The sequence below is a fragment of the Sceloporus occidentalis genome, unplaced genomic scaffold, assembly GCF_023333645.1.
Source record: "Sceloporus occidentalis isolate IW3139 unplaced genomic scaffold, rSceOcc1.0.p SCAF_2, whole genome shotgun sequence".
In the NCBI taxonomy this organism is placed as follows: domain Eukaryota; kingdom Metazoa; phylum Chordata; class Lepidosauria; order Squamata; family Phrynosomatidae; genus Sceloporus; species Sceloporus occidentalis.
The window spans coordinates 174,226,313-174,298,401 of NW_028316982.1; the positions used below are offsets into that span (position 1 = coordinate 174,226,313).

The following is a 72,089-nucleotide window of genomic DNA, read 5'->3' on the forward strand; positions in this document are numbered from 1 at the left end:
CCCTGGGGCCTGTCTCTCCTGCAGCTGCCTCAGTCCCACCACAGCTGCCAGCAACCAACTTTTTTGTCAGGTTCCCTTCTCAAGGCTCTCAGGATCTCAGAATCCCTTTCATATCCCACCACCAGGGTGTTAATGGAGAAAGCAGGCTTCCAAACCATCCCCCTTGCACACCAGAAGGGGAACCAATTGGTGCTCTCTTTAGGCATGCTTTGGGCCTAGTTAGGCCTTCTCTCTCCAGCAGACAAGCTCACCCGTGACAGCTGCTAATCTTCTAATTAATAACATGGACTGAGTGAATTACTCATTCTGGGCAAGGAAGTCAGCAGACTCAAGTCTCCAAACAGACCCTGGGGTTGCCAAGGCAAGAAAAAATAATATATTGACATCTGTGGGCCGTTTGGCTAACCATACAGCTTTCCACAGCTGCTTACAACAGCCCTGGGAGCTTAGCTAGCCAAAGAAGTGTAGGGTTCACCAAGGCATATATATTAGATGTCTATGCTCCAACAGTGCTTTGCAGCTGGAGTGAGCACCGGAAGTGTTCCACGCCACTGCAGGGTTCACACTTCCACAGGGTTTGAACTATGTTTGGAGAGGATTTAGACAAATTGCACATTCCCCCATACTACACCATGGCATAGCTTTTTGCAGTCATCCTTGGTGGAGCTTGGGAAAGTGGGAGATTCTGGGAATAGTAGTAAAAGATAATAATAATTACATTCCCATACTCTGATAGGAATCCAACTGAGTGACATTGCTTAAAGGGCAGTGGTTTTCAGTCATTGGTCCTCTAAATGTTTTGGACTTCAGTTCCCAGAATCCCTGATCATGAGCGAAGCTGGCTGGGGTTTCCAGAAGCAAAAGACCAAAAACACCCAGAGAATCAACGTTTGAGTACAGTGCAATAACCAGTGGCCATCACCCTTTAGGCAAACGATGAAAATCTGTGTTGCAATGTGGGGAGAGGCAGATCTGCTTCACTCTCCTATGTTCTGTAGAATCCCAGAACAGTACAGACTACTATAATTATGGAAGAAAATAATTGTTACTTTTTTAGACTGAAGTAGGAAAGGATGGTCTTCTAGGAGCCCTTGAAGCGACCCAAATATCCAGCTCACCCTATTTTTTTAAAAAGGCTAATGTTTCACCTCTTAAATGGCTCAAACTTGCTGTAGAAGACAGCAATTTTGGGGGGGTAGAGGGAAGCAGCATGAGCCCCCACATGCCACCACCCCCAGTTGGAATGGGCAGAAAATCAACCAAAATTGAATCCAGAAATGATGTAACATTATTTTTGGTTGTGTGAGCGCATGCGCGCACACACACCATGGAGGAACAAGGTTGAAAATTGACATCTGCTTCCTTTGGAGTTGTGATGGTAGCCATGCTTGGAGTAGGGGAGATGCTAGTAGCCAAATCCAAAAAGTAACTTTTGCAAGTTCAGGTTATGTTCTTTGTTGTTAAAGACAAGAGTTGCCAGATGAAATAAGGTACAGGACTTGTGTGGCATAGTGGTTTGTGTATTTGACTATGACTCTGGAGACAAGGATTTGATTCCTTGCTTGGCCATGAAACCCACTGGGTGACCTTGGGCAAGTCACACTCTCTCTGTCTCAGGGGAAGGTAATGGCAAACCTCCTTGGAACCAATCTTGCCAAGAAAACCCTGAGACAAGGTTGCCTTGGGACCCATTCCCACTGGTTTATAACGCAGATTTTCCATAAGTCAGAAACAACTTGAAGACACAGAGAGGACTCCTGTCTCTTTCATAGTTGTATAGAAGGTGGAATTTGAGCAGGAACTACCATCATTACAAACAACACCTGCTGAACTTCCCTCTCCAATGCAGCCATTAAAGGGACAGAAGCTCCATCCCTTATTTTATTGAGCAACCCTATTAATGGCCAAATTATTCTTGTACCTAAAATATTGTAGTGAAGTGGACAGTAGCCAAGTGTAATTCCTCCAGCCAAACTAGTCTCATTGCTTTCCACCACATGAATTGGTTTTGGGGAGAGGGGAAGAAACATGGGGCACAAGGCACAGGTGTCATTTTTGGAAGTAGACCAGAGGCTGTTCTTTCAGTGAGCTATGTTCTTTATGGTTACCAAAACAGGATTACAAATGTGCACCAAGTTAAAAAAATCTGGAGTTTCTATTACCATGGTCCAAAACACACTGCAGAAATAATCCAGTTTGAGGCTGCTTTAACTGCCCTGGCTCAATGCTAGGGAATTCTGGGGACTGTAGTTTTGTGTGACTTTCAGCCTTCTCTGTCAGAGAGCTTTGGTGCCACAAGACACTACAATTCCCAGGATTCCCTAGCATAGAGCCAGGGCAGTTAAAATGGTCTCAAATGGGATTATTTCTGCAGTGTGTTTTGGACTCATAAAAATAAGTAGGCCAACCTCCTGGCTTTCATTCAATTGCCAATCATCATATGCCTTGGGGCCAGTCTACACTTAGATGTATTATGTGAATTGCTGTGGATTTTCACCCATTCATATCAAGTGTTAATTGTCTTCACTTTTCTGCACAACTTCAAAGATATTTGCACCATTCGTAGATATTGGCACCATTTTTGGTTACTCTTATGTAATCCACTGCCCCCCTCCAACCCCTGGACAGCAGTATCTCATCCCTAGGCTTTCATCAAGGAGATCAAAAGGATCAGATCCAGGAGCTCCTTTTTCAACTCACTTCACGATGAACCAGGCTGAACATCTCTCCAGAATCCCGGGTTTTTAACTCCCTTGCCTGATGAAGAAGCCAGTGGAGCTTCGAAAGCTTGCAACATGTACACTGTCATTTTGGTTGGCACCGGAAAGCTATCACTGTTTGATGGATCTTGGATGTTATAGAATTCAAGCAGTTTGACAGCATTTTAACTGCCACGCCTCTCTCCTACAGAATCCTGGAGATTGTAGCTTGGTGAGGCACCAGAGCTCTCTGACAGGCCTGGCAGCTGAATATCTCTCCAAACTACAAATCCCTCTGAGGCCTTTTTGTTCCCTTGCAAAGGTCTCCTTTGGATATGCCCCCTTTCCTAGAAGGAGGGCAAGGAGGCCAAGGCTCCACTTTAAGCGGGATGAAGGTGAGTCGCTCAAAGCCGGCTTGGGCTACATGCATCCTCACGGCAGAAATAATCCGGTTTGACCCCGCTTTAACTGCCAGGGTGCAATGCTATGGATTTCCGGACTCTGTAGTCTTGTGAGAGATTAAGGCTGCATCCACACTGGTGAAATAATCGCTCCGCTCTGGGCCCACAACAAACTCCAATTCCCAGAATTCTATAGCCTTGAGCCAAGGCACTTAAAGCGGGGCCAAACCGGGTTATTTCTCCAGTGTAGATGCAGCCTTAAAGCCTTTTCTGTCAGAGCGCTCTGGTCCCACAAGAAACTACAATGCCCAGGATTCCCTAGCACTGCGCCAGGGCAGTTCAAGTGGTCTCAGACTGGATTATTTCTGCAGTGTGTTTTGGACCCAGGGATTACCTTTGAGGAATTATGACTCTGAAACTGCAGGCTGCATCTGCACTGGGGAAGTAATGCCGTTCGACACCGCATTAACAGCCCTGGCTCAATGCTATGGAATCCAGGGATTTGAAGTATGTTCTGGCACCAGAGCGCTCTGACGGAGAAGGCTAAATCTCTCACCAAACTACAGTTCCATAGCATGAAGCCAAGGCAGTTAAAGCGGGGTGAAACTAAATGATTTCTGCAGTGCAGGTGGAGCCTGGGATGGGGAACGGGAAGACGTCTTTTCAGTGAAATCTGACATCTGGAAGAAGGGGCTGAAATACTTTGTAGCCTGAAATCTGCCATCAAATGGTCCCCACCCCCTTTTCTCTTTCTTAAATAGTGAAATAGACAAACAGGGCCACACAGCTCTTTGAGAAATCTTCCCTGTGATCTTTTCAGTTGCCAAAAGTCTTTATGGGAAGCCATGAAATCCAGTTTAAAACCTATTTGTGAGGCCTCAGTAGTTTAGCATGTAGAATGGGTTTGTTGGTGGGAGAGACTGAGCCGCCAAAGAAGATCGGGCCAGTAAAGCCTTCCACTGGCCTTAGTGGCACTGGGCCCATAATGGGACCCCTTCGCTAAATGTCTATGAAATGTCCCATCTGGTGAGACACCAACCTTTGTTTTGCAAGGGCTTGGTGCATCCCCCCCCCCCAGAAGGGATTTGTGCCCTCTTGGGCATTTCCCAGCCTCTAGTTCAGTGGCCTCCAAACTGTGCCCTTTAAGAGATTTGAGAAGCTCCCAGAAGCCTCGGCCATGTTGGCCAATAGTCTGGGATTCTGGGAGCTGACATCCAAAATCCCTTAAAGGGCACAGTTTCAGGATCACTGCTCTAGTTTAAAATCTAGCCAGGTCCCCAGCTCCTGGGTTCAATTCCAGAGAGGGGATTGAAGTCCAAATGAAGAAAAGAACCCATCTGGAGGGCGACTTGCCCAAGGTCACCCAGTAACTGAGCGAGATTTGAACCCTGATCTCCCAGAGCCCAGCATTCAATCCACTACATTGCACTGGCTCACGCAGTGGAGTTTTTGCTGCTGTTGTTGTGTGCCTCCAAGTCGTTTTTTTAATTTAGGGCAACCCTAAGGCGGCCCTATCATAGGGTTTTCTTGGCAAGATGTGTTCAGAGGAGGGGGGGTTGGCGTTGCAAACCTCTGAGGCCGAGAGAGTGTGACCTTGCCCCGTGGGTTTTTATGCTAAGACCCTGCTCTCCGGAGTCCTAGTCCGACGCTCAAACCACTACACCGCGTCTGTAGAATAACTTGATATAATAACTTTGTGTGCAAGGATTCACTGAGCACTGAAACTTAACTTACGTTTAGAGACTGAGGGGCAGCAGCTGATGAAAATGAGTTTGACTCCGGTTCCTAAAAAAGCAAGTTAGGTGGAAATGAGAATCCCTGAACCTGGTGGGTTCCTTGTTGAGAAATGAAAGAGAGGTAGTAGGACCCAAAGGTTCAAGGCCCTTCTTTGTTCTCCTGATCTTAGTCTGCCCCCCCCCCCAAAAAAACCCTAATCTCAGCTCCAACACACACACACACACCCCACCTCCCCAAATCCCTAACATAACCACCTCTCCGCCTCCCGAGGAACAACGGAAATCCTTCTTTGGAAAGGCCAAAGGAAACTTCAAGTGAGGCAATAATAAAATCAAAAAATAGCTTCTCTCCCCGATCTGGGTTGGATGGTTGACTTCTTCCTCTCTCTCACACACACCCAACTCCACACGACCCTTTCTCTTCTGGCTGAACCCGATGCCAAGCCGTTAATAAAAATAAAATTATTGTGTTTTTTTAAAAAGGCTCCTTTACTGCTTCCCTGTTAATGGCCGTTTAATTTCGAGCCCTTTTGCAATACACACACCAGAGAAAAGTGCCTGGCTCACAAGTGAGAGGAAGGAACCCAGCAACACCTGCACCACCCTCAAAAACACACACTTTAGCACAACTCTACTACACACCAAGAATCAGATCTTGGTCCTGGAATAAGCTCATCCCTCTCCTTCCCAGCTGGCTGTTGCAAAGAAAAAGAAACTTGTGATTGCAGAGAGAGAGAGTAACTGAGCAAGTAACTTCTTGTGGAGAAGTGCTCCAGTTCCTTAGGCGATGATAGGAGTTGTCCTGCCAAGGAAAGTTCCCCAAGCTAGCTGCACTGTCTCTCGCATCCCTTTAGCTTCTTTCTTTTCAAAAAATGTAAATGCTTGTTTGTTTGTTTGTTTGCATAGCGCATGGTACAAAGTAAACCATCCACGATGTCAGTAATAATTGGTTTATTTACACACAGTACGTAGTACACAAATGATATGCTCCTCCGTGCAGAGCAGAGCTCTGGTGCCGCAATTAACGACACTTCCCAGGATTCCATAGGCTTGAGTTAAAGTGGGGTCAAACCGGATTATTTCTGCAGTGCGGATGGAGCCGGGGCCGACTTAAATGTGAAAAAATAAAAATAAGCATCCAGCTGTTCAAGGCTGCGAAGAAATGACACCCAGGCTGCGTCCATACTGGGGAGATAACACGGTTTGGCACCGCTTTAACTGCCTTGGCTAAAAGCTATAGAATTCTGGGAGTTGGAGTTTTTTGTGGGCTCCGCTCTGGGCCCCACAACAAACTCAAGTTCCAGAATTCCATAGCCTTGAGCCAAGGCAGTCAAAGCGGTGCCAAACCGGGTTATCTCTCCAGTGTGGATGCAGCCCCAGTTAATGTTTGAGGTTTTGGAAAGTCCTGTCCTGTGGCCCTATTAGTGTACTTCAAATATTAAAAAAGGGAAAGGAGGGGAGGCCGTATTATGGCAACTCTCCGGTGTATTTCAGCCACTTCTTCCAGATGTGAGATTTCACAGAAAAGACTTCTGCGAGTTTCCCATCTTACTCCCCGCTTGGATTCCCCACGAAGCGCCGGTGAGGCTGCATCCACACTGCAGGGATAATCTAGTCTCAGACCGTTTTAACCCTTCCCAGAATTCCATAGCATCGAGCCATGGCAGTGTGTTTGTGGCACCAGAGTGGAGCAGTTTTGGGATCTCCCCAGTGGGTGGACTCGCCACCACCCCCGCCCCCGCCCCAGCACAGTGCCAAGGCCATTTCCCACCCAGGTGACCATGCCATACAGAATCCTGGGATTTGTATTTTTGCCAGGCACCAGAAGTCTTTGGCGGAGAAGGCTAAAGGCCTTGCGAAACTACATATCCCAGGATTATCCACCACCACCACCACCCGGTATGTCATTTTTATCACCCTCTTCCGACGAGGACTTTCCAGATCGGCCTCCAGAATGACGTGGCTTCCACACAAAATGTGGAATGAGGTTTCATCCCACAGAAGAGGCCTGTGAGGAGGCTGGCCTTTTCAGATGGCTTCTTCCTTGCTCTTCGAGCACATAGGGCTGAAAAGATAGGGAGGAATGCGTGGCCAGAAAGCAAAATTCTCCATCCAGGATTAAGTGGCAGGCAAGAAAACTCCCAGGGCCTCAGAGGCAGGAGCAATATTCCCTGGCAAGAGCCAGGAGAAGTTACTCTTTCAAACTACATCTTCCCCAGTTTCCCAGACAGCATGGCTTTCGGCTTCTGGAAACTGATTTTCTTCCTTCCTTTTCCCTTTCCCTTTCTTTTTTTCTTTCTTTCTAAGGAACTTTTCCCAAGCTCTCTTTCCCAGTAGCAGATACACAAAGCGAGAGGCGTACTTGCCTTCCTGTCCTTCTTGCGCTATTTTTGGAAGACTCAGTGGGGAGATGAGTCAGATTTTTCCCCTGATCCAATATGAATTACTCCCCCACTCCTCCCAATGTGGCCGAAATACCAGGCACCAAGATCCCGTCTGATCTCGGAAGCTAAGAAGTGTCAGCCATGTTTAGGACTTGGATGAGAGACCGCCAAGGAATGCCTGGTGCCGTGGGCTTACCTTTCATAGGAAGGAACTGACCGAAAACCACCTCTGGGGAGTCCTTCCCTAAGAAAACCCTATGAATTTCATGGGTCGACAAGGGAACTGAAGAAGGCACTCATATATGGACACATTTTAAAAGATGCGGCACCTTCTTTTTCCTTCAGATATCGATTAGATATTTTAGCAGGGGAAAAAAGTTCCTTCCTGTGCGCTGACCACTTTTAATTATTACCAGAAAGAGAGGGAGAAAACGTCTATGGAAACAGCTAGGGTTGCATCCGCCCTGCAGAAATGATCCGGTTTGACACCACTTTAACTGCCACGGCTCCATGCAATGGAATTCTGGTGCCACCACATACTAACCTTTCCAGAATTCCATAGCATGAAGCCGTGGCAGTTAAAGTGGTGTCAAACCGGATCATTTCTGCAGTGCGGATGCAGCCTTGTTTTTCATAAAAGTGACCTGTGGAGATTTCGTGGCTTGTGAAATCGACGTTATTCCCGACTACAGTTTATTCCAGATTCCCTGCTCCGTCGTCGCATCCTTTCCATTTCTTCGAGGAAGTGAAATCTAGTTTAGGAGAGCTTAGGTCCTAAGGCTATATTTTTGTCCTGAAGACCCACAACTGCCAAGCGCCGAGAGTCGCATTGCACACAGTTGTCGCGGTTTCATGCCATTAAACGTGCCAAGGCGCCATCCTAGGGAATCCTGGGATCTATAGTCCGGGGGAAGCACTTTGAAGTCTCTCTGCAGTATCTCAACCAAACTACACATCCCAGCATTCCATGGGATAAAGCCATAGCAATGTCGCACCGCTATATCTGTGCGGCGTGGCTACAACTCCCCCACAGAGTTGGGTGGAAGGCTATATATGTAAGGGCAACATGACATTATGGAAGGGCCTGGAGTCCCTATATTGGGAGAAAGGCGGGATATAAATAAATAAATAAATAAATAATCCATTATTTTATTATTGTTGCTGTTGTGTGCCTTATGTGGACCCCAAGGTTTCATGGGTTCCAGATGGGAATTGAACCATGGTCTCCAGAGTCGTAATACTCAAACTACTAGACCAGATTCGCTTGATGCCGAAGTTTTTGTCGGGCAAACGATTGCACTCCTTCCTTAGGTACTGCAGCTTGTTCCTTTGTGGCTGGACTCGAACTCAGGACTCTCAAGGGGAATTCGTTCCATCTCTCTCTCCCGCTGGCTTCCTCCTTTCTCTTGCTTTCTTGAAGGAGCTCCTGGGGACCAAGTGCCCAGACGTGATCTGAGTGCCAAAAAGGGAATCCACCCGCCCAGCACACACACCTCCAACCCCCCCCCCCCGCGCCTTATTATCCTGGCTGCTCCCTCAGAGGAGACTTGAGGCTGGCCAAGGTCTGTTCTGAGCCCTGAGTTTAGCCTGAAGCCAGAAGCCCCGCTTCAGAGGGGAGGGAAAGGACAGCCCCATTGTCGCCGCTCATTTCCCACTGCCTGAGGGAGGGAGCAAGCCAGGGCCAATCCATGCCACCCTTGATTTGGTACGAATGAGAGGGAGAAAACGTCGGGGAGTCTCCTAGACTCTAAGGCTGCATCCGCACTGCAGGAACAATCGGGTGTGACCCCACTTTAACTGCCAGACTCCAAGCTATGGAATTCTGGGAAAGGTAGTTTGCTGCGGCCCCAGGGATTGCTGGCTGGCACCGCTTTAACTGCCATGGCTCCCTCCTATGGGATTTTGGGATTTGTAGTTTGATGTGGCACCAGGGCTCTCTGACAGATGGGTAAACATCTCACAGAACTACGAATCCCAGAACTCCCTAGCGTCCAGCCATGGCAGTTTTAAAGCAGTGTCAAACTACATTATTTCTGCAGTGAGGATCAGACCACTGCGGCTTTCTTTTGCAGTCTTTATTATTATTATTATTATTATTATTATTATTATTATTATTATTAACCTTTATTTATGAAGCGCTGTAAATTTACACAGCGCTGTAGTTCGTGGCTGTTTGGTGGTAGTGGTCACATCATCATCATCATCATCATCATCATCATCATCTTTCTCCCCAAAACCTGGACTCAAAGCGGCTTACAGCACGACTCCAACTCAATGGCGACCCTATTCTCGAGTTTTCTTGCCCATATTTATTCACAGGAAGTTTGGGGTTTCCTTTCCTCTAAATCTGTAAAATCCAGCCCTGTAACACTATGCCGGCTGCATCCGTTTTTCTGTTGCAATCGGTTCCTTCATCCAATGGCCTGAGAACCGTCAAGATATCATTGAAAAATCCAAATGAAGGACATTCTTTTCGACTGAAGTCCCATGGCGTTCAATGGGGTTTACTCCCCAGTGGATGCGCAAAGGGTGGCAGGCTAAATAACTTTTAAGCAATAATAATAATAATAATAATAAGAAGAAGAAGTCATAAGCCCACACAACCGCAGGGCTGTCTCCTCGAGGGAATCCGATGAAATGCATCTGAATAAAAGAGTGATCCCTTAGACTCATGTGTGCAAAAGGCATTCACATCTGGAAAGGGCGATCAAATGGTAAATTGAAGGAAAGAAACAGTTCCTAGGAATGAAATAAAACTAATCGGAGAAAGAGAGAGAGAGAAATGTGAACAATTTGCAGGACTTCCTCTCTTTCCACCACCCTCCCGCCACGCAAAAAATATTCCCTTGGGCGCCTCGCAAGACAAACATGCCCGTTTTCATATTGACTCCGTTGTGAGAACCGTGATGGCAAGCCTCAAACACACACAGCGAGAAATTTATTCAACAGCCACCCAGGCTGCTTGCTAGGCAGCAGAGCTGGGGAAAGTTACTTTTCCTTTTGGACCTAGAAGCTGTGTCTTCGATGAGATCAAATACTGTACAAGAAACCTTACGAGTTTCCTTCTTAATACGTTAAATGGTGTCTAGGGAGGAATATATAGAAAGGCAAGGAACATCTGGAACTGGTTGTCAGGGGCTCTTCTTCTCTTGTTCTTCTTCTTGGGAAAGGAACTTTCCCAAGCTCTGGCACCAAGGTTAATTCATAGGACAGGTCTAGTCTCTTGGTTTTTCCAAGGTTTGGAATAGCTCTTGATAGTTTCAGGCTTTATCACTAACTTAAATCTGGCTTTCTATGGCCAGTTTCTAGTTTTTCCTCTGTTTCTTTTTCCTCCTTTTTTTTTTTAATCCCAGAAAGGGGGGGGGGGAGGGAAGGAAGAGGACCTCAGCAAGTTCTCCAAAGGTTCCTGGAGAACCAACCTCTCTCGGAAATCTTGGCTGTCCACTGAACGGGCTTTTCTTTTCCTTTCGCCAACTTGAACACACAGAAAATCAAGAGCCAATTGCCAAGGTTTGAATGTTTTTATTTGGACTATTTTTGGCCTTTCTCCGCTGTGAAGGCCGATGTGTCCTCATCGCAAAGGAGGACGAGGCACTGCAAAAGGTAGGACCTTCCAGGAAAACAGAGGACATGACCAAATCAAAGCTAAAAAACACTACTGACATAAAATGTAAATTCTTCCTTCTTCGTCAGGCACAAAATGGAGGATATTTTGGGACTCCTCCTGGACAGAAGGTTGAAATGGAGGACAGGTCCTGGAAAAGGAGGACACGTCTGGTCGCCCTGTATGAATCATCTTGGTTTGTGAGAAATGACACCGCATCGGGCTGAAAGAAGAAGTCGGGCCTGCAATACAGAAGAGCGTTCAACCCTGGAAACTCTCACCTCTGCTCTCAGATCTGTGTGCGGGCTTCTTCGCGGCATTCTGCACATGCTCGGGGATAACCTTTTCATGGCTTCAGGTCCTGTGCCTCGAGGCTGGGGTCCTGGGATTCAGCGCAGGTTTTAGCAGCAGAGCCCTGAGAAAGAAGAAGCCTCTGTAAAAAAAGAAAGAAAGAAAGAGAAGGGGGAAAGAACTCAGCATGAAACGGATCTACTTTGCAAGGCTGTTGTAAACAGAGAGACTCCGGCCCTGAGCCTTAGGGTGGGCGGCTTGTCTTCCAAGGAGAGGATTAGATCCAAATGAAAGGAGAGCAGATTGCTACCCTCCTTTCTCTTTTAAATATTGCTGAACAGAGCTCCCCAAGCTAATTATAACGAGAAAGAAAGGAAGGTTGTTTTGTTTTTTTAACAAGGCCGTTCCACAAAAAACGAGTTCAGGAAGATGAATTAAGCGCCATGTCCCTGGGATTCATACATCGATTCCTAATACTCTCCGAATTGGTTAAAGGGATTTTTAATAGCCGAGAGGGAAAGGGCTGGACAGAAACTCCGCTTATTCTGATATTTTTCCTCTACCTGGGAAAATGCAAAACGCCACCAGGCGATGCAGCCGAGCTGAAAGCAGTTTATTGAGCCCTGGCTGGATTATGCCCCCCTAGTCTTTCCACGCTGAAGAAAAAGGACCCCTTCCATTAATCCCCCCAGCAAAGGAAATCAGAAGGGACCCCCAAACCTCGGCCCTAGATATAGCCTTCCAGCGTGTGAGCTTCACCCCCGACAGCCTTCGCCTTTTGTGAGAGGGAAGAAGGGGTCGCTTCTTTCTCTCTGGAAAACAAGGCCAACCGTCCTCCAAAGGCACCTCAGGCAGCTGGCCCTCTCTCTGCTGCAAAGGAAAAGGAGGAGAAAGAGAAGAATTACAGCATCTGCTCCTTCCAGGGATCACTATCTTCAGCCTCTAACCCATCATCATATCTGTTGTCCCTTTGAAAGTTTAGATCCTTCCTGAAGTTTCAAACATTGAATAAATTTAGACGTGAGGAAGTAGCTCAGCTTTCAAAGGGATATGTATATAACACACACACACACACACACACACACATATATATATATAAGGGGAGAGGTAGATATGGATATGTGTGTGTGTGTTATGCGAATATATATATTATGCAGCTAGATATACAGGTATAGGTATAGGTGTAGACGTTTTATGAAATACACATACACACACACACATTATGCAAAGGGATATATATATATATGTACACCATCTATTATGCGATATATATATATATATATATTGCAAAGGAATATGTATTTATTATACCAATATATATATTATGCAAAGGAATATTATATATGTATATTATGTATATTATATGTTTATGTTATACATATAATATAAACATAATTATGCAAAGGTATATATATATATATATATATATGCAAATATATGTATATATTAATTATATATATTATAGGTTTATATAATATATCATATTTTATAATTATATATTATAATATATATATTATGCAAAGAGATATGTGTATTATGCAGAGATTATATATATATAATGCAAATATATGCATATATTAATAATATATATTATATCATTATATAATATATCATTATTATAATAGTATATATTATGCAAAGAGGTTTTATATATATATATATATATATACACACACACACACACACACACATATACATATACATATATATATTATTCAAAGGGATATATATATATATATATATATAGAGAGAGAGAGAGAGAGAAGATAAGGTGTGTGTGTGTGTGTGTGTGTGTGTGTATAGTAAGGTACCATCCAGCAAGAAGTCCTCCTGCGCAGTCATAAGCGAGGAAGGCGCCAGAGCAACTAAAGTCGGGGGTGGGGAGGAATGTCAGGGTGACCACAAGTCCTCCTCGCCACAAAGGAGGACAAGGCACCGCCAAATGGAGGGCCCTCCAGGAAAATGGAGGACACGATCCAATCTAACCTCAAAACACTCCTTAGAAAGATCAGTTCAGGCTTCTTAGTCCTGCTCCAAAGGGAGGATGTTTTGGAATCTCTCCTGGACAGAAATGTAAGTCAGGTCCTGGAAAAGGAGGACCTTTGGTCACCTTGGCCAGGGGGTTAGAGTCCATCATGGAGGACAGAGATCTGGGTCTGCAGGACCTCCCCCCCCCCCACCCGCACCCCCTTCTCAGTTTTCTGGATCGCGCCTGGTCTTCTTCCGAATATAAAAGCTGATTCATCCCGGCGTAGTCCCCTCCTGTGGCGACCATCGGATGATCCCTAAATAAATTTTTAAATGGGGGTGGGGGGGAGTGGCGTCACGTGAGAAGGGCGAGGCATTCCCTCGCTATAATCAGGTCTTTGATGCCATTTTCGCAGGGGCCCCAAGGCCGGGAGGGGGATCAATCCAATCCATTCATGATCAGGACGACGATCCCCCCTTTCTTTGAATTAAAAGCTATGCCCTCCTCCTCCTCCTCCTCCTCCTCCTCCTCCTCCTCCTCCGTGGGAGACGCAGCCATTGCTTCAATCAATAAAGAGAATAAAAGGGACGCGTCGGGAATTAATTGTCTTTTTCGGGGGGGAGGCAATAGTCTTCTATGAAACCTGTTTTGTTTTTTTGGGGGGGAGAGAAAACTCCTCTCTGGATCCTCTCGATCGATCCTTATAAATATTGGATGGCCCTAGAGGTGGAAAGCAAAGCAAGAAAAGAGGAGAGCCATTTAACGCTGAAAGAGAAAAAAGAAAAGAGGAAGAAAAGGCAAATCTTTTAGGCTGTCGAAATGGGTTTCAGACTCAGGTTTCAGATGCTACAGAGGCTGGCGAAAGGTCGGGAATAAACTCCTCTAGAACATGGCCACTTTGCCCGAAAAACCCACCAAAAAACCCCTAGGTTTACTGGTTTCATTCCATTTCGTTTCGTGTGTATGCCGCCTTTCTCCCCGGAAGGGTCCCAAGGTTTAGGTAGCCTCGGGTTAAAGATGTCCAGGGCTGCATCTGCACGCAGAAATAACCCGGTTTGACACCACTATAACTGCCCTCGCGGCTCAAGGCTGTGGGATTCTGTTGTGGCACCAGAGAGGAACTACAAACCCCCGAGTTCCCTAGCTTTGAGTCATGAGGGCAGTTAAAGTGGATTCCCAGCTCGGCCATGAAACCCACTGGGGAACTGAGGCAAGTCAAACTCTCTCAGCCTCAGGGGAAAGCCATGGCAAACCACCTCTGAACCAACCTTGCCAAGAAAACCCCATGATAGGCTTGCTTTAGAGTGGTCATACATCGGAAACCACTTGAAGGGCACACAACAACAAAGAACAACGGGGGAAACCTGTGTACAGTTCTAGCACTTTTAAAAACTTTTAAGCCAGTGATGCCCAAACTCTGGTCCTTTTAGGTTTTGGACTTCAGCTCCCAGAAGCCTCAGACATCTTGGCCCATCAATGGTCTGGAGTTTGAAAGTCCAAACTAGCTGGAGTTTGAGGATGTCGAAACTGTAGTGGTGGTCGCTTGTGTTCAAATCCAGCCCAATAGTTGTGGTCAAACGAGAGGCCACTTGCCTTGCTTGCTTGGTTTTCCTTCCATCCTTCCATGATAGGAAGGATGGGTCCTGTCTCCCATTCAAGTCAACTATCCGGTGGGGCCATAGATTTAAAGTGGGCCCAGCCCTTCCAAGGATGCTGCCTATCCTCACTCCTCTGGGCATTGGGTCCCTTCCTTTGCAAACACCTTCCTGGTGGGGTTTTGAAGGAGGGGAGGGTGCAAGAAGCCACCCCTCAGAAGCCAGATGGTCTACACATCCTGCAGAGCAGGTCTCAAATTTCCAAACATCAGGGAGAGGCCAGAAGACTCCTCAGGGCAGAGGGTACTTAGGGCAGGCCAGCAGGGGGCACATTCCCCTTCACAAACCCTGGGGTATCTCTAAATGCAATAAGCCAAGCAATGGGGCTGTTCTTCCTGTTGTTGTTGTTGTTGATGATGATGATGTTGATCTTCTCAGGTTCATACTCGACCAGATGTTGCTGAGGGCAGTGTTGAACTATCAGTGATTCGGATGCTGTCTAAGAATCATTAGCATCGATAACTGTGGCATGTCCCAAGGGTAGCGCCACTTCTTGCAGTTGCAGCTGCCCACTTTCGATTTCATCCCGACGTTTCCGTTAATCCATTTGGGATGTCTGCCAGAGCCAGGGTGACCAGAGGACAAGGCGCCGCACAATGTAGGACATCCAAGCCACAAATGGAGGACGTTGCCAAAACAAGAGCTAAAAAAACCCCTCATGTCAATATATGCTCATGTCAACTAAAGTATCCCTTTGCGCTGTTCAGTTTAATATTGTGAGCCGCTCTGCGTTCCAGTTGTCGGAAAAGAGCGGGATACCCATCATCATCATCATCATCATCATCATCACATGCTCAAAATGGAGGACATTTTAAAATCCCCACTTCGACCGAAGGTAGAAGTGTAGGACATGTCTTGGAAAAGGAGGACATCTGGTCACCCGGACCAGAGCTGGTCTCACCAAACAAAACAACGATGATAATTTTTCTTTGGTTAAAGGAATGTAGGAAGAGAAATAAGTGACAAAATAGCTGAAAGGGCTGTTTCTATCTCCCTTCTTCTATAGGACAGTTAAAGTGTGTGTGTGTGTGCTTTTTCTTTGTGTTTCACTACTTTGAAATCTGGTGTGAGGCTGATATGTTTTATTATGAAGCAAGCCTTTTTTTTCCTTTTTTTTTGGCCACGAATGGGTGGCGCTGGAGTGGACTCTGATGCATCCACACTGCAGAAATAATCTGGTTTGATCGCACTTTCACTGCCGCGGCTTAAGGCTATGCGGGATACCTGGAAGGATATCTTGTTGTGGTGCCGCAACAAACTGCCCTTCCCCGAATTCCATAGCAGGGAGCCGTGGCAGTGAAAGTGGTGTCAAAGCGGATTATTTCTGCAGTGTGGATGCAAGGAGAGTCTAAAAGACGGCTCAGTTCTGGTTACAAGGGGCTTGGAAAGCCTCTCTCCTTCCTGATCTCCTTCTCTCTGCCTCCCAGGGCCGGAGAAGAAGTCGTTAACAGTTGGCATGGGAGGGTCTGGCTCTCCACTGCTGCTTTGCTCCCTGTGTGGGCACCGCTGCGAAGCCCTTTCCCGGAATTTGGGCAGAGGCCAAGAGAAGGCTGGGAAGGGCTCCTGTGCATCCCCCCTTCCTTGCCATGGGACCCTCCCCGAGGCCAGAGGTCTCGATCCGGCCCTGGCAAGGCAAAGGGGGCAACTCGGAGGAAGGACCATGGATGGATAGTCACCTGCTCCATCTCTCCAGGCCCTCCTTGCCTGACACATCAAGCCTTTGGGGCCTCTCCCCCTCCCTTTCCCTCCCTCAGCCCCCCTTTCCTCCTTCCAAGGCCCAATTCATCCGCTCCTCCTCGAGAAGGAACCCTAATTTGTGTTGCAAATAGGCGAACCTATGTTTGCCACGGGACGCTCGTAAACCTGTCAAGGGGAGAAATATGGCCGCGGTTTTGCTTCCCCGGCTGGCCTTCAGTAGGGCCCTTATATGGGAAAAGCAAGGTTCCCTCCTCCCTCCACCCCTTGGATCCTGCCAGGAGGGCTGGGAATGGCACAGCCCTCCTCTGTCCCTGACCCACACACACACTCCCCGGCGTTGTGTTTCCAGCCCCAGAGAGAGCAAGGGTCCCTAGATGCAAAGATCTGCAGGGAAACGGGAGTGGGAAGAGCCCTCTCAGCTACCTACAATGGGGTCTCTATAGGGCACCATAAGGAGCCCACCTTCCAGCATTCGGTTCTGAGTTCCAGGTCTGCTGGCAGTCTCCCTTGAATCTTGACTCTGCCTGCTTGGAGGATCTCAAGAGGTCAGTCCCAGTTGGATGGGCTTTGAGGGAAAAGGTCGACTCCCACTCCCCAAGAAGTTGGCCCAGATCCCTAAAAGTCCTACAGGAGAGCCACAGGCTGCAGGGACACGTCAGAGAGAATCCACTTTAACAGCCGTGGCTCAGTGCTGTGGAATTCTAGGAATGGTACTTTTGTGAGACATCGGGCTTTCTCTGCCAGAGAGCCCTGGGGCCACAGCAAACTACAGTTCCCAGGATTCCATAGCACTGAGCCAAGGCAGTTATAGTGGTGTCAGATTGGATTGGTTTGTGCAGTCCGGAGGCAGCCAGAGAATCAGACACTGGTGCCTCCTCATTCAACAAGGGAGCTAATAGGTCTGCTCTAGCTGGGCTTGCCAAGGTTTCAGCGAATTAGTTTAACACGTTTGTTGTTGCGTACAAATCATTTTTGACCCATGGCGACCCTATCGGTCGTAGGGTTTTCTTGGCAAGTTTCTTCAGAGGGGGTTTGCCATGGCCATCCTCTGAGGCTGAGAGAGTGTGACTTGCCCAAGGGCACCCCGTGGTTTTTCATGACCCAGTAGGACTCGGATCCATCATCACTCAGGAGGATTAGTAGGATCCTCATTATTATCCAAGCATTCCAACTGACCAAGAGTTGGAAATGAAACTCTACCCATTACCATTGAGAATTAACTGAACAAACTTTACTAATTAGATATCCAGCAATCAAGTCTCTCTCACTGCTGTCTTCGGCCCCTTTCCGCACAATCTCTCCCCCAGCAAAGGAAAAGAACGGGGCTTTTATACACCTAGAGGTGCGAAGGCTTAACACGTATTAGTTTAACTGGGGCTCCTCATGGAAGGAAATGGCTATTGGCTGAGGATTGTCACATGACTTACTACTGCTCACGTGCAGGACTATTTTTGCATTTTTGACTTGGCAGAAGAAAGGCAGGGATGCCTTAAGGGCTTCCTGGGAGAGGAACCAAATTTGTGAGAATGGGGAGTGTTGGGACCCATAGAGGAAATTCTTCCCTTTGTTGGTGAGATGCTTAAATTTGCCTCCGCGTCATCCCTTTTTTCCCCTGGTGGTATCTGCAGGGGCAGCAAAACTACCAAAACTACCCACCCCAAGGAGATGGCTCTTCTATGGGGACCAAAAGAAAATTTCCTTTCAATTTCCTTGGAGCTGCTGAAGAAAATCTGAGGGCAAAGTTTGATATGCCTCCTTCTTGTTCTCACTCATTTGGGGTGGCTTGGAACTTTGGTTGTTTGCATTCATAATCCAAAGACCAAATCTTGCTCTCCACCCAAAGACACTCTCCTAAATCACCCGAAGACCTATTAGTTGTCCCTTACCACCCTTCAGCTTCCCCTTTTCCACCCACTTTCAGTGCAACCGGCTTCCTTGGGCTTCATCTGTAATTCGTACTCAGAAGGAAGGAAACCCTCCTGAACTATCTGAGACTTTTCTCTTGGGGGATTCACGGTGGTCTTGTGAATGTATGGGTCGATCTTCCCACTCCCACCTTGGCTAATCCTCTGTGCCCTGTGAAATAGTCGGTCAAACTAGCCTTTCTCTTTCTGGGTGACCAGCTTGGTCAAGAAGAGAGATTAATGGAGAGAATCGCAACTATCATATTTGTTTTAACTTGTTTAATTCGTTTTAATAATAATAATAATTTAAAACATCCCATGCCTCTCTTCCCCCTCCCAACAAGGGCTGGATCCTAAATAGATTGATGATAGATATCGATGGCTGGACAGATATCAATGGTTGAATCCTAAATAGATCATAGATATCGATGGCTAGATAGACATCAATGACTGGATCCTAACTATCCTAGATAGCGATGGCTGGATTGATATCAATGTCTGGATCCTAAATAGTATGTAGAGAGATCTTGAGACTAACTGAAAGAAAGAAGTTGATAGCATGAGCTTTCGGAGAGTTAAGTGTACTTCTTCAGATGCATTTAGTGATGCATTTAGTTTATCTATGGCTAGAGCTATCATCTACCAAGGGCTAGATCTATCATCTATCTATTTAGGTTCCGGTCCTTGCAAGGGGGAGAGGGGAGAGATAGATAGATAGATAGATAGATAGATAGATAGATAGATAGATAGATAGATCATATTGCCAAGATCTCTCAGATACACACACACACACATATATAGTAGAAGGCAAGAAGATGGCGAGGGCTGACTATTTAGTAATCCTTCCCTTCCTTGATGTTTCCAATCCTTGGCACAGGTCAGAAGGAAGGCTTGGGCCAGATCAGAGACAACAGACCCCCCACCTTTCCAGGGATTATTTAGTGATGCCTCGGTGGGTCTTTTTCGGGGTGGTGGTGGTCATGAAGAGACCTTGGCCCTCTCTGGCTGGCCTCTGAGGGGCGCCATCGCCACCCTTTGCAATCTCGGGAGACCCCCACTTCGGAGTAGAAGCCTCACCCAGCCCCCCGTCGTCCAGGCCGAGGCTTCCCCCCGAGAATGGTTTTCAAAGGCACGCCGGGAAGGATTGATCTGCTTTTTACACAAAGGGCTTTTATTAATTGTTTCCTCTGTCTCGGTGGAGGTGCCAAGGCTGCTGGTGGGAGTCGCAGGCCATTAATTAAAAACAGCCTTCGGGATAAAGGGGGGGGCGAAGGGGGCAACAGTGAGTAAGGCTGCCTCTGCACAGGTGAAATAATCCAATTTGACCCCACAACAAACTACCATTCCCAGAATTCCATAGGTTTGACCCATGGCAGTTAAAGCGAGGTCAAACCCGATTATTTCACCGCCGTGGAGGCAGACAGAAAGAGAGGTTGTTCTGGCCTTTTGTTAAACCTGGAGGCTGCAAAGCTATAGACTTTCGGTTGTTGTTGTTGTTGTTGTTGTTGTGTGCCTTTAAGTCATTCCCGACCCATGGCAAGCCTATGTTAGGGTTTTCTTGGCCCGTTTCTTCAGAGGTTGTTTGCTATGGCCATCCTCTGAGGCTGAGAGAGTGTGACTTGCCCAGGCTCATTCCGGGAGTAAATCGCGGAAGCCCACTTTGGGCGAATCACACTCTCACAACCTCAATGGCAAACCAGTCTGGATAAATCTTGCCAAGAGAACCCCACCGAAGGGTGGCGTTAGGGTTTCCCGTAAAGTCACAACACACATCCACATCCACACACACAGACACAAGGCCCGTGGAGGAAAATTATCAGGAGCTTGAGTTTTAGACTAGCCGTGTGTGTGTGTGTGTGTGTGTGTGCGCGTGTGTGTGAAGTGGAGAAGCAACTACCAAGAAAGAAAAAATCATTATTCCAAAGAAGCAGCCTCACAACAGAAAAGAGGTGGCGACATGATGGAGGTCCATTAATCAATGCTTCCCTTCCAGAGGCGAGGCTAGAAACCGCGACTGGAGAGAATTAATTCTTTTTCGTTCTGCCACGCTTTTAAATGGGGAGGAATCACGCCTTTGGAGGCATCCGATTGGACCAGATTCCCCTTTGGATCCTTCATCCTTTGAAGGAACAAACTTCCCGCTGAGATTTGGGATGTGGTCCTTTATTTCTCCCCCCACCAATCTCTTTCCCAACCAGACACACACACACACACACACACACACACATGGGAGGAAACCACCAGCCGATCTCTCTCTCTCTCTGGCGTTTGCGCTAATATGTGCAAATGAATGTCGTTGCACGGAGACCGCCCTTTGCGCCCAAGGACTCGAGTGGGAACTGCAGCTGCCGGCAACGGAATGCTAAGGCATCTTTACATTATGAAGGGAAAAAAGAAACGCCGTGGATTTTAAAAGGGGTTCCAAATCACTCATAAAAAAGAGCGCCAGGGAACGGTTCCACCCGGCAGTAAGCCTCAGTGCGGTTAAGGCTTGTTTCAAATCAAAGAGGCTTTAGGACGGAGTCTTTTAATTTTAAGCCTCCCGATTAAGGGGATCCGGAAGCAATAAATTCGCCTAGATCGTTTCTGGGCGAATAAGAACAGGATCTACGCGTGTTTTTTTTTTTGGGGGGGGGGGGGGATTCAGTCCTAAAGCCAGGGAAATAGATCCCTGTCGGCTGCTTTGAAGTGGAGGAAAGAAACCAGGCTGCTGCGTTCAAGCCTGGCAGCGCGTAGTTTAATAATAATAATAATAATAATAATAATAATAGCAGCGGCGGCGGCAACAACAATGAAAATAATAGTAGTGTACAGGCTTTTTTCTCTCTGGTAAAGGAGAGCTCTTCCTTCCTATCAACCATCCTCTGACAATCTCCCAGGTGTGGGTTTGTAGAAAATCGATGGGATCGATAGAAAGACAAGAGAGGCAGGCACATCTGGTGTTTCTCGTGTTTCTGGAGGCGACATCAAAGGGAGGGAGGAAGAGGGGGAGGAGGGGGAACAGAGTTCTGGGAGACATCTTCAAATCCAGCCCACGTTCATTTACTTCGGAGCAAGCCCCATCCAACTGCAGGGTCCTTCCCCTGAGTAGACCAAGATTAGATTACCATGATTAAAATGGACCCAAGTCCACCTCCATCAGAGGCCCAGCAAAGTTTCTTCCACAGCGACGCCTTTGTCGTTTTTAAGGGGCTACAGGAGTCTTCAGCTAGCTTTCTTTCTTTCTTTCTTTCTTTCTTTCTTTCTTTCTTTCTTTCTCTTTCTTTTTTCTTTTAATGTATTTTTTGTAGTTGCTGCAAACAGGCAAAGATCCTTCGGCATTTGACGGTATTAGGAAAGAGACCTCTTCCTCTCTCTCTTTCTCTTCCCGACAAGCCAAACTCACACTCCTTCGGAGAACCTGCGCTATTTCCCTTTAATATCAGGGGTTCGTGGCCTAGTGGTTTGAGTGTCGGGCTCTGGAGGGCGGGGTTCAGTTCCCAGCTCAGTCACGAAACCTCTGGGGAGAGTCACACAGGCAAGGTCAAGCCTCCCCCGAACAAATCTTGCCAAGAAAAACCCACGGCAGGTTCGCCTCAGGTGGCCCTAAGTCGGAAACGGCTTGAAGGCAGACAACAACAAACCACGAGGTTTCCTGAATCTCTCTCTCTCTCTCTCTCTCTCTCTCACACACACACACACACACACACACACACACACCGGAGAAAGTTTCCCTGACCTCCGTGGGGCCTCCCTGACCAAACTCACAGACGCTTTTTAGATCTTGGGGGAAGAAAGGAGTTGAAAAGAAAGCGAAGGGTCTGAAACAACACCGCAGTACCAACAATGACAACAACAACACAAGCTTGACAATCCCAAACCAAACAGGGAAACGGTTCCACGCCTCCAACCCAAGGACTTCAATAAATAAATAAATAAATAAATAATAAAACTTTTATTTATACCCCGCTTTTCTGTTGTAAAAACAATCAAAGTGGCGAACATATTTAAGCTCCTTGGCCCAGATTTACCTTTTCAGTGACCGCTCCGCTTTGGCCTCTTTTCTTCCTTGTCTCCCCCTTTTCCTGGCAGAGAGAGAGAGGGAGAGAGAGAAAGAGAGAGAGATCCAGGACGGGGGCTTTCCTTCCGAGCGGGTCTCCAGACCTCCAAAGAGCCCCACAAGTCTTCTTTTCCTCCTGAGTCCCCACCTGGGCTCCCTCTCCTACCGGCCCTGGCCTTTCCCTTTGGATCTAGCAAGCCAGGGAAGAGAAAGCAGAGAAAGAGAAAGGGAAAGAGATACCTGTTGGGGGAGAGAAGAAGAAGAGGAGGAGGAGGAGGAAGAGAAGGAGGGGATGCTGTTGAGGGGCTGGGGCTGGGAAGAGAGGAGGGGGAAGCATTTCATTGGGTTCCTGGCTCTCTCTGTGTGTCTGTCGGTGGGCTCTGACTCCCGCAAAGCCAGGGGCGGCGGATGCCAACGCGTGATGAGACGCCGAGGAAGAAGCCAATTGCGGCGGGGACGGAGGCGGGGGAGCCGGGCCCTAATTGCCGGCGACAGCGCCCTCGGCAGCGGCGGAGGAGGAGGCGGAGGCGGCGGGGCTGGGCGGCCCGGGAGCCACGAATAAATAAATAGGGGGGATCGCCCATCCCAAGGCAGCCAGGTCAGACAGAGCCAGACTCCCAGGATCCCCCCATAAACACACACACAAACACCCCGATCCAGTGTCGTCGGCGCAAAGAGGAGGAGGAGGAGGAGGAGGAGGAGGAGGAGGAGGAGGAGGAGGAGGAGGAGGAAAGGCTGCCAGACCGGGGGCGCGCCTGCGCGTGCACAGCCCCCACCTCCCACCCACGCGCCTTCGCCCCCCTTGCCTTGCCTTGCCTTTCCCCACTCGTGCCCGCCCGCCCCATCCCACTGAGCTTAATAGGACCTCCCGAGCGAGGGCAACATTTGGAAAAAGAGCCAGCCCGGGTGCGCCACGCCAAGGAGGCTCTCTTCGTGGTGGATCCAAAGAGAGAGACACGCAGAGAGACCCCCCCTCCCGGGGTCCCTTCCCCCGCTTCTTCTTCTCCGCCATGGAAGAATTGACGGCGTTTGTCTCCAAATCCTTTGACCAGAAAGGCAAAGAGAGTAGCAGCGGAGGAGGCGGAGGAGGAGGTGGCGGTGGTGGTGGAGGAGGAGGAGGTGGAGGACACAAGAAGGAGACCATCACATACCGGGAAGTTTTGGAGAGCGGTCTGGCTCGCTCCCGGGAGCTGGGCCCCTCGGAGGCGGGCAGCCTGCAAGAGCTGGCCGAGAGCGGGGCCCACTGCCCGGTCCACCTCTTCAAGGACCACGCCGGAGCCATCCCCGCCGAGGGCGACAAGGACGGCAAGCTCAAGGACGCCTTCGGCCACGCCGCCAGGAACGCCGAAGGTAAGCCACAGCGCTCCCGGCTTCCTCCGATCTCTCAGCCCACTGCCCCCCAAACAGCTGGGGTTTCCTTTGACCCAAAGGAGGGAAGGCTGAGTTGGCCTGGGAGCCCCGCCTGGGCTCGAACTCACCACTGAAAGATAACTATTTATGTTAGAAGCTTCTCCTCTTTTTCCTCCCCTCCCCAGGACCCTTCCTGGGCCAGATGAGACAGAGCTCCTTTTGCTCACTTTTTTAAAAAAGATCCACGTTGCCCAAAGTAGGCGCCTTGGTGGACGTTTGTTGGGGCCGGAAAGCTCAAACTTCCCTTCTTTCCCCCGCTTCTCATTTTTTTAAAGATCCCAAACAATAGGAGGGGAAAGAAACGGGTGGGACTAAAAGGACCCGGGGCGATCAGCCTCTGAAAATGGGTGCCTCCTGTTGCTTCATCCGGAGTAAGGAAGGGATCGAACCTCTGGATCAGTGCTCTCTGCCCAGAGTGGCCTCCGTTTGGACTTGTCAAAGCCATTTGGGGAGATCCAGGGGCCTGAGAGGGAAAGCCTAAGTCCCAAAGTTTTGTCCGGAATCCCCTTTCCCCCAAAGGCAGTTCTTTCCTTCGAGTTCCTTTCAGGGATTTCTCTCCTTTTATTCCTCGCCTCGTTTTTCGATTGATGGCTTTTATTTTCCTCTGGTCACCGGAGGCACCAACAACAAAGGGAGGAAGAACGGAAAGGAAAGTGCGATAGGAGTCCCTTTCGACCATTTAGACCGGTTTCGTCTCTCTTGGGTTACCGGTGGGGGGGGGGGTTCAATATAATGATTCTTTCCTTATATCTGAGAAATAAGGACCAGTGTGCCAATGCGCTCCTATAGAGATGCTTTCAAGAGTAATTGTAATTCCTCTGAAAGCTAACGATCCTCAAAACAATTCCACTGAAAGCGAATGATCGCGTTGTCAAAGCAGTCTCTTCCCATCTTATTTGTTCTCTGAAATCTGGACGACACCCGAGAATGATCTCGATATTTGAGACGGCTATGAGGATGCCATCCCTTTGAAACCAAATCAACATTTAAAAAAGGGGCCCCTGTAACTCAATAAAACCTTCTTGCTGTCTGATCCCAATTTCCCCAAGGTCCCGTTTTTGTTGTGCTTAGTGGCCCCTCGCCCGATCCTGGCTGTATTTTCCTTTCTGGATAAGCTCAGTTGAATCATTCTAATGCGAACAAATATATTTTAAATATACAAGGTCTTCTCTTTTATTTGGGGGAATCATTGAGTGCTGTTTCCTTTTTTTTAATGGGTGCAATACAGTACTAATAATTCAGTCCCTGCTGCCGATTCCACTATTGTTATTTTAGGAAGCCGCACCTCGATTTAATAGGGCTTTTTTTTAGTTATCGCTATCTCTGTAAGTTTGTAGAAAAGTGTATTTCATGCACTTAACGCTCCTCCGCTGAACGTGTGATTGTGGAAGATCGTAAAAATACCTTGTCAGAGAATCATTCTCTCACAAATTTTTCAAGTCATTGATTTTGGGCAAAACCTTGACTTCAGAAGGACAGTCTTCAAACTAAACGGCGCCCTCTTGTCCAAGTGATACAAGAAATACTATAGGCAAAAGACGGACAAACAACACGGGTATTTATTTGAAGAAATGTGAGGGAGGCAATTGTTTCAATGTTTGCAGAGGGAAAACATCCTGGTTTATAAATCCGTGCAAATCACTAGCAGATGAAAAATCCTTATTTCAGTCACAACAGTCCGTTAGATTCTTTGCCCTACAGGACTGTCTGCCACCCTAAAATTATTTTTGTGAGTAACGCAATATGTATTTCTTAATCGTAATTTTAAAAGTCGCCAGACAGCTCTCTCCTTTTTTTCCGCCGAGGTTTGGGCAGGGATTTTAAGTACCTCGCCTTTTCATTGTGTCTCCTAAGTGAGATCAAGTGCCCCGACCTTTATATTTTTTCTTTTTCTTTTTCCTTGCTGGAAGGAAAGCCATATCGATTGAGAGAGACATTGTTTTGCAAGCCACCTTGGTTGTGATCGGTCCGATCCCCGGCCTAAATATCTTTGCTCCCGAAATCCAAGGCATTTCCTTCCAAGAAAGACCGTTTTGAGTCTGGCGGGTTCCGTTTAAGGAAATCCAAAAACCTCAAGGGCCACGATCCTCCACAGACTGTAGGAAGAAAGAAAATAAAACACACACCCCTCCAGAAAAATTAAAGCCGGTAGGGAAGGGGACCCTATTGGACTCTGTGCCCAGAAACGGGGTTTTGGGTGGGAGGGGAAGAGGATCCCATAAGGTGGGATTCACTCCTTGGCCTGGGGGGCTTCGAGGGCAATTCCCCAAGGAAAAGGCCCCTCTCTTGGTTCCCAGACACTCTCCCCCCCTCATCCCTCTTCCTTCAGCCTTTCTGGAAGCATCTTTTCCCCTCCTCCAACGATTGCTGCAGCATGGCTCCCTCCCTTGCTTTTGGAAATGGAAAATTTTCTCCCCCCACCCCCAACCGAAAAAAAAAGCTGCTAAGAGTCTGAGAGAGAAGACAGTCAAGCTTGGAAGAGGCAGCTGGGCATAGTGGTTAGAGCCCAGCTAGGCCACACTCCTGAATTCAAGGCTTTCTTAACCCGCTAGGGCTGCATCCGCACTGAGAAATAATTCTGGTTGACCCGACTTTAACTGCCAGGGCTCCAGACTCTTCCCAGAATTCCATAGCCTTGAGCCCTGGCCGTTAAAGTGGGGTCAACCTGGGTTATTTTTCCAGTGCGGATGCAGCCCAGGTCTCGTCCCTTTGATCTGGGCCCTGTGCCTCCATGAAAGAGTATTTCTAGGCACTGGCATGTGGCTCTGCTGCCCCTGCCACACTGGGAACCAAGACTAGAGTATAAACCAGCACCAACACTGACTAGGCATTTGTAACCAAGATTGTATGCATTACTACCTGAATTTGTCCCTGAAACTAGCACCGACACTTATCAGACTAAACATTACTAGCCAATTCTCCACTGTAAACTAGTGCCAATACTCACTAGGTATTACTTGCTATTGCTATTACTGTTCTATAAACCAGTACCAGTACTTACTAGACATTAATGGTTAAAACTATACTGTACATTACTAGCCAATATTCTTGTATAAACTAGTACCAATACTTACTAGAGCTTAGTGGTCAAAACTATACTAAACATTAATAGCCAATATTGTGCTATAAACTAGTGCTAATACTTACTAGACGTTACTTGATAATGATGTTCCATAACCTACACCAATACTCACAAGACATTAGTGGCCAAAACTATACTAAACATCACTAGTCAATACTCTACTATAAACTAGTACCAATACTTACTAGACACTACTTGCTAATACTATTCTATAAACGAACACCAATACTTAGTTGACAACTGTACTATACATTACAAGACAACAGTATACTAAAAACTCACACTACTAGACAATACTGGGCTACAAACTAGCACCAATACTTATTAGACATCAGTGGTCAATACTACACAATACATTAGCAGTCAATACTATACCACAGACTAGTAGCACCACTTAGTAGACATTAGCAGCCAATACTGTAACATACATTGCTAGCTAATACTGTACTATAACTAACACCCATACTTAATAGACATTAGTAGCCAACATTATACTATATAATATTAAATATTAGCAGTCAACACTATCCTATAAACTATGGTCAATATTATATATTAGTAACTGCCTTTGCAATCCTTTGTGAGGATATATTAGTAACCAAAACTATGAGCCAAGGCTATACTACATAATTGCGTGCTACAATATACTTAGGTTTATCACAAAGCATGTATGAATAATAAGAAAAAACACCCCCCCCCCCTTTATAGTTTTAGTGAGCAGCCAAGAGATCGTTGGTATCTTTATTTCTCCCATCTGTAGGAAGGCTCTGCCAAAGGTTTTGCAACCCCCCCAACCCCCTTATGGAGGCAGCTAGCTGGAACTGAGACGTTTCTCTCACGTTACTTCCCCCTTATCGTTGCTCTTCTTGGTTTGGGTAGCTCATCTGGGGATGCTGGGGGGGGGGGGGATGCTGGGGGGGCATTTTTCCTCCTGAGGCCTTGGATAGAAGGTGAAGAGGGGGAGACAGAAAAGTCAGTTGCAAGGAGAGGCCCATGGTGACAAAGTTGACTAGAGAACTGTTGACTCAGAGGAAAAAAATCATGGTGCTAAACCAAAGCCACCTCCTCTTCTCTTGGAAAGCTTAGGACCCCAGGTTGCCTTGAGTCCCTTTGGAGGCCCTCTCCGACTGGGTGTCCAGGGTCTCACTTGCTTGCATTGCCTTCTTCCCGCAGGGATCTACGAGTGCAAAGAGAAGCGGGACGAGGTGAAATCTGAGGACGAAGACGGACAGACCAAGCTGAAGCAGAGGCGAAGCCGCACCAACTTCACCCTGGAGCAACTCAACGAGTTGGAGAGACTTTTCGACGAGACGCACTATCCAGACGCCTTTATGCGGGAGGAACTGAGTCAAAGGCTGGGCTTGTCCGAAGCCAGGGTCCAGGTAAGGCCACAAAGACAGAGATCAACCCCGACTCCAGACGCACTGGAGCAATGATCCGGTTTGGCACCTAAAAGCGGTGCCAAACCGGATCATTGCTCCAGTATGGATTCAGCCTTCCCTTCGTGGCTCAGGCGAGGCTGCTTGGGGGCTTTGGGACTGGATTAACCCCAGCTCAGGGGAAAAACGTCTCTCCATTTGACTTGCATAACGAGGATATTGAATTCATAAGGCCCCATCTGCTCTTCCATCTCCCCCCCCCCCCACCTCTCTTTAAAATCAAAGATAATGTCTCCCAAATCCGGCCGACTATCTTGGGACAGTTGGCAGATTGATTTGGCCGAGAATGAGGTGCCACTGGGAGACAGAGGATGCTTGCAGGGAAGGAGAGGTTTCTAAAATAGCTAAATAAGTAAGAAAATCGGTTGTTTGGTCCTGTGCCTAAGAGATCGGGTTAAGAAAAACGAATAAAACCTAGCCTGAAAGAGGAGGCTTTGAGCGCGAGCATCGATCCCTCCCCTGAAACAGATGGTTTGCAGAAAGAGGGAATTAATCAGATCAACCTGTGGAGCTTGACTTCAGGGTCAAAGACACGTGAAGAAGATCAAGCCCCGTTTGGAGGCGAATTGTGGTCGAGTTATTGCAAGAAAAGCCTTCTCCTTTTACTGAATCGGGTTTCTATTTCTCTGGTTTTTCTTGGGGACGGGGGAGAGGAGGTCTCCATGCTAAAAAGTAGCCTCCACACCCTTCTTAAGCGTTTCCTTCTTGTAATCCTACTTCGTTTCGGTGGGGTCCGTTTTCACGTTAGGCGTCCCGATGTGGGTCTCTTTCTCTGTGGGTCTCTTCATCCCTTGGGGACTGCTAGATCTCGGTATCCAGAAAGCTTAGGGACAGCCCCCCTTTCCCATACAAACCTGCCATTGACATTAAAATGTAATTAAATTAAAATACCCGTTGCTTTGGAAGCTTTCACCCCCAAATAAATGGAAAAACCAGGACTTCCCAAAGAGTTTTCTTTAAAAATAATAATAAATATAGTCCCAAGGAAGGGCAAGGCGGCGGTGGCGACTTGCTACACCTGGAAATAGAGGGAAAAGTTAAAATATTCAGAAGGCGAGCTGGAGGACTTGTACCGCTTTCCTTCCTTTCTGTCCGCACTGCCGAAGAAGGATCTAGTCGCCCGAGATCAATGAAGGAAAAAGATTAAACTTTGGCTGGAGGCGACACCAACTTTTGTGTCACCTTTCCAACTCGGCCAAGCTCTTGTCGTTTCTTTGCCAGAGCCTGGATGCAGCCTTTTTACATCTATATCTATATTTGCCTCTAGACACACACACACACACACACACAGAGAGAGAGAGAGAGAGAGAGAGAGAGAGAGAGAGAGAGAAACAAATAATAAACCTTTTATTTCTATCCCGCTTTTCTGTGATAAAACAATCAAAGCGACTAACAATTATATATATATATATATATATATATATATATATATATATATATATATCCTCTCTCTCTCTCTATATATATATATATATATATATATGAAAATTAGTTATAGAGTTTCTATTAAAACATAAATACATTGCAATTCAATTCCGCACGCGTTTCTTTCAAGCCCCTTTTACTACACCGTTGCGGTAGTTGAATATTTCGAGATGTAACAAGGAAAAGGGCTTTGGAAAAGTATTCGCAGGCTTTGAAATGTTCCCTCCAGTGGCAATTCTAATAAGAAAAATATATTTTAATTCCCCCTTTCTCCCCTGCAAAAATATTAAAAAAGTATGCAAGAGAAAAGGGACTGGAGAAAAGAAAATGCAAATTTTTGGATTTTTAATTAACGCAAATCGGGTTTGATCGGTTAAATAGAAGTCGGTTAGGGTTTTTATTTTGGGGGGGGGAGTAAGGAAGGAGAGGTACCCCAAAGTCGTAGTAATTCCCTCCTAATCCGACTCCGCCGCGCCTGTCCCTTGTTGTTAAAGGCTCCCGTTTCAACGGAGTGTGGAAATGCGCCGTAAATAAATTGGCGCTCCTCCGGTAGCGACTCCTGATTAACCTTTTATTTTTAGTGTTGGAACCGGCAACTCATATCGCCCAGCTGTCAGGGTTATAATTGAAAGTTATGAGACCGCGGCGAGGAGCAGGCAGTAATTCAATTACGAGCAAATATCTCTGGGTTTTTTTCTTTATGGGCGCGGGGCTAAATTAAATGTCATTATTCACTGTCTCTAATGGAAATCAAAAGGAAATCAGATTATGTGCGTTGGCGAAAGGAATCGCGGAGTGATCCTTAATGAAGAAATAACTGTCTAAAACACTGTCCCGCGCTTTACTTAGCATATTCATGACTAGTTGGGATTGATCGCGAATCGCACCCGGATTGATTTATGGAGCCGCGCCGCGCCGGATAATTCATCATTTCGGGGCTTTTTCCTCCGTTTTTTCTTTCTCCTCCTCCTCTCCTGGTCTTTAAAGGGAAGGAGACTCAGCCCTTCTGGTTGTCTGGCCCCAAATCCCCTGCTAAAGCCTCTACTTTGCGCACTTGGCCTGCTTTTAACGTGGATTAGGTAGGGCGTCCACACACAACTGTATACTATTTAATCAGAGTAACAACAACATACACTGTAAGGGCAAAATTTGTGTATCGTTCCTCCTAAATTGCCCTGTTGTACCCTGGAGTTTAATTTATCTTTCTCCCAGGGAATAGGACATAAAATTGCAGCCTCAACTCTATACTATTTTAATCCGGATTAATTTCAGGTTTGGGAAACAATTTAATCAGGGTGCCCAGATGTCCTAACCGCAAAGGAGGACACCCTGGTACCCTTGACCTTAATTTATCTTTCTTCCAGGGAACAGGTCATAAATTCACAACCTCAACTATCTACTATTTTAATCCGGATTAATTAATTCGATTTAATCCCAGGTTTGGGAAACCATTTAATCAGGGTGACCAGATGTCCTAAGAGCAAATGAGAACACCCTGGTACCCCTGAGTTTTATTTATCCTTCTCCCAGGGCATAGGGCATACATTTGCAACCTCAACTATCTACGATTTTAATCCGGATTAATTAATCCCAGGTTTGGTAAACTATTTAATCAAGGTGACCCTACGTCCTAACCGCAGAGGAGGACAAGGCATTGCCAAATGGAGGACCTTCCAGCAAAAAATTGTAGGACGTGACCAAAATAAAAGATAAAAACACTTCTAGAAATGTAAATCCATGCTTCATACTTCTGCTCCGAATGGAGGGCGTTTTGAAATTTCCTCCTGGACAGGAGGTTGAAATGGAGGACATGTCCTGGAAAAGGAGGACGTGTCTGGTCGCCCTGCATTTAATACCTCTGGTTTGTTATTAAGGTTATGAATAGGGCGGGAAATGTATTTAAAAACATAGGCTTCGGAGGGCTTCAGCGATGAAGGATAACTGGCCATCCATTTTGTAGTGACCTTTTTTCCCCAAAGGAGTGGCAAAAGGGCATTTTTCTTCCAAGGAGACCTCTCCTTACTCTCCTCAGAAGAATCCAAGTGAATAAATTAGTGATTACTTTAGGTTATATCCTGCCCAGCTGCTGTAAAGACTCTGATGCGAATTAGCCCGAGGCGGGTCTGCCCTAATGATCCCAGAATTATTACTTTCCTTAAAAAAAGCCAGATCAGGAGTTCTAGTTTTCGGTGGAGGGCCCTCATTGCTGAAACGCCTCCCAATTCGTTACTCTAAGAGCAAAGCAGAGGTATTAAACGAAGGGTGACCAGGCGTCCTCCTTTTCCAGGACATGTCCTACATCTCAACCTTCTGTTCAAGAGGAATTCATTTGGAACATGGCCTAGAAGCATGCATTTACATTTAGAGTAGTGTTTTTAAGCCTTTAGTTTGGCATCTCTTCCATTTTTTCTTGGAGGTCCTCCATCTGGTGACCCTTATTAAATGGTTTGCCAAACCTGAGATTAATCCGGAGCAATTAATTCGGGTTAAAATAGTATATAGTTGAGGTTGCAGTGCCTTGTTCATAGGGAGAAAGATAAATTAAGCTGAAGGGTATCTGATTTAAAACCTATCACGGTTTTGTTTTGGGTTTTGTTGACAACATTTGTTCAGAGGAGGTTTGCCTTAGCCTTTCTCTGAGGCTGAGAGAGAGCGACTTCATTTGAACTTTGTTCCACGTAAAGATCCCTTTGGAGGAAAGGAACAACAACAATATTATACAATAGCATCTAAAGCTGGCAAAATAATATTTCTATATAGTATTTCTATATCAAGTTTAAAGCGAGGGGCTGTTTTTGCTCCGGGTCAAACCCAAACTCAGTTAAAGCCGAAGTCTCTGGATGGAAATGGATTAAAGTTGTAAACTCTCTGCAAACCTTGGCTCTTAAGGGAGTGGATGGGGAGGAAAGAGAAGGCATTTTATTCATCTTTCCCAGGTCGAAGAAGTGATCCTCTGGTAGGATTCAAGCAGGGCGGGGATGGGGATGATGGGACAACTCCAACTCTCTCCCAGAACAATTTGCGGCTTGAGTGTTGGGACTCTGACTCTAGAGACCAGCTCTGCCAGGGAAACCCTTGGTACAAGTCACACTCTCTCAGCCTCAGAGGAAGGCAAAGGCAAACCTCCTCTGAACAAGTCTTGCCAAGAAAGATAGAGTTCGCCTTGTAGAAACAGCTCCCCCGTCCTCTTCTTAACTGTAATCCCCAGCATCCCCTGTTGAGGAACCGATCAGAGTTGTGTATGACAGGGAGGGAGGAGGTGACCAACCAGTCCTCCAAATGTTTGGGACTTCCACTCCCAGAAGCCCCAGTCAACTTGGACAACAGTCAGGAATTCTGGCAGCCGAAGTCCAAAACATCCAGAGAGGACCAAAGTTTGGGTGACAAGGAGCCGTCCTCCTTTTCCAGGACCTAGCCTCCACTTCTAACTTGTGTCCAAAAATGTCCTCCATTTGAAACCTGGCGAAGACGCATGGGTTTACATTGCTATGACTGTTTATGGCTCTTCTGTGGTCATGTCCTCCATTTGTTATGGAAGGTCCTCCATCGGTCGGTGCCTTGTCCTCCTTTGCTCCGCTCTGGGCCCCACAACAAACTCCAACTCCCAGAATTCCATAGCCTTGAGCCAGAAAGGAGTTAAAGCGGTGCCAAACCGGGTATCTCTCCAGTGTGGATGCAGCCTATAATACCCGTGGCGACGCCAGCCACTTGGAGATGGCTCCTCCGTGAGAAGGGAAATATCGATTATCGACTAGCCCATCGATTATTTGCCTTCTCTTCCCCTTGGGGGAATCTCAAAATGATTTCAGATTGTCGCAGTGTTGAGTCTATTTATCACCGAAAGTGGTATTTATCTCCCTCTTTTAATTCACTCACAAAGAAACCTTAAGCAGCGACCCTAAGAAGCTTATTCGCAAGTGAGCACCAGTTACTTCCAACCAAACGTGCCTCCTTCCATCTAATGCATTAATGAATTAGAGTCAGGTTTCAAAAACCTTTCCTGTGACGTGTCCTTCCCCCTTCTTCGGGCTGCAGAAATAATCCGGTTTGACACCACTATCAACTGCCATGGCTCAGGGCTAGGGAATCCTGGGAACTGTGGTGGCCCCAGAGCTCTCTGACAAAGAAGGCTAAGTGTCTCATAAAACTACAGTTCCCAGAATTCCCTCTCATGGAGCCAGGGCAGTGAAAGCGGTGTCAAACTGGATTATTCCTGCAGTGTGTTTTGGACCAATGGTAAGGATCCACCTACAGATCATGCCTTGCGAGTAAGCCCCATTAAACTGTGTTCCGTAATAGTAATAATAGTAATAATAATTATGATGATGATGGTATTTAGAGTTCTTCTTTGGTATTATTATTTACCAATAACAGAAAATACACGTGAATCCCATTGTAATTGTAAAATAACCATGCCTTTGGATTGAATTCTGGAGCAGATCATCTAGCAGTCGACATCTAAAAATGCCCCAGACCTTCCCAGAATCGTATCAAGAAGTGTAAAAAACCCCCATTTACCAGAAATAATGTCTACATAACCCCTAGGAGAGGACAGGGGAAACAATTTCATGGAAAGAATGGAAATTCAGTAACCTGGGGAAGAGACCCACCGTAAGAACTCTTTGGGTCTGGGACTTTAGGGGAGAAACTTAATCGATCCATTTTGAGTTCTGGACTGATCCAATAAAGGTGTTTGGTGGGTTTTGGAAGAGGCTGGAATGGTTTGATGGTCGGGTTATGATTCTGGAGACCAGGGCTCCTGGGGTCGAATCCCGACTGGTCCACGGAAACCCACTGGGTGACCTTGGGCAAGTCACACTCTCTCAGCCTCAGAGGATGGCAAATGTCAAACCCCTTCTGGGGGAAAAAACAACTTGCCAAGCAGCAAATAGGTTGGCCATCAGTGGGAAAGGACCGGAAGGCACCCACTAAATGTCCAGATGAAGCCAGACAGTGGAGGAAAGCCCTCTCTGGGGGTCTGGCTCAGCTTTTTTGGAAGGAAGTGACGTCAGAGGGAAGAGCCAATGGCCGGGCTTAATCCTCCGCTAATTGCCAAGGAGCAAATGCCCTCCTGGAGGCTGGCATCTGCCACAGCCTCCATATGCCACCCGCCTGTGTGCCCCTGATTATTCGTATGAGACAACGCAAGCCGAGACCCTCATGGAAAAGTTTCCTTTTTTGCACTACAGCTCCCAGAAGACCCTCCTCTTTGCCATGGGGATTTTGGGTAAAAAACAAACAAACCAAAGTCATGTTCCAAAGTACCTATTTCTTTCCTAACTGGCTCATCTCTCATACTATAACATCCAAACTGTGGTACCTTTATGGGACCAACCAAAATGCACAATTACAATTTCATTTGGCCCAATAAAGGTAGCATTGTTTGGATGTTATAGGGTTTGCTATATGGCCAATACGTCTACCCCTAGATGTGTCCCCCCCCCCCTTTTTGGCTCATTTCATGTTCCCGAGTACAAGAGTGGTCTTTGAGTATTGGGTTACTAGGACTCTAGGCGCCATGGAAACCCACTGGGTGACCTTGGGCGAGTCACACTCTCTCAGCCTCAAAGGATGCCGTCTTGGCAAACTCGCTCCGAAGAAACGTCCAAGGAAAACCCATGACAGGTTTCACTTTAGGCAGAAATCAGGCAAGCAACACAACACACTACTAGCAAACCAGAGCCGAATCAGAACTCAGTGTGTATATATATATGTACATATGTCTTCAAGTCATTTGTTGACTTATGGAGGCCTCATAGGGTTTTCTTAGGCGATGAATACTCAGAGGTGGTTTCGCCAGCTCCTTCCTCTGAAATATAGCCCACAGCACCAGGTATTCCTGGGTGGTCTCCCATCCAAATCCTAACCAAGGCTGACCCTGCTTAGCTTCCAAGATCAGATGCCTTTCAGTTTTTTTTTTGTTGTGCGTAATTTCAAGTCGTTCCCGACTTATGGCGCCCCTAAGACGAATCCATCGTGGAGTTTTCTGGGCAAGGTTTCTTCAGAGGAGGGTGGTCGTTGCTTTCCTCTGAGGCTGAGAGGATGTGACTTGCCCAAGATCCCCCAGTGGGTTTTCATGGCTGAGCTGTTTCGGGCTGAGTATTTGCTGGGAACAGAGCAAAGCAACCACAAACCTCCTCTGAACAGTTCTTGCCAAGAAAACCCCATGATAGATCCGTCTTAGGGTCACCATCATTAAATTAATTGGCATCAGTTCTTGGGATAGAAACTGGAGATGGAGATGGATTCCTCCAGCAACGCCATACTGTCCTGGATTTATTTTGCTCCTCACCCAAAGAAGGCTGGGAGTGACTCTATCTTCAATGAGCCATTGATGGCCATTGACTTTACAAAAGACCCAGGCCTGGAGCAGATTGCTGTTTCTAGCATCTGTTTGCTGGTACTGAGCAACAAAAATCTTCATTTTTGGAGTGGTATGGCTATGGGAAGAGTGCCTGTGCCTCAAGACTTACCTTGGTGCTCAAATGGTTGGAGATACTGATAATTTAATACCTCCTTCCTTTTGCAAGGGGATATGATGCCAGTGCTTGTCTCTATGATACTTGGGAGTAGAGAGAGTACATCCTTGATTGCCTCTCTTGTTTATCTCTCTATGCTCCTTTGGTCAATATGATTGAAAAGAGGTCACTCCCAATCTCCTCCTCCTGCTCATCTTGAAATATAGATCACCAAATAGTAAATTACAACATAGAGCAGTGAGGGCCACAGGCCTATGTCTTTTTCCTTGAACCCCATCAGCAGGGTCACCACAAAGGAGGACAAGGGACTGCAAAATGTAGGACATGCAAGAAAAATGTAGCAGATGGACTAAAATTATTTCTTTTCTTTCATTTTTATGCTGCCGTTCTCCCCCAAAAGGCTGCTAAAAGCTAAAGCCACTCATATAAATATAAATGCATGCTTCTTCGTCATGTTCAGGATGGAGGGTGGTTTGAAATGCCTCCTGGGCAGAAGGCTGAAATGTGGGACATGTCCAGGAAAAGCAGGGCATCTGGTCACCCTGCCCAATGAACCCTCTCTTCTCTGATCTAGAGTAGATGGGATATTTTTCATTTGTGTAATCAAAAGTATGCCATCTACTCTATATCAGAGAGTCTGAAAATCTAATTCTGGGTGGCCTGGAATATCTGCTTCTTCCCTTCTGTTCACCAGGGTGCCATTTCGGAAGGAATAATGTCCCCTCTTTTCTATATTTCTGGCTAGATTTGACAGAGTGACTTTTGTTTTAAAGGCTGCAATCCTTGTAGCAAGATCCACTGACTTTAATAGAACTTCCTTCCCAGCAGACATGGAGGGCTTTACACCATTTAAGGAGCCTGTGCAGCACTTGTCTATGACAGAGGCACATATCTGTCACACATAAAGAACCTGTGTTTCTTGGGCCCTTTCTTGTCCTATCAAAGTAATAGTCCACAAGAGGCATTCTTAAAAGACATTGACTTGCTGGAAGTTAAATTTGGGGGCTACCCAAGAGTGGGCCCTGCTGAAGCTTGTTCCAATGTCTCCCTCTTTTCAAATCCAAATAGACACCTCCTTGAGTTGGTTGCTGACCTCTTCTAGACTGGTGCCACACTGCAGAATTAATGCAGTTTGACAGGGCTTTAACTGTCATGGGGCCATCCCTATCTCTATGGAATCTTGGGATTTGTAGTTTGGGGTGGCACAAGAGCTCTCTGGCAGAGAAGGGCAAATCTCTTACAAAACTGCAAATCCCAGGATTGCATAGTATTGAGCCATGGCAGTTTAAGAGGTATCCGATTGCATTAATTCTGCAGTATAGATACAGCCCAGGTTTGTAGCCACACTGAAGAATTGAAGCACTTTGACACCACTGACATGACACAGAATCCTAGGATTTGCAGTTTGGTGAGGCATTCAACCTGGTCTGTCAAAAGTTCTGGTGCCTCACCAAACTACAAATCCCAGGATTCAGTCCAACAGAGACATGGCAGTGAAAGTGGTGTCAAACTGCTTTATTTCTGCAGTGTGGCCTCACTCCTAGATATACTTAATACTTGGGAGTGATAAACCAGTTCTTTCCATAGTTGTGGATTCATGATCAAACATTTCATCCCACCTTACACTGCATCCCCTTTTTCCTTTTGTGTCTTGTCTTCATTGGACTGTAAGCCTGAGGACGGGGGACTGATTTGTTGTTCTTAGGCCTGTAAAGCACCATGTACAGTAATGGTGGTATTTAAATCAATGATAAACGGGAACCTTCTCTATCAGCAAACAGAATTAAATGTCAGACATAAGTAAAAGAAATGGCAGGTAGAAAGCTTATGTTGACCATTCATAATGCTAGTATTCTGTGTATATATTTCCAATATCCAAAGGGATCTTGTAGCACCTTTGAGACTAACTGAAAGAAAGGAACTGGCAGCATGAGCTTTTGTAGACTTCAGTCTGCTTCCTCTGATGCCCACCAAATGCATCTGAGGAAGTAGACCAAAGTCTATGAAAGCTCATGCTGCCAATTTCTTTCTTTCAGTTAGTCTCAAAGGTGCTACAAGATCTCTCCACCTACTGATTCTACAGACTAACACAGCTAGATCTTTGAAGTTCCCAGATGCGTTATAGTCCCCAAACTATAACTTTTCCCAGTGCTTTTTTCGAATTTGAACTCAATACCCTGAGAGAAAAGTCAGTACCACTGTCCCTTTTACAGACAATGATCCAGGTCGATACCACTTTAACTGCCAGGGCTCCATGATATGGCATGTTGGGAATTGTAGTTTGCTTTGGCACCAGAGCTCTCTGACAGAGAAAGCTCCACGTCTCACAAAACGACAGCTCCTGGAATTCCACAGTACTGAGCCAGGACAGTTAAAGTGCTGTCAACCTGGATGATTTCTGCAGTGTGGATGCGGCCAGAGAAGGCCAAATAGTTCACAAAACTACAGCTCCCAGGATTCCATAGCCTTGAGTGATGGTAGTTAAAGAGATACCAAACTGTATTATTTATTCCTGCCGTGCCGATGAAGCCCGCTGTGGGGAGATGGACCCATTGAAACCAGTGGGTCTTACTTTTGAGTAAAAAAGTGCTTAGCATCCTAGATGTGAAATGCACACTGTAGAATCATCCAGTTTGAGACCACTTTAACTGCCCTGGCTCAGTGCTAGGAAATTGTTGGAACTGTAGTTTTGTGAGACATTTCTCTGTAGAGAGCTCTGGTGCCACAAGAAACGACAATTCCCAGAATCCCCCAGCACTGAGCCAGGGCGGTTAAAGCGGTCCCAAACTGGATGATTTCTGCAGTGTGTTTTGGACCATAGTTACTTTAACTGTCAAGGTTAAAGCACACAGCTCTAGCACTGCCATCCCACTTTATGTACCATTTGGTTGCCTTCAGTGGAATCCTGGGATTGGTAGTTTGGAGCTGGACAAACTAGGCTGGGCAGTCTAAATGCCTACACTGCAAATTCCAGGGTTCTGCAGCATGTTGCCATGGGCAGTTAAAGCGGATGTGATGATTTCTCCCTGGTATATCACTTCAGGGTATATCTTTGCTTGTGATAAACGGGAACATGAGTTGCCACCACACTACAGAAATGATAGCACATTCACACCGCTTTAACTGCCATGATTCAATCCTGTGGAATTAGGGGATGTGTAGTTTTGTGAGAGATTTAGCCATTTCTGTTCGAGAGCTCTGATGCCACAACAAACAACAAATCCCAGGATTCCATAGCATTGAACCATGGAAGTTAAAGCGGTGTCAGACTGCATTGTTTCTGCAGTGCAGATGCAGCCTAAGTCTCCCCGTCTTCTTTTCCTTCTCCACTCCCTCAGCATTCAGACTGCAGTTCTTGGAGTCTCCTTCCTTTAAGCAGAGGTTGAATGGCCATCTGTCGGGGATGCTTTGATTTAGATTTCCTGCATGGCAGAATGGGGTTGGACTGGATGGCCCTTGTGGTCTCTTCCAACTCTATGATTCTATGATTCTACCAGGAACCCTTCCTCAGTTTAGATAGTGATGCGGAAAGTAGGGGCTGCATCCTTATTAGCTTGATGAAGAATTTTGTAGGACACAAAAGCATGCACTTTTTGGTGGGATTTTATTCATTTCTGGGAATCTTGGGTCCTGCATCTTCACGAAGTAACCTGGCTATTTTCCCTCTTCTTCTTCTTTTGGCTGTAGATCTTATAGACTGATATTTGATATAAATACTGACAGAGCAAGTTCAGAGCAGGTTTCATTGGATTCAGTGAAAAACCTGCTTCGGCTTCCTCTCTGAGCCGCTTGTCCAAGGTTTGGGCTGCGTCTGCACTGCAGAATTAATGCAGTTTGACACTACTTTATCGACCATGGTTCCATGCTGTGGCATCCTGGGATTTTTAGTTTATTGTGGCATCTGACGGAGAAACTCCATGTCTCATGAAACCACAAATCCCAGAACCCCCTAGCATTGAAACATGGCAGTGAAGGCGGTGTCAAACTGCATAATTCCTGCAGTGCTGATGAAATCACCTAATCAGAGATAACGCGTATTAACCGGGAAGTCTATGGTGTCCTATATGTCTTTAGGTTTCCCCACAGCCTTCAAAACTCTTCCTTTCCTTGCTTGCAACTTTCAGGAAAGTTTTGGGCACCGTTGCAAGTTTTTTTTTTTAAATATGCCGCCTTGAGTGTCATCCTGGGAGAAAGGCGGCGTATCAATGCAGTCAGTGAATGAATGAATGAATCCATACCCCTTCTTTTGTTTTTGGTAGGTTTGGTTCCAGAACAGAAGAGCCAAATGCAGAAAGCAAGAGAACCAGATGCACAAAGGTGGGTCGGGGAACTATTTAATGGTTTGGGGCGGTGGAGGTGGGGTGGGCAGTGTGTGGGGATAGTATCCCCTATATGATAGTATCCCCTCTCTCTCTTCCTCTTCCTCTAGGCGTCATTTTGGGGACGGCCAGCCATTTAGACGCCTGCCGGGTGGCCCCCTACGTCAACATGGGGGCCCTGAGGATGCCTTTCCAGCAGGTAGCTCGTTTTTTTTCCTTCTGGGCCTTGGTGGCTTTTGGCCATTCCCCACCTTTGAAGTGTAAAAGCTAGTGTCTTTGGCTGCTGGTGGTCTGCAACACCCATCTGCCCCTGTAAGGTGATGGGGGTTGTAGTCCTGGAGTAAGAGGAAGCAAGCAGAGCTTCACCTCTGTTGACAGGCCGCTGCAATTGGCGGCTGTTGCGTAGAGGAAGCGGCGCGCTTTGTACATACTCAGAGGCACTTTTGTGGTCCCCCTCCTTGCCTGTGGCACTGACCCCTTGGTATGAAAAGTGGAGTCAGAGATGACCCCCCCCCCCCCCCTCAGCAAACTACTGCAGAAATAATCCAGACTGCTTTAACTGCCCTGGCTCAATGCTATGGGATTCTGGAAACTGTAGTTTTGCGAGACATTTAGCCCTTCTCTGTCAGAGAGCTCTGGTGCCACAATAAACTACATTTCCCAGGATTCCCTAGCACTGAGCCAGGGCAGTTAAAGCAGGCTGAAACTAAATTATTTCTGCAGTGTGTTTTGGACCTAAGTCTTCCAAGAAACACTGCTTAGAGCGCAAATAGGTGGGCAACTGGTAGCCCTGCAGATGTTGTTCGACAGCTTCTCCCATTTGGAACTCACAGTCGGCCATGCTGTATGATGGGAGCTGCAATCCAAGACACAGGCGTCTCTGACGTACTTCTCTCCATTGAATCCAATAAAATGGACTGCTGAGCAGCCGCATATAGAGTTGCCAGCTGAAAGAGCTCCTGTATCTTTTTTATGCAGGAGGAGGAATTTCAGACTCCCTTGAAATACCCTCTTCTGCACACCTGTTAACAATACAGGAGCCCTGTTTGGTTTTTCCCTTGGCAATCCTGACTTTCACTGTTAGAGAATTATACCTAAAACAGCGTTTATGCGGTTATTTCTGCCATGAAATCTGAACTCTTCTTTCTCTGATGTAAGAGCCAACCCTTTCCCTTGTAACGCTGCCAGCTCTGCTTCTGAATAGTTGGATAATAGAAACCCAACCGATGTAACTGTTCATCAGAGTGTGGTATGTGTTCAATTTCTGCCTGTTTCCGACCTACGGTGACCCAGTCTTTTTTGGAAAGATTTGTTCAGTGAGGGTTTTGCCTTTGGTTTCCTCTGAGGCTGAGAGAGTGTGAGTCTCCCAAGGTCACCCAATGGGTTTCCATGGCTGAGTGGGGATTCGAACCCCGATCTCCAGAGTCATAGCAAAACACTGATTACTCCATTCCGTTGGCTCTGAACCATCGTAGGTGGGCTAAAACACTGTGCAAAGGGGGAGAAACCTAGCCCGTTGCAACATAGTCATCTTCGGTGCTAACATTTTGCACCTACAAAACTGGTAGATGATTTGTAACCTGCCTTCAACCACGCAACAGTCCTATCAGGTAGGTCAGGGAGAGACAGCTATTTTCCCCGGAGGCACCAAGCTGGGGCTTATTGCTACCAAGAAAGAACTGTGGCACAAAGTGATTTCTTTTTGAGGTGGGCTGCAATTGCTCAGTTTGTCGTTGTAGGGTGCCTTCAAGTCGTGGCCGAGTCTTGGCGACCTTAGCATTGGGTTTTCTTGGTCAGCCATGGCCATCCTCTGAGGCTGAGAGAGTGTGACTTGCCCCAGTGGGTTTGCATGGCCGAGCCGGGAGCGGTCTTCAGAGTCATAATCCGACGATCAAACCGTTACCAAAACCAAAAATCCACCAAACAGTGATACCTTTATGGGAGCAAGCAAGATGCACATTAGTATCCCTGCCTTGTGGATTTTGGATGATGTTTCTTTGCTAGATGGCCAATACAGCTTTCCCTGGACACGATCTGTGTGTGTGTGATTGTGTGTGGATTTGAAGATAGGCTCTGTATGTCCCAAGCTAGCTCTGGCCGGGTGCCTGGCGCTGTACAGAACAGAAAAACGAGGCTTGGCTCTGAAAAAGAAGATATGATCTCTCCCTCCCCGGGAAGCACTGAATCACTCTTTATTAGCCCGACAAGAGAGAGAAAACGGAAAGCATTAATAAGTCAGCAGGAAAGAGGATGATCCGGTCGGAAGGAATCAGAAAGGCAGACTTATTAGGGAAAGGAAGGCGGGTTAGCTTCTGTGGTCCTAAACACACGGCAGAGACCGCTTTAACTGCCCTGGATCAATGCTAGGCAATCCTGGGAACTGTAATCTATCGTGGCTAAATGTCTCCCAAAACGACAGTTCCCAAAATCCCCTAGCATTAAGTTGAAGCTGTCGCAGACTGGATGATTTCTGCAGTGGGTTTTGGATCTGTGCCGCCTATACTTGATAATCAATCGACGCTTCTATCTGATTCCAGGATTTAGCACGCGTTTGATTCGCAATGTGCTTATTTCTTTCCACCACCCACAAGAAAAAGCAACAACAATTGGTCCCTGAAATCCAAACAGTTTCTTTTGCTGGACCAGAACTCCTATCTCTGTCAGCATGGGGCTTACTGTTATTGTTCTTTCCGACCTACCTAAGGCAAACCGATTATGGGGCAAGTTTTGCTCAGAAGGGGTTTGCCATTACCTTCTCCTGAGGCTGAGAGAGTGTAGGGTAAAGGGGAATTCTGTTTGTGGTCTGAGCGTTGGATAATGACTCGGGAGACCAGGGTTCAAATCCCCGCTGGAGTATAAAAACTCATTTGGTATCCTTAGGCAATTCACACTCTCTCAGCCTCAGAGGATGGCAATGGCAAAGCCCTTCTGAAGAGATTTCCCAAACAAAAAACCATGATAGGGTCTCCATAAGTCGGAAATGTCTTGAAGGCATGCAACAACAACAACAACAACAACAAGTTGCCTAAAGTAACTCTTGCAAAGTCTCTGGCTAGCATAGAACAAGGGATGAAATGCTTCAAACTGATGCAGAACTAAAGCAATATCTATTGTTGCTGTTGTGTGCCTTCAAGTCGTTTCCGACTTATGGAGACCCTAAGGCGAACCTCTCGTGGGGTTTTCTTGGCAGGAGTGGTTCAGAAGAAGTTTGTCTGACATTGCCTTCCCCTGAGGCTGAGAGAGTGTCACTCAGTTGGTTTCATGGCTGAGCTGGAAACTGAATTGTGGTCCCCGAAGTCATAGCCCAACTCTCAAACCACCACAACAAGTTGGTCAGGGGTCTAAATACCCTAAAGGCACCAGATCCCCTCTGATCCTGGAAGCTAAGCAGGACCAGCCCTGGTTAGTACTTGGATGAGAGACCACCAACAAATACAGTTGACCTGTACAGCCTGTATTTCAGAGGAAGGAACTGGCAAAACCCTCTCTGAGTACTCCTTGGCCTAAGAAAACCCTATAAAATTCACGGGGTTGCCATAACTCGAGAGGCAACTTGGAGGCATGCACAAAGGAGCCAAACTTTTAAAAGAAGGGAAGCTTTTTTGTTTTGTTTTTTTAAGGTCCTATATAAAATCCTTGCCCCTACAGCCTTGGCTTCCCTCAAAGAGACCTCTGGTTTTTCTTTTCAAAAGTTAGCTTAGGTCCAAAACACACTGCAGAAATAATCCAGTTTGTGATCGCTTTAATTGCCTTGGCTCAGTGCTAAGGAATTCTGGGAACTGCAGTTTTTTTGGAGACATCTTAGCCTTCTCTGTCAGAGAGCTCTGGTGCCTCAATAAACTGCAGTTCTCAAGATTCCCTAGCAGTGAAGCCAGGCAGTTAAAGCAGTCTCAAACGGGATTATTTCTGCAGTATGTTTTGGACCTTAGCATTATGAGAGGAAGCAGAACCATTTAATGATGCCTTATTTCACAGTGTTACTTATAAAAGCGAGATCAGAGCTTCAAGAGACCCATGACTTTTTCTTAGGGACTCAGCCATTAATGGTAAAAGGGATTAATTATTACCTGATCTCAACTAAAAATTTATGTAAATCGTTTGCTTGCTCCTTTATTTTCCTCATAATAATTTCTAGATCTAGATCAACCTAGGGTGGTGGAAGATATAAAAAAGGAAATATTTAGTTGATCTTCCCCCTGCCCATCACTACAAGCTGCTGGCCTTTGACATAAAACACACTTCCTGCTTGTCTGCCTTTTTGTCACATGAACACCTCCACAGAACAAGAGTCAGCAGCATAAAGGGGAATGAAATCCAGTAGAAATGTAACCCCTGAGCTTCAGTTCCCTTATAACTCTTGGAAACCCGAATCCTGAAACCTACACATCCAAACTCTTGCCCTTTGTATTTAGCCAGGACATTTGTGTGTACCTGTGTGTATTTGTGTTTTATTGCCCCAGCCCTCCCACAGTTTATCATAGGGACATGGGAACTTATTTAGGGATATTTTTACCTTACCCTGTATCTCAAGGATCTCACCTTCAGGTTGCCTGTTGACTCATGGCAACCTCATGAACTTCATAGGATTTTCCTAGGCAAGGAACACCCAGAGGTAGCTTTGACAGTTCCTTCCTATGAAATATAACCTAGAGCACTTGGTATTCACTGATGATCTCCCATCTAAGTACTAACCAGGACTGACTCTGCTTAGCTTCCAAGATCAGTCAGGGTATGGTGCTTTTATTGATTGACTGATTGAATTTATATCCCACCTTTTTCCCAGAATGGGTTTCAAGTCAGCTTTATAACCTTAGGGCATTTAGACCACACTGTGAGTAGAGCCACTAAAACCATTTAAAACTGTTTTGTTAAAAATCCAATCAAAACTCTTCTCAGTTTGAGACCTGGCAGCAATGACCTCTCCTTTTTTTAGACTCTTTCAAGCCCTGCATGGGAAAGGAAAGCCAAAGAATTCAACCTGTAAAAATGCCCTGGCCACTGAGACACCAGGAAAAACAGAACAAACCCATTTATTTCCTTAAGAAAACAGGGAGGAGGAGGAGGAGGAGGAGGAGGAATATATGGGAAGCTGCTCCTCCTGTGGGTTTGCAGGGCATTGGCCTTGTTTGCCACCTTGTCCGCTTTACCTTCTTTAGCTCTTACCATTGAGGACAAAATGGAACAGAAACATAGCCCCCTTTATACCTTGCAAAGGGACTCTACATGTGTTAAGCGCCCTGTTGTTTGGTTATGAGACTGTCCAACTTTGGGATGGATTCTTCCACCAAGGCGGAGAGAAGACAGAAGTGGGCCTCCAGACCAGGACACCACAGGGGCGGGGTGGCTCTGTGGGTGTCTGGCCTGCTCCAGAATATCCACAGCCCTTCTTGGCAAAAATAAAGAAAGAAATCTCCCTTTTACTCATATAGGAGATGTAAGGAAAAATATGAAGAGGCAGCTTTCTGTCAGGGTACTTGCTGTAGGAAGAAAACTGCCTACAGATTCTGGCTGGTAGGCTGGGGGAAGAGTAACCAACAAGCATGAAACAAACTAACTTTAGTATTTTTGGTTGGCCCAATAACGGTATTACTGTTTTGTGGATTTAGGATGCGTTCCTTTGGTGTTATTCATATTTTCAAACAGACAGATAGAATGTGATGAAACATCCTTATAAAGATAGAATATAATGACAGTCCTCTGTTTGGATTAACCTCACCACCAGCCCTTATTCTCTAAAATAAGAAGTCTCCAGACCTTACCATTTTTTTCATCCATTGTACATCATTGTACATCTCAGGAGCCTGATGGGTTGATAGGTGATAAACAAAAGCCCTAAACTGAACTGAACTGAACTAAATAGTCTCTGATAAGTAAAACATGAAAAGGTTATTTTTAGGAGCTACACTTAGAGTTTAAAGATATAGTCTGGAAAATCAGCATGCAAAGGGGTCTAGTAGCACCATTGAGATAACTGAAAGAAAGAAGTTGGTAGCACAGTTAGGATGGGGATTTGCAGTAAAAAAAAGGAACAGATTTCTAAGATTAGTGAGATGGCTGCAGATAAATATGCCATAAAATAGCCCCTTGGCTGTAAATCTACACATGCTTAGGGGAAGTGCCAGTGGGGATTACTTTTGAGTAGGCATGCATATAGGATTGCATTGTACTTGATGAAATGGGGAAGAAGTGGGGAACCTGATGACAGCCAGAACTGATTGTAGTTACCTGGCGTCTACAATTTGATTCGGAATAGGCATTTGAGCATTAGACTAGGACTCTGGAGACCAGGGCTCAGTTCCCCACTCAGCCATGGAAACCCACTGGGTGACCTTGGGCAAGTCCCACTCTCTCAGCCTCAGGGGAAGGCAAAATCAAACCTCCTCTGAACAAATTTTGCCAAGGGTCGCCATAACTCAGAAATGACTTAAGGGCACGCAACAACAACAAAGTTTGTTAATGGTGCCAGATATCCCATGGCCCGTCTTATTTTATCCTATGTTATCCTTTCCTTCCTCCTTCATTCCAGAACTTGCTAGTTAAAGCTAGCAATTTTAAAGTGACTTTATCACCATCCTAAAAGAAAAATCATATAAAAGACTATTAATGGTCAGAAGTGCAGAGAAGAGCCTTGAAGGCATACCTCTGCAAAGGATTGGCTTCAGGTTAAAAACCCATTTGTGTTAAATGCCAGTTCATATTCACTTTTGAAGCCATTTAACCCAAAATGTCCTGTTTTAAATTTAAAAGTCTGTCTCTGTTGGACCTTTGCCTCAAGGAATTTAGCAGGCAATTTCAGTTATGTGTGCCTGTTTTCTTTCTTTACTTTTTTTAGTAGCTCAGTGTATTTAGCAACACCTTTCATCTGTTTTCCCAGGAACCATTAATTTTGCTTGGTGGAGTGACAAAAGTCTTGTAGGACAGGACTCTGTGTAACAATCACACTGCAGATAGGGAAAGAGTTGTGCCTGGAAGAGCAAGGTTATAGCACCTGGCAGGAATGGAGGAGTTTGTAGTACAGAGGCTGGAAAAATATCTTTAAGTTTATGACTTCCAGAAAGTCCTGATGGTTGTGCTGATAGGGAAATGGGCAATTGAAATCCTTTCCAGTTCTGAATTTTCCTAAACTCACTTGCATTTGGTAGAAAAAAAAAATAAAATGAAAACAAAACAAAAGTAGTACGTGCCAGTTCATCCAGAAAATAATTTTTGTCTGATTACTTATGATGTCCAGACAGTGGGTTCTGTGCAAAGGTGGATCCATAAGCAGAAACAGTAGAGAGACTATAGCTCTGATCAGTTTATGATGGATATGCACAACCACAGAGCTATGGGCAGTCTGTGCTTTAAAGTTGTTTAGAAAGTTGTTCACCTTTGTTTCCTCTGAGGCTGGGAGAGTGTTACTTGGCCAAGGCTACCCAGTATGTTTCTATGGCCAAGCAGGGATTCAAACCCTGGTTTTCAGAGACAAATTACAACATAGTCCCACTACACTATAAACTGGCTCCCCCCCCCCCCCCCCAGAAACCTCTAAACGGTAATGACAGTCACTGAAGTCAAAACAACACTCTTGGAAACCTTAAAGGCTCACCCCTTTACTGTGGCATTAGCTTGTGTGTGCATGTGCCATTAGGTTACTGACTCCACTTATGGTTACCCCATGAATTTCATAGCTTTTTCTTAGATAACAAATATTCAGAGGTGGTTTTGCCATTCTTTCCTCTAATATATAGCCTACAGCACCTGATAGTCATTGGCAGTCTTTCATCCAGTTACTAACCAGAGCTGATCCTACTTAGCTTGCAAGAGCAGATGGGATCTGGTGCCTTAGGGTAATTTGGCCAGTTAACATTACAGATTTTTAACTCACCTGCTATAACTTGGAAGGAAGCCACTACACCTATTTCTGAAATCATATCCACTGGAAGCCAAATGTACAAGCTACTGATGCCTTAAAGGGGAAACTACCTTCTCCTATAAAGGGCCTTTGACCCCCCCCCCCGAAAAGTCAGTCATGGCTGCAACTTATGCTGGGTAGATCTAGGCCCAGTAATGCAGGGATGGGCAAACTGTGACCAACCGCTTTGTTGGGGCACTGCAAATGGCAGTGTTCTACATCTTTGGCTGTGCTGTGTTGGAGTGATGGGAGTTGCAGTCTAACAATATCTGGATGGCTGCCCTTTGGGCTGTACCCTTGCAATATTGTATAGGAGCACAGTCAAGAGAGGTGAAGTGTGTATGATTTTTCCAGGTGCACACGTGGAGCAGAATGGGTACCCAAGAAAGCTAAAATAGACCCACTGTGTCTGGGGAGCTGGATGATGCCAAACATATACATAAAGCCACAGGTTTACCACCCAGTCTTAAAGATCTCTAGGTGAAATTCTGTTATGTTGTTAATTGCTGTCAGGTCAACTTCAATCTGTGGTGACCCTATGAATGAGAGTCTACCAGTTCACCTTGTTATCAATAGCTCTGTTCATGTCTTGCACACTCAGGGCCATGCCTTTCTTGATTTAATCTACCCCTATAAAAGAGGTCTTCCTCTTTTCCCAACAATTCTGGGTACAGAATTGTTAGGAATTCCTAGAAATTTCATACCCACCCAGGTATCCAAAGCCAACTACCAAAAGCCTTTCTACCTATCCTACCCATACCAGATGTAGATCTGTGCCTACTGTGATAGAACCTTGTATCCAAAGCATGCAAAAATTATTGGGAGATATAGGTCCCAAAGAGTAACTTTTCCAGGCTCTTCTTGTATCTTAGCAAGGGAGTCTTTGATAAAGACACAGCCAATAATGATGTATTTGCAGTTTCACAGAGCCACGCCAGTGGAGTAGAAGCCCTTTGGATGCTGCTGTATTAACCGGTTCCTTCCTTTTCTGTGCTTGCTTTCTCTCTTCTTCCAGGTCCAAGCTCAGCTGCAGCTGGAAGGTGTCACACATGCCCACCCACACCTCCACCCTCACTTGGCTGCTCATGCCCCTTATCTGATGTTCCCGCCACCCCCTTTTGGACTGCCTATTGCTTCTTTGGCTGATTCCGCCTCTGCAGCTGCAGTGGTAGCTGCAGCAGCAAAAAGCAACAGCAAGAATTCCAGCATCGCTGACTTGAGGCTCAAGGCCCGAAAACATGCCGAGGCCCTGGGGCTTTGACATTTTCTTCTCCCAGAAGCCTTTCTCTTGCCAGGGATGGACAATAACACTTTCCTCTAGCCAGCATCCAAGCTTGGCTGGGATAAGGACAACTTCTACCTTTGGAAAGGCCTGCAGGTAGACACATCAGCAGTGGCCTCTTCCTTCCTTACTCCCCCCACTTTCCTCTTCTCTTTTCTTTTGTTCAAAGAAGTTAGCAACTCATTCAGTTGATCTGAGAACTGAAGGACTCACTGGCCTATCCTGCTTTCTTCCTCCTCCTCCTCTTCTTCTTTTTAAAAGGCACTTAGTGCTAATTATTGCAGTTAAACTGTTCTTTTACCACCAGGTGTTTAATCCTAAACTGAAATCAGTCTGAATTCAAGTTATAAATATCATTTTTTAAAAAAATATATATCCACAAAACCTTTGGAGGAAAGTAAATTGGGGGAGGGGAACTCTTCAAATCACATGGCATCTGTGATGTGAGTCTTGGGACAACTGGAGTTTGACCCTGGCAAAAGTGATCATCTTGTCAGCCTGACACCATTTGCTGCTGCCAGTTTTGCTACTTTATGCATGTGCCTAATTTTAAACACCATTTGAAAAATTGCCAATTATACTGGAAAAAAAGAGGCTTCAGAAGATCCTTGGGGCTGGTCTCCATTAAAATGACATTTCTTTGTTGCCAACAGTATTCTTTCAATCTCATGACTTTCTTCCATCATGAAGGAGCTGCTGCTGCAAAACTGGTTTGAATTTAAAGGTGGAATTTCAGATCTGAGACAAGGCGGTTTTCTTAAAACAAAGCAGTCCAAAAGGCTATGTTCTTCACAAGGAGTGATGACAATGGCCACAACAATGAGGTGTTTGTACGTGTGAGAGAAAGACACCAAACCTAGTGGTGATCCAAAGAATGGGAACAATGTTGAACACATCTCTCCATCTTGGAGCCACCTGAACAAGCTGAAGCCTTTTGCCGCCCAAGCAGGTTGAGTTCATTTTTATTTCCAGACATCTGGATCTCTGCAGAAAGCCTTCTTGGTTAACAGGATCTAGAGTGGTTGATTCATCTCTCAAAGATGGATTACACAGTTTTCAAAGCATAATACTGATGCAGCATTAATTTTAGTGAAAATGCAATTAAGTGCAGTAAAGTGCAATACTGTAAATATTATAGATTAAAAGGGAAAAAAATAGCCGCACATTCTTATTCTGTTTGTAACCAACTCTGCAGGAACTGTGACCTGGTTCTTTGTGCTCAGACATGGAAATTGCCATTTTTTTTGCCAAAATGATACTGTCTGAGCCTCTGACAGATTGGAAAAGAAATATGAATTGCATATATAAAAGAGAATTGCCATGATTTTGAATCCACTTCATGTGCCATATTTCTGGGAACTAAGCTCTCAAATGTCTGTATTAATTATTATAATTATTGTTATTATTATTTGGCAAATTGTTTTAAAGTAAAGAAGCAACAATCAAGTCAGTGTTGTGTAGAGGTGGACAAGTTCAGTGTTCAAAGAGGAGGAATTAACTGATTTTATACACAACAAATGAGACCTCTGGAGCTCATCAACAAATATGAGCTACAAGTGCCAGTCATGATAATGGAGGAAAATTCCTTGAAATTATATTACCAAAGTGTCTAGGTTTATTATACACATATTTCCCACTCGCATGTAAATTCCTTTAAGCCAATTTATTAACTGGTGCTGCTTCTGGAAACAAATACTGGCCTTGTCTACTTCTATATCTGTTTTTGCATTTGATATAAAAACTCATTGATGGAATCTCTGCATCTCAACAGCATAAAAGTCATTACATCTGTTCAGTTTGCCCTCAAGTGTGTTTCTTTTTAAGCACTCCATTAGTAGTTTCATGGAGAGGGGTTGTTGTTTTTTATCAGTGTTCACATAGGAAAGCAATCTATTGCATTTTTTTTTAAAAAAGTTAATGTATTTTCTCTTACCATGCTTCTAATTTGCTAACCAGCAAGTAATCTCACTTTTAGGAAGTTTTCAGTTCTCCATTTATTTATTCTGTGCAACGCTGATTATATTTTGGAAATGTTTGAGAGTTGATACATTTTACCTGACTTTCCTACCTCTTTATGAAAGCTTCAGTACCTCCTTATTGATAATAATGTAAACTCCAAATTAAATATACTTGCAGTCCTGCACACAGATGTATGTCCACATGCTACACTGAAGTGAGTGTATAAAATACCTTGCAATCTCAAAGCTTGCTTTAGAGGGCCTTTCAAATTATATTCTACTGCTGGGAAATGTATTCTTGTAAGGCTTTCAGGAAAGTTTTCTGACACCTTGAATCCTCTTTGCCAGGATTTCTTATAGAAAAACATTTGACAGTTATATTGGACTTATGTTTTTATTGCCCTTAGTTTGGATGTGGGTAATTTGCTGCAAAGGTGCAGTCAAAGGAAATCATCCATCTGGAATGTCATGTGTGAAACCCATGGGAGACTAGTGGAAAACCAAAGGGCAGGGCTGCGGGTTATACTCTATCCCTGTGGTTCCCAACTTTTGGTCCTCTAAATGTTTTCCATTTCTGCTCCCAGAATCTGTAATGGCTGGCCATGTTGGTTGTGTCTTCTGGGAGCTGATGTCCGACAACCTCTGGAGGACCAAGGATTGAGAAATATTGCTGTATGCTACAGAGCTCTGGAAAAGACAAAGCTAGTCAGCAAATACTTTATGAACCTGTTTGTGATGTCAACTAGAGAATCTAATTATTATTTATTATGGTAGATGATCATATTCTAAGACAACAAAATCAAATATTTCTTGGGCACTTTGAATATATAGGTAGGAGAAAGGAACCATTTGGGTGTAATTATCTTCAGTATAGTCAATAACTCCTCAGTTTTGCTGGAGATTCACACTCATTTTAAGCTTTATGATTGTCTCCTGCTCAAGACTGGATGTAACCGATCTGAGTTAGAACCTGAGCCCCCTTCCCCCATGGTAGGACTTATTGTTGCCCAATTAATACACTTTCTATTGTTAATTTGTCATCTCTCAAACCTTGAGCTTGCCTTTGTCCTTGCTCTGCAAGAATTTGGCTCATCAAAACTGGGCATGGAAGGGAGGTTTTCCAAAGCACAAAAGGCACGTTCCTGACACTGTTTTGCTGACCTGTCATTTAAAACCATTGACATCTCTTTGTGTACGATCTGCCATTTTAATAGGTGGGGTTTCTTGACCTTCCATGGTTACATTTTGTGGTGTGTCACTGCTCTTATAGCTCCCTTTCCTTTCTGATTGGCATCCTGAGTCTTGAAAATTTCTCAGAATTTGGAAAAGTTATGTTTGGACTACAGCTCCCAGAATCCCCTAGCCAGTATGACTTAATCAATTCTGCTCAATTTGAGTCTTACTGCTTTCAGTCAGCCTGCTGTAAATATGACTGTCTACATCCAATTCATAAGCTCTATATCAAGATTTATTGAGTTTTTTCATTGTTCATCTCCAACCATGGAGTGAGGAATCTTACATTCTTTAGGTGACAATTCTGGGTCAGCTTTTCTTATCTCAGCAGATGGAGAGTCTGGCAGTTAGTTGAAGAGGAAGCATGGTTGTGAGATTGAATAATGGCATGTGCTGAATAATGGCCCTTTCTCACTGGCTATTTCTATGGATGTAGAAACCTATGAAAACACTTGATTGGAATCCATCACCAAGAATGGGTATATATCTGTTCTCCAACCAATGGAAAATGTAATAATGTTTTAAGCTACTGGACAACTGATTTACATTTTGCAGAAATTTCATTTACTGCCCTTCATCCAAACAACATAATCTGTGGTTTTCTTTCTGCTGTCTATGCCATGAGGAAAATAAAATAACATAGGATGAAGTATGGTTTAGGAAGGCTAGATTCTCATATTACCAGATGAAAAAAATGGATTGCAATCATTTCATAATGTTTGTAGCATACTGCAATGAACAATCTCAGAACTACAATGGTGAGACAAATGGAAAGGTTCACATGAGTCCTGCCACATCCAGCAGTATTAAGTATAACTCAAATAAATGAGGAAAAGTGATATTTGGTTACCTCTTGGAATTGTACCATTTCACAGTTCACGTGGTCCTACTATGAGATTTCTGTAAGATCCTCCAGGTCAAAAGCTCCTTGCATGTGGAAAGCAAACACATTGCATGTAATGTAAGACTTTTAGCCTAATTTTATGATGTATCAGTTTTTCATAGGCAGAGAATGGACACACTTCAGCAAAGTGATAGCTCGTGTGCATTGTGAGATGGTCATGACCCATGAGAAGACTATACCACATACTTTCGCTCTTATTTAAAATGACCCAGTGACTAGAAAAATTAAAAGGTAGTTTTCAACTTAACCTTTAAGAACATAATGCTACAATGCTTTCAGCAGCTGTACTTGTGAAGTGAAGGCGTAGTTCTGAGGAAGGAATTATGTAGTCTTCTACATGTTAAACATTTGCAACCCCACGTATATCTAGTCAGCCCAGAATGTGGTAGAGAATACAAGGGTAGCAGCCCACCAAGATCTGGAGGGCTGCATAGTTCTCACTCCTGGTCTAGGAATGTGATTAAACATGTTCTGCTCTACCTCACCTCCACTGAAGTGAATAAGCTTCAGTGAAGTGAATGGTTTTCTAATTCTCCTGAAAACAAAATGGCCTGCTGAAAAATGTTGCTTCTGGTTGACCCAGAATAAAACCAGCTCACTCTTTCACTTCAGTCTTGAGGAGAAAGCTCTAGAGGGCATTGTATTTATGCATGGCCATTCAAGGCTGCAAGATTTTGTGAACCATGTAAACTAGATAGAGGTCTTTATGGATACAAGACTAAAAACCTTATCGCACTTGTTTTTTGGAGTGTTAAGGGCACTGGAAGGGGACGCTTGTGGGCATGTGCGACAGGGCAGAAATGGATTTTACTGCACGTCTAAGCATCCCCCAAAAGGCCCCGTTCTGTTCCATTCTGGCAATCTGTCCTCCTTCAGTGCTGAGGCGTGTTAAATCTTCTGGTCAGAAGTCTTCCGAGCAAAATGGCGCCCATCAGCACTGAAAGAGGATGAATTGCCAGAACGGAATGGAACGGGGCCTTTTGGGGGATGCTTAGATGTGTGGTAAAATCCGTTTCTGCCCTGTCATGCGTGCACACGAGCATCCCCTTCCAGTGCCCTTAACACTCCAAAAAACAAGTGCAGTAAGGTTCTAAGAGTGAGTCACAGTATGCATTTCTAATTGACTTTTGTGTGCCAAGAAATATATATGCCAAAAACCTCTCTGTGTCCTCTCTGTTCTGTGCTTATGTACACAGTACATTGTGCAGGTTGGCTCTGACTGACAAGATTACTATTGTATGGTCTTGCATATGCACTTATGGGTTGGATTTCCCCATGTGGCTAGTTTCCCCATAGGAATAGCTGTGATTCAATGAATCAAAGATCTTTAGAGTGGATGTAATTCTCGGATATGGCGCAGGCAATTTATATTTTAGCCATTTATTGTGGAAACCTGCAGTTTCTAAGTGACAACATGTAGCAAAAAATTATCTTACCCTTTACGTATCTTTATTTGAGAGACTGACAAAAAATGAAAACAAAAACCGTTACCAGATTTTTTGTGTGTGTAGGCAACATAATTGTTGATATGGCAATTGATACAAGGAGGATAAAATAGCCCAATTCTATGCATGTTCCCTTGGAAATAGATCTCACTGTGTTCAATGGACTTATTCATAGGTACAGTCATCCCCCCCCTCCCCCCCAATTCCACGAATTGAACCATCCACAGTTTGAAAATATTTTAAAAATATATAAATCTCAAAAAGCAAATCTTGATTTTGGTATTTTACTTGTTTGCTATTTCACTATGACATTGTTTTTAATGGGGCTTTAGCACCCACAGGTTTTGGTAACCATGAGGGATCCTGGCACCAAACCTCAGTGAATATCAAGGGACCACTGTAGATGCAAATAAGATGGCAGCCATAAAATCATGCTGAGTAAACCTATTCCTACTTAATTCTTTCAAAATAAACTTTGAATTGTGAGTCATTTCTGATGGGCAAAGTAGATTATCAAGCGACATACTTCCATTTCTGTAAAGATCAAGTTTTATTCTTTGCGTCCAATTTCCCTCTCCGTGTAGCAGTATTACAGAGTATAAGCAAAGATTTAGATTCCAAATGGTAATATGAAGATGAAGCCAGACTTCTGATTTCATATAATCACATATGGAGTAACAAATCAGAGAAGGATGGGTACAAAGAATTATAAAGTGGTGCTGACAGGAGTCATGTAAAATGCATTTTACGCAGAACTTGGGAAAGTTAGTGTTTACAATTAAAATTGTCAGAATTCCCCAGCCAACATGCTCCTGTGGAGATTGCAGCAGTTGTAGTACAACCTCTCAGACGTTTTCAGATTCTGATGTTATGTAGGAGCATGTGTCTGCCAAAGTGTAGTACTTGGAAATCACATTGATTTAAGTTTATGCTGAAACCCAACTAATCTCACTGACGTCGATGAAATTCAGGATACTTAAATACTGTTGGATTATCCTCTAGCTTCATATTTTTTATTTTTTAAATCAAACTGCTTGTACTGTGTTCTGTTAGGAATCTTTCAAAGTTTTACCTTAGATGTAAATTTATGGACCGTATAATATATCTGTTGCTTTTTACTATCAGACCCACTTAAGCAAAATCTGAGTAGAATGATCAGCTCCTGAGAAGCATGTATTCTGCTATCTCTCTTCAGTATAATTGCTGCCAGTTTCAATGAGGCGTATGTAAAGACAGTGATGGGGGTAAGGAAATTACACCCAGTTTTGATCCACTCCCTTAGATATAATCCAGAGTTTGGAAATAATCACTTTTTTGGACCACAGTTTCCAGAACTGTGGTTCAATAGAATAACTTTTCTAATATTAGCTGTTGCTTTGTTTGCTCAAAGTCAGCCTCGCAGTTATGGTGGAGTATAGAAAGCTAATTTTTTTTTTAAAAAAATCCACATGTATTTGATCAATGATATATTGCATTTAGAAGGAATCATCCAAGGAATATAGGAAAGATCAAATTTGAATTGGAACCTATTTATTATGCAGCAGTATTTTTGTGAGTTTAAGCCTTGAATATGTGCAGATGACATCACAGACTGGCTGATTTTGTTGTTTCTTGGTATTAGTATATGTGGATGTCTTATTTATTGTTTTGTTTTTAAATAAGTTCTAAATGTAAAATATTTTATGTTGAGTGTACATTTGATAATGCTTTGCATTTTTTTAAAGCTGTTGCTTTTGCTGAATTATAGACAGACAGTATGATTTAAAATATCTCTGCATTGTATTGATTCTGTATACCCAGTCTGAATTTACAGACATATCAGGGATTTCTATAATGGGGTGGGGGCGAACCCTATCTATTTAAAACCAACAGCTCTTAAGTTATGTAGCCCTCTGCTATTGTGGAATTTAAAAAAGAGAACGAAAACAGACACGGTTTACAATTTTAGTTACGTCAGCATGTTCCTTCATAAATTCATCAAATCACACTGAGTTCCAGTTCCTAAGTGTATTATGTCAAATTACATGCTATGAATGTACATCTTGTAAAAGTGAGATATGAATAAACTTATAAATATTTGTAATCCTGTGTTAAAAAGAAACTGAAATGAAATTATGCCAAAGGAAATATTTCATAACAGGACTCTTTACATTAAAAACACAGACAGATTGCTTATTATTTTTAATCATTATGTTTGCATAAGGAAATTAAACAAGTATGTAACACAGTTTATAAAAGCTACCATGCCTCTATAAAGAAGGATTTCACTGCAGTAAAACTTTTATATATGGTAAGATAAAGTGTTGCCAACAAAATTACTGTGTCCCATTAGGAAGTAAGGAGGCAGATATAACAACATATGGGTCAACTATGGGCCACTTAAACTATTTACAAGGTTTACAGAAGGGCAAAATGGTGCAGTATTGGTTGAGATGGAAGTTTCTTGAATTTCTTTCCTCACCCACTGTCAAAATCAATGCTTTGGTGGCTTCACTGCTTGGTGGCTTGCCACTCTCTGGCCATCAAAGTTGGGAATAGCATCTTGACTGTATCCTCCTGAAGCCTCATAGCTGGTCAAAGGGGCTTCACATCACAAGTATCTCACCCTTGAGTCCTGAAGCCTTAAGGGAAAGTCTGAGGAGCCCCATCCACACCAATGGGTCCCAGGATGCTTTCCTTTCCTCCTGGAACCAATCCTCAAAGTACCTGCCAGTGACCTGTTACTTGAATGACACAGCCAAAACCAGTTCCCCAAAGTCCATAGTGTGTTAATACAAGGTAGGCAAAAATATTCCTACCCATCTTGGTGGCCAAGAGGGCAAAAATTCCTACTTGACCTCACAGTGATCAGCATTTGCTTGTATTGAACATGAAAGAGGGAGGGAAGGGAGTGGGTAGGCTGAGGTGAAATTGAAAACTGGAAATTAGGGTGGTGTTAGATCTACCCCATGCCTGGCTGACATGACCCCAGATGTGATGGAGTTATTCAGTACTCTCTACTTGCAAAGCATGCCAATACTATTTCCAGCTTCAGCAGCCTCTGGCATAGCTTAGCATGGGAATGAATAATGTTATGAATTTTGCAATTCCATACTTTAAAAATGTCCTTGTGGAATAGCCACACACAACTTTAGGAGGCATGTACATGCAGAGTGTGTGCACATGGGTAGAGTCAATAAGTTGTGTCTTTCTCAGACAATCAAGGGCCTACATTGCTTGACTAATTTTGTGATCAGCCCTGGCTTTACAGATCTTGTTTTCACATCTAATGCAAGGCAGCAGTGGTTTTCACATCTAATGCAAGGCCAGAGTTTCACAGTGGATCAGTCATCATGCTCTGTATAAAAAGCACACCCTTCTCTGCCTCTATTTCGTCTTCCCCTGACTAATATATTTGCATACTATAAGGCATAGAAACAAAGCAAATTAATGTTTTAAGATTTATTGCAAAACTCAGTAATATACTGAGTTAGAAAAAAAAAGAGAGATTAAGCCTGGAATCTTGTTGGTGTTTTACACAGTGTAAATTCACCTATGGGAACAGCTGGACATTTTTGTCCAATGTGTAATATCTATATTCAGTTCAGTGTTGTGGAAGCTGAATTACACTAGTGGTGTGCTTGCAGATGCGTATTCTGGGTTGATCTGTATTTGCTCACCTCTGCTGAAACTACGGGTAGTACTCTTTTGGTTGTATATTTGACTTTGCGTTTTAAATGCATATTTGGTTTTGCAATCTTGCCATTCAAGGTAACACTCACATAGTACAATCAACAGGTAACTGAGCATGTTTTTACATTAAACAGACTTGATATAGAATCTTGGCCATGTTATCTGCATTCAGTATACCAAAAATAACAAGTTTCTCATTTCTCTATAAACAAGTTCTCCCTTGATGTGTTATAATGTGTCAGTTTCATCATGCCTGCACTAATGCATGTCAGGTACAGTCAGCCCTCTGAATCCACAGATTCAATTATCTATGCCTTGAAAATATTCTACACACACACACACACACACACCCCCTCAAAAAGCAAGGCTTGATTTTGCCATTTTATATAAGGGATACCATTTTACTATGCCGTTGTATATAATGGGAATTGAGTATCCATGGATTTTGTTTTTTTGGGGGTTGGGTCGGGTCTGGAACCCAACTCCAGTGGATACCAAGGGCCCACTATAGTGGTGAGGGTGCATTTTATTTCCAATATGCTTTACTGAAATTGTGTGTGTGTGTGTGTGTGCCTTCAAGTCAGCTACTGACTTATGGTGACCCCACGAATTCCATAGTTTTTTTTTCTTAGATGAGGAAGGTGGTTTTTCTAGTTCCTTCCTCTGAAATATAGCCTACAGGACATGGTATTGGTAGTCTTCCATTCAAGTACTAACCAGGACTGATCATGCTTAGCTTCCAAGATTAGAGGTGGTTTTGCTCAGAAATGGTTTTGTCAGTACCTCCCTTTAAAACACAGCCTACAGCACCTGATATTCATTTGTAGTCTTCCATTCAACATTCCTTCCAAGATTAGATGGGACTGGTGCCTTTAGGGTATTTCGGTTGATACTGAAATTTTAGTGGCTCTCAATTATTGATCAGGTTTAGATTTTTATAGTCTATAAGATCATCCAAATAATTCAGAAGCATTCTAAACTGATCCATGAGATTACTCCTGTAATCTGTTCTATCTAATGAAACAGAATGGACTCCAAACTGGTTTACTAACTTGACTTGAGTTCTCCATTGCAGAATTCCTGCACATTGTAGAATCTACAATGTAGATAATTATGGTCAAGAATACATGTCTGTGCCTACCATTAGACATGATCAGATGGCCTTACTTTAGAAAGCAATGGTTGGTGTTATCATGAAAAAGAAACAAATTGACAATGATTTACTTTATTTCTGCCACCATGGGGACATCATTTTGGTCAGAAATTCAAATGCCTCAATATTTTCTTGCTGATGGACTGGACTCTTGTCCCATATAACTGGCACTCAAGGCTGGAACACAGCCAACACCCTCAGTCAGTCTTGCTTATTGTAGGGGGAGGCAGGAATGAGAACTAGCTGTCTGTCAGAGAAATCTGGCCACCAGTACTGAGTTTCATGTCAAGAACGTCCTGATAAGCTTCAAAGAACCACAGGATTTCTGGGATGATTGACAATTACTGTCCTAAAACATAATATTCATTGTTTTACAGTAACTCCATCACCTTTCCTTCACATGGGAGATAATAACTTATTCTCATTTTATGACAAGTTTTGCTAGTGTATCTACCTTTTTGTAAGCACCACATTTAGTCTGAAAATGCATATAGACTGAAAGCCTTGTGGAAGGAACTCAGGTGTCTCACTAACCAGGGTTCTCACACTATCTAATTATAGCACATTGATTCCACTTTTTTCTCTCTCTCTGTGTGTGTGTGTGTGTGTGTTGTGTGTCTTCTGACATGGTGACCCTAAGGTGACCCTATCATGGGGTTTTTCTTGGCAAGATTTGCTCTGAGGAGGTTTGCTATTGCCTTCCCCTGAGGCTGCGAGATCAAGATCACCCAATGGTCTCTGGAGTCATAGTCCAGTACTCAGCCCACTACTCCACATTGATTCCACTTTAACCACCACAAATACCTCTAGTGGAATCCTGGAGTTTGTAGTTTGATGAAGTACAACTAGAGCTTTCTGGATGGGAATTCTAAATGGTTCTTCTTAAACTGCAGATCCCAGCATTCCATTGGATGGAAGCCATAGCAGTTAAAGTGGAACAATGATGTTACATAGTATGAAAGGGCCCCAGATGCAAACCTGACAGAAGCGTGTACTTCTAGGTTCTTGGCCCATCTCACATTACTGTTTGCAAATTGATTGAAGGTTTGAGTGAGTTATTTGGGGATACTTTTGAGAAGAGCTTAGACAAGTTATTTTTTGGACTAAATCTCCTAGAACATCCCATCTGGCATGGGAATGGTAGTCCCCAAAATGTCCAGATGCTGCTTTTAACTAGTTAATGAAATACATATTTTAATTAACATCTACAATATTAAAAGTGGATGATTTCCTGAAGAAGTGGAATAATGAGAACAGTTTTTAAAATGAATCTGGATAAAATCTCAGGCAACTGATTTCAATCGTACCTTCCAAAATAACTGAAGGACAAAGATAGTTTACAATAATGTCATCTGGAATACACAGTTTTCCTTGAGCCACATCTGACAAAAAAAAAAAAAAAAAAAAAAAAAAAAAAAAAAAAAAAAGGAAAAAAAAGCTGCATTTAAAACCATGGTTTAATAAACGCTGATCAACTGCTTAATACTTTCAATCCTATAAAACAGGTGTTTATTAAATACACTTATGTCCTACTGAAATCCACTGGACTGCCATTCTGATTCAGTACCTTTTCCCTTAAGAAGTATCATTGATTTCAGTGGAAATGACTTCATTAAGCTCACAGTATTATGTGTGTGTCTGCATGCTTAAGTACTATCAATATTAGTGAGAGTTAAGTGTTTTTACATTTACATTTTACATTGCTTAGCAATGTTAATGGGGATTTGGACCAAAACTACACCTGACACAAAAGATCAGTGATCAGGTTGTCTGATGTCTTTCCTTTTTATTTTGAAATCAGCAGTTCAGGTTCCCAGATGTTCAGGGCCGTTCCCATTGGGTATTTTTCAAATTTACTCCATCCCAGCTACTATTAGCTTAAAGGGGAAGAAAGAGAACTAATATAGGAATACTTGAAGAAAATGGTAAGTAACTCTGTGCCACAGTAGATCCAATGTAATGTTGTGGTTTGACTGGAGACCAGGGTTGGAATTCCTGCTCTGAAGGTACACAGAGACAACAATGCTGCAGTCTGTCCTTGTTAAAACTAAAAAGCGAGAAAAGAACATAATGTGACACTTTTTTATGGTATAGTAGAGCAATGCAGAAAGCTCCTGTTTACTCCTGAGGAGGCTCCTTTCCTGAAACTAGTGTCTTTGACAGAGAGAAATCTTTCAAAAGAGACATTGCTCTGTGCTTTGACTCTACATGTAATACTCTACCCAAGTGGTAGGAAACCTTTGTCCACATATTTATATCTCATTTCCCCATATCTTTTAACATTAGCCATTCTGACTAGGGCTGATGAAAAATGAAGTCCAAAGCATTTGAAAGTCCAAATGGTCCCATTCTGTGTGTACTCAGTCTTGCGTGAGTACACTTTATTGAGGTAAATTGAAATTCTGGGTGTATGCAGGACTGTGGTCGAAAAGAAAAACAGCACAGAAATTAATTCATAATTTTGATCAATAAAATATTACATTTCACTATTCATCTAACAGACCATTGCTAAAAACAGCAATTTGAATGGTTTTAACAGGTAAGAAAAAAAAGAAAAGAAAGAAAGAAAAAATGCATGAAAGAGGAAAAAAAATAATGCTTTGTTGTGTAAAAAGTTACTCTTTAAAAATGACTCCCTCTTTTCCATTGCTCTTTGAAATGAGTAGGCTTTGTCAAATGTCACTTTCCTCCTCTTGTGTTCTGAAGCTGTTCAGTTTTGATGCTTTTCATCTCTGCGACTTCAGCCATGCATGCTTTTCTCTCCTAGCTGAGAATTTATTTTCCATTCCAAAAAGGTTTGGTTTGACCTACTGCCATGAGCAATTTCGGCTAGTGTCTCTTTCTTTTTCTTTGTAGATTTTTTTGAATTAAATTAAATACAAATAAACACAGTAGCAGAATGGAGCCCTACATGCTGTCAGTTAAAAAAAGAAGATGCATTATTTTCTTACTGGAACAGTTTCTCTTTGTGATTTGCTCGCTGTTCATAGAATAGCTGTTAATAATATATTGGTACTGTGTGGGCCAAACAACTTGCTTGGCAGCAGGCCTGTGTTCTAGAAAGGAGGTGCTTTTGAAAAACAATAAAGCAATTATGGATGCCTTGTTTCTTTTTTAAAAAATTAAAACAACATTTAATAAAATGAAACAACACATAGGGGAAAATTACTAAATCTAAAGACTACACCCTACACACAACATACACTGTGGGACACATCTGGAAGTTTCTTTCTTCCAATCCATCCAAAGGAATCAAAAGCCTTCTTCCATTGGACAAAATGTCTTCTGCAAGAGGAAGCGAACCTTTGGAGCCAACCCTATGTTTTCTTTACATGTGATAATGTACATATAAACTCTACTTTTACGTATTTCTTTCTAAGATGTTATGTATTATGTTCTACAGCGGCACCTAAATATGTCATTCAGCATAGTTCAGATACAAAACAGTACTTCTACTCTGTGATATTCAGTATTTAAAATAAAAAGTAGATATGAAAGCATCTTTTATGTATGGGTAGAAATTTAATCATCACCATTTTGATACCCTTACTATTGCAAGCATTATAATCACATCCTCCTACCTTACAGTTAATTGTTCACATACTCTATTGCTTTAGATCAGAACATCTCTATTGCTTTAGATACTATAAATCTTTTAAGTAAATAATCTGTGTTATTTGAAAGTTTACAATAACACAGACCATTTACTTAAATGATCATTAACATGTTTCTGACATTGTTCATCATGCTAGTTTATTCTGAATATTTAGGATAAATTTCCCTGCTATTATTTCTATATTTATTTATTTAATGCATATCTTGCCTTGATACAATGTGGCTAATAACATTAAAGTTGCCCCTTCTTATCCATGGAATTCTCCCTTTTCTTCTTCTGTTATTCAACCAATAAGCCAACAAATATTTAACATACACATTATTTTTTAATTACATCTTTTTTAAAAAAAAATTTTGTAGAAAAGATACAATAATAATCCAATATTATTACATTATCTTACATCTTTAGAAAAGCATAATAATGAAGAATCTTTAAGCTGATAGGAGATAAATGATAAAAACAAGAAGGAAGTCATTTTAACTACATAGAATGTTATTCAAAAGAATAACAAGGTTTGATACAAACAAAATACATTTAACAAGACATAAATGAACATCTCCATGGATTTTTTTATCCACAGATTCAAGCATACTTTGATTTTGTCAATTAATATGAGGGACACCATTTTATTACCCCACTGTATTTAATGGGACTTGAGCATCCAAGGATTTTGGTATCCAGGGTGGGTCCTGTAACCAAACCCCAGTGGCCCAACTGTACAATTCAAATGGCAGCAAATGAAAGTAAAACTAAAGGTAAAGCCAAAGATAGTCCTTTGACGTGAATCTCTAGTCATAACTGATTGTAGGGGGTGATGCCAACATTGTCCAAGGATACTCCTTTGGTCATCCAGCCAGTATGACTGCACTGAACGCTGATACCTTCACACTGAAATAGTACCTATTTATCTACTTGCATTTGCATGCTTTCAAACGGCTAGGTTGGCAGAAACAAGTGACTGGAGCTCACTTCATCATGCGTCACTTGGGCTTCAAACTGCCAACCTTCCAATCTTCCAGTCATCAAAATTGACATCTTAACCACTAACTACTAGCCTATATATCAATGGCTGGTTAAATAAAATGTACTTTGTCAGGCAGCAGAAGGACTATAAAGAGGTTGCCAGTCCAGCCTCCTTTAGAAGGGAGTTCCATTGTCTGGGAACAGCCAGCAAGAAGACCTTCTCTTATAAACATGCCTCTGGAGGACAGTAAGGTCAAGGGGAGAGCCTATTCCAAACATCCTAAAATCTAGGAAGGTTCAAATAAGAGAATATGGTCCTAAATTGTATCAGGCTTCATAGGTCATAACAGGCACCTCGTGACCTCTATCATTTCACAGATGAAAACTGAGACACAAATGACCAAGCAACGTAAGTGTGGTTAAGATGGTAAAAGGTGTTAACAAGGAAGAACACATAAACTAGGAGATGTTGCAGCAGTTTGCTTTTGCTGAGCCTACAGGGAAAAACAAAACTCCACCCCCTCCTCTCCTTTCTGCTTTGCTGAGTAAACTGAGTGGAAAATAGTTCTGCATGCTGGACTCAGTTTTCAGCAACTGAAGTAAGCTGAGGACAAAGAAGGAAAGTAGTAGTAAGAAAGAGAAACTGGGACATTTTTAAAGCATCTGAAAAAGTGGCATGACAGAAAATTAATTGGCATTGTCTCTGCCGAAATGAGAAGTTGGAAGGTATAGCGTCTTGAATCGTGCCTCCAAACAGACCAATGAAGCTGTTGTAATGAGAGAGTTGTGTTCTTTGCCACCATTATGGTTGGAACCTTCATGACCAGATTGAATTTCTAAATACTCTTTAAAGGTAGGCCCACATGGAACATATGGCAGTAGTTTAAACAAGATGTATCTGACTGGCCAGTTTGATACTGGCTTCTAGAGACTTGCCAATTTATTGTTTTCAAAAGATTCATGTTTGTATCAACAATATTAGTATGTATAAACAAGATTACTATGAATATCTCTCTTCAGGGATTGATGAGATGGGCACTCTTTAGCTATTTGTATACAGGGACAGGCTTGATTGAGGAATAAAGTTTATTTCACAAGCCACTGTAGCTGTAAAAACCTATTTAGACTATATTTTAAATAAGGAACACAAGCAGCCTCCCAGTTGGAAAAGGGCAGCTTTTTTCAATTATTGATTTATCCACACTACAAATTTTGCAAATCCTTTTTCAGTGTGCACCTGCATTCTGGCCAATGAACAACAGCTCCTCTTATGTGCTAAATCTCAGATGCAGATCTGATGTCTTTCACATTAACACTAATGTAAAAAGAACTTGGGTATTCCCACCAAATAACAGTATAGCAAAGTTTGTTCTGAGGGATCACCTCAGAAACTCAATTGTCCAAAAGCACTTTAAAGAAAGCAAAATCTGAAGCCTCTCAAGGGGAATAGTGATGTTACCTTTTTCATGTTTGTCTACATGTTTGTCTCTCTTTTGGTGGGGGCAGGGGGTTCTGAAATCTATTCTGCCTGTTGAAAAAAAGTGCCAAAGATGTTCAAGTAAACATTTCGGCCCCATTCACACTATGAAGATAATCCATACAACAACAATGAGAAATGGCTCTCTGGCTGATAATTTAAATGCATGCTTGCAAAATCTTATTTTGTTTGAGAAACATTGTTTTCAAAAGCATGTTGACAGCTTCATTGATTTTTATTGTAAACACTACCACCACTAACATTACAATCACACATCCAATACCCAGCAACACACCTTTTCTCTGTATGACATGAACAAAAGCCCTTTGTGGCACTTCTATAGTTAAACTCTTAACTGTCTCTGGCCATGATTCATCTCACTTCACATGGGAAGTTGGTATCTGTTTCCAAAAGTCAAATCTGAGATGTGATGAGGGAGCTCCCAGTTTTGTTTCGATTAAGGAGAACCTAATATGTATACTAATGATCTTGATACTAATGAATATGGAAGTTCTTATGCAGCAAGGCGTTGAAACAGACCAAATGGCATGAGTGAAAAGGGGGTCTTTGAACACTAATTGAAACTGCAAACCATAAAGAGGTGATATCATTGCTACGCTAAGCTTTTAGGAGAAAATGAACACCAGTCTAGAGGATCCACACAATGCCAAGGAACACAAAGTACTTAAGCCTAAAGGGGGTGGAATGGGGGCTTATGTGAGATAAAGTGACCTAAATGGCTGATGGAGGACCCCAATGTGGGTGAAGTGATTTATAACAAATTATGCAATGTAACATGTATGCACCGACATAAATGGTTGATGCGGCATCAAGCCAAGCATTTGATCTCCAGTTTCTTTGAAAAGCAAACTTTTGCAGCATATAGCTCAAGAAAGGGGCTCAGTTTCTGGAAATCAGGAGGAAGAGGAAGAGGCTGCTTCTACAAAAACATGCAAGTATTCTACCAATGTTCTGTTTTGCTCAGCATCTGAAGCTGTTAATCTGTGTTTCAGAAATACTGAACATAATGAATACACTGAGTTCATCAAATCCAGACTAAAGGTAATAGACAAATATTAGGAGTGTACACTTTCCTATATGCTCATAACTAAGTACTGTTTCTAAAATATGAAAACATGTAGCGGGTGAAAAGAAATCATGCAATACTGGGCAAGTCCGAGGATGTTTTTATGTGATACTTTCTGACTGGTTCTCTTGTGGTTTTTTTTTTTTTTAACTTTTTGCTTGTTCCCATGAATTATGGCATGGGAAATAACAGAAACAGCTCTCTAACTCATCCCAGGTGATATCTGGGATTTGCATTCCACTTTCAGGTTTTGTTTGGAGGATGTTAGTACTTTTTTAAAAAATGGAACAAACTTTCTAATAGTGTTTTTGTGATATCTGAACAGACAAAAGATTTAATTTTTATTTGTTTTGGTCCCTTGTTATTTGACATTGCAGGCTGGAATTCAGGACTTGGTTGTTTTTGTGGCAACAGACTAACAAGGCTGTTTTTTCCCCAAAATTGGCTGCAACGATGACTACTTCAAAACAGGTAATCTGACTTTGTGTTTCAAATAGTCGATAGGAATGTTTTGACACAATTATGGCTTTTAATTCCTATACTAATATTAACATGTCTAGACTGTGGAGGATCAAGAAGTAGCTGAAGAGAAGAGATGTCCTCTTCAAATTTGCAGCATAAGGTGAAGGGGAAGATTGTGCCACCTTTCAAGTCCAAGACTTTCCAACAACAACAACAACAACAACAACAACAACAACAACAACACTCCTTATAGGCTAGTGTTCTCCACCATACTTGAGACTGTGCTAATTTAAGGGACCCACAAGAGATTGGGTAGCATATACAGAGCTTTTCTTTAAAGACAGGAAACATCCTTAAGAGTTTCCTGATCTCTAAAATTCGTCACAGCAGTCAGTGTGATTTGCATTTGATATTCTGTACAAAATCTCAACTTTTTTCTACAGGAAACAGTGTATTTGTTGAAGATGCAATGTTTCCTATGAAAAAAAGAAAAAGAAAAAGAAAAAAGAGGAGAAAGTTTTCTGTGCAAATTCCTATGCAACACCCCCCCCCTCCCCAATATTTTAGTACAAATGGATTTTCTGAGGTAACAGGTCTTGGAGAATCTTATGGCTGTTCTGTATTTTCTTAGTCAGGATGAAGAAAAATATATATACTTCTTTACATTCCTGTATGCATCGAATAGGAATGGAAAGATTTGCTCATCTCTCTTTCTCCCAAGTTTGAGGTTGCCTTAAAACTTCAAGCTTCTTCCATTTCAGATAAGATGAAATTTGCAGGTTTTGGTTATAACTGGTATTCTGAAGACTGCAGTCCAATATTAAATTTTCTAAGCTTTGCCTAAGACCAGTGCTTAATTCTAGTGGAAGTCTAGTTGTATGGCACATATGTGAAGGCAGGGCTCTCCAGAAGGTCCGGCTGGGTGAGAAATAGGGGAACCTGGATTTATGAGGCTCGGATGACAATCTTCCACAAAGATGAAACTGTCTTTGCCATCTTTCCCACTGACTGGTACAGAGCCTCTCTTTCTCTCACATTCAGGGACTTTCCCTTTAAAATAGATCTTATGAGCCCTTTGATGGAAGGGACCTCTTTTTGCTTTAGATGCTGCCCAATAGGGTAGATATTATTGAGCTGCATCATTGATTGGCAAATAGTCTTGATTTCCTATAAGGCAGTCAAGTACAAAGCTTGGAAACATTCCTTTTTTGGACTGCCACTCCACCAGCCAGCATATAATACCACCAAGCTCTCTGTTTGATAATGAAATTGATTGATCAATTCACTCAACCCATTAATTAATATAAAATGGCCATTGCTAATAGATTTGAAAATATCTTTAATTTAGCACTAGCCCAATAGACAAGCTCAAGGAGAGAAGGAAAGAGAAAACACACACACACACACACACACACACACACACACACTCCATTTGTAGCACATCCACAGTCACTTTTTTGGGCTGAGGTTATAAATATACTTTAAATTCTATGTTTGAAATGATAAATACTCCAAAATAAAAGTCTGCACTCAGATCTGTATCCCAGCTCTCAGCTCCAACAGCCTGTTCTCTCTGTATGTGGAACTCCCATTGATGTGTGAATGTGAGAAGAGAATTTTGCCTGAAGGGCTCAATATTGCTCTAAGACAGACATATGTATATAATAATAAAAATTGGAATAATCGAGGCTTCTGTGGAATGATCAGTATGTAGAATTCTCTCCCTTTTTATCGTTTTGCCTTCCTCACTCTCTGGAAAAGATTGGTTGAATATTTTTTGCTTATGCATCATTCTTTCCAACAAGATCAGTATGTTTTATATAAAAATGCTGGCCAAAATCCTGCATGACAGACATAGTTACATACTGACCTGACTCTCCAGACCCACTGTAACAGCCAGCAACCATACTGAGCAATGGAGGTCTGTTCTGCTGGCAGTTGGGTGAAGCAGGATGATATTTCCAGCCTCCTCCCAGTAGCAGGCTGCAGTGTGACAAGGGGTTTATGACAATAGTCATGCTCCTGTCACATCACCGATGTGCTGGCTGTAAAAGTTGGTTTTAAGGAGGCATTTGGAATCATAGGCCTCATTTCCACTTACCCCTTGATTTGCTTCCTGTACCTATGGTTCCCACTATGTTTGTGCCAGTTTCAAGAATTGGTGCAGGAAGCAACAGCTGTGGCTTCCCTGCCATGTCTCCCTTCATCCTTCCAGGCCATACCGGGGGCAGAGGTGAGGCTGGGGTAGAAGGAGAGAGGCAGGTCAAAAGGACTGAGGCATGCCTGGGAGGATGGAGGACTGAGGACGGAGCATGGAGGTATGGTGAGGAAAGCCAGTGCCAATGGGAACCACGGCAGATTCGAATCTGATTCGATTCTGCTTGGTTCCCACTTGGGCTGAATCAATTTATTTCCAAATAAATCTGTTCAGCTCCAAAACACCCCATTTTACCAGCATCTTTTTGAGATGGGTTAAATGGGTAAAAATTGGTAAAAACCATGGCCCCCCTCTCCAAATAGCTTCAGGGAGTCAAATTAAGTGGGAACCATCGTGGTTTACACTGGATTGAGATCTGGTTTAAAACGTAGTGGGAACAACCCTATGGTAATAGTGCCATGTTTCTAAACATGAATACTAAACAATTAGGAATATGTAAGTCTAGCTTAGACACTTATAAACTGCTCAGTAAAATGCAAGTCATATTTCTATTTGTTGCCTAATAATTCATACTGTGACCCAAAAACTAGTCATATTAACAAAATATCGGTAATGATCTTTATTCTATATGTATGCTACCTGGCTACCTGCCATTTTTGTTTAAGCATCTCAACTTTTCAGTTGCAAACACATCTTTAATGCTTCCTGCAAGTTATCAGTCCCATATATATATAAATGAATGAATGAATGAATGAATGAATGGACTACAATGGATAAAAAAAATGTGCCCAACTCTTTTCATGTTGATGTGGCACAGGGCTGGTTGAAGAGAGGCTTATGGTTCTCATGTCAATGGGATGGTTAATCAATTGCAGGGTTTAATGTGAACTTTAAAGTTGCTATCAAAGGTGCTGTGCTCTATCCCAAAACACCTTAAATGGCTCCTTTACAGTCTGAATTAAAATATGGATTGGATTCATCATTCCACTGACATGGGAGCCCACAGACCACCTTGGGAGCCTTCTATTGTTTATAAAAACCACGACGGTGAGATGAGAGTGATGGAGGCAGAGTATTTGTCCAAATCTGGACAGTTAGAGGGAGTTAAGAAATGTTTTGGTCACCATCATAGAAACTGCTAGCCACAATAGGAAACCCACGCTTGGATTTCCAGATTATCTATCTATCTATTTATCTATCTGAGATATTTATATTTTTAGCAAAAAGGCTCCCAAGGGGGCTTAATTAAACTGACAGTTTCTACCCTCAGGCTTATCCTCTAAATAGCACAGAAAATACACAAGAGAATTAGGATCATGAAGTAAGAGGAGTAATATGAACTTTAACAGGAGTTAGATCCAGCACAGTGGAGATATGCCTTGCTGAACATTTTCCTGAGAAATGACAAATGGAAAACTGGGAGCCCTTTCACACTATAGAATTATAGCAGCATGATTCTACATTTATAGTGTTATGCTTCCATTATGATTTCACTTTAACTGATGTGGTAAAATTCTATTAAATGCTGGCTATATAGACTTGTTAAGGCACCAGAACTCTCTGGCTAAGAATGCTAAATTTCCTGCCACCTGCAAATTTCAGGGTTCCATTGGATGCTCTCAGGGCAGCTGAAGTGGAATCAAAGCACTATAATAATTTAGTGTGAAACAACAGCTCCTGAAGGGAAGGGCTCTCAGCAATGAATGGGTTTAGGTAGAAGCTTGCTTGGTTGCTCCTCTTCTCACTCAAAGGCCAGAATGGTGGACACTGGAAGCTTGAGGAAAGGGCTCATTGATTAAAAACATGAGTCTCATGATTGGAATGTGGAAATAGAGGGGTATAACCTTTTTAAGAGAAATAGGCCAAACAGGAAAGGAGGAGGAATAGCACTATATGTCAGAGATATTTACACCAGTGAAGAGATCCAGGACATCAATACTGGCAGCCAGGTGGAGAGCATCTGGATAAAAATTAAAGGGGAGGGAAACAACAAGGATATTATTGTGGGAGTCTACTACAGACCCCCAAGTCAGACTGAGGAATTGGATGATATCTTTCTAGAACAGATGACCACACAGTCAGAAAAGAGAGATGTAGTAGTGATGGGCGATTTCAACCATCCTGATATTTGCTGGAAGTCAAACTCAGCAAAATCCTCAAGGTCTAGCAAATTCCTCACTTGCCTGGAAGACAATTTCATGGTCCAAAAGGTGGAAGAGGCAACAAGGGGGTCAGCTATTTTAGATCTGAT

At 43.7% G+C, this 72,089-nt stretch overlaps 1 protein-coding gene across 2 annotated transcripts; it reads left to right on the forward strand.

Annotated features, from left to right (window-relative positions):
- Window positions 1-23,390: 23,390 nt before the first annotated feature.
- LOC149319356 (short stature homeobox protein-like) lies at window positions 23,391-49,689 on the forward strand. Of its 2 annotated transcripts, none has more exons than XM_089508044.1 (5): window positions 23,391-23,730; window positions 28,046-28,254; window positions 40,475-40,532; window positions 40,645-40,736; window positions 49,444-49,689. In XM_089508044.1, the coding sequence occupies exons 1-5, from the start codon at window positions 23,391-23,393 to the stop codon at window positions 49,687-49,689; spliced, it is 945 nt and encodes a 314-aa protein (XP_089364170.1). The 2 variants fall into 2 exon arrangements, with proteins under 2 accessions (XP_089364170.1, XP_089364171.1); XM_089508045.1 differs by having other exon boundaries at window positions 40,645-40,733.
- Window positions 49,690-72,089: the final 22,400 nt, after the last annotated feature.

Coding starts and splice junctions, on each gene's coding strand:
- LOC149319356 (XM_089508044.1), top strand. CDS start 23,391: ATGGAAGAATTGACGGCGTTTGTCTCCAAATCCTTTGACCAGAAAGGC. Junction 40,533..40,644: donor AGAGAACCAGATGCACAAAG/GTGGGTCGGGGA, acceptor CTCTTCCTCTAG/GCGTCATTTTGGGGACGGCC. Junction 40,737..49,443: donor GGATGCCTTTCCAGCAGGTA/GCTCGTTTTTTT, acceptor CTCTTCTTCCAG/GTCCAAGCTCAGCTGCAGCT.